This window comes from Eumetopias jubatus, unplaced genomic scaffold (genome assembly GCF_037043125.1).
Source record: "Eumetopias jubatus isolate StellerSeaLion01/CBP00866 unplaced genomic scaffold, mEumJub1_p1.0 scaffold_12, whole genome shotgun sequence".
Taxonomy (NCBI): domain Eukaryota; kingdom Metazoa; phylum Chordata; class Mammalia; order Carnivora; family Otariidae; genus Eumetopias; species Eumetopias jubatus.
Window position 1 is genome coordinate 55,253,766 of NW_028274818.1, and position 58,818 is coordinate 55,312,583.

The window sequence follows — 58,818 nt, forward strand, 5'->3', positions numbered from 1 at the left end:
AGGGAAAATGAGCACAAAAAAGATGTTCAACACTGTTATTTGCCAGGGAAATGCAAATTAAAACCACAAAGAGATACTACTCCGCACCCATTAGAGTGACTAAGATACCTGTACCCCTGAAACAAATAATACATTATATGTTAATAATAATAAAAGAAGAATGATTAAGATGAAAAAGTCAGACAACAAATGTTGATAAGGATGTAGAGAAACTGGGAACCTCCTGCATTTTCAGTCGGAATGTAGAATCATACAGCCACTTGGGAAAACAGTTTGTCAGCCTCTTGAAAAGTTAAATAGGAACTTACCATAGAACCTAACAATTCCACTTCTAGGAATCTGCCCAAAAGAAATAAAACATATGTCCATAGGAAAACTTGTAGATGAATGTTCATAGTTCATAGACCTTATTCAGAACAGACACTCCCTGGTAAAAATCCAAATGTCCATCAACTGGTGAATGGATAAACATGTTTTATGCACATCTTGAAATACTGCTCAGCAATAAGAAAGAACAAACTACCAATACCCACCAAGACATTGATGAACCTCAAAAATGTGCTCAATGAAACAAACCAGACATAAAAGTATACATAGTGTATGATTCTTTTTATCTGAAATTTTTAGAAAAAATAAAACTATGGAGACCGACATCAGATTAGTGGTTGCCTCGGGCTGGCAAAATGGGCACAAAGAACTTTTCTGGGTGATTGTAATGATGGTTGCACAACTGTATAAATATTTTTTTAAATATTTTATTTATTTATTTGACAGAGGGAGAGACAGTGAGAGAGGGAACACAAGCAGGGGGAGTGGGAAAGGGAGAAGCAGGTCTCCCGCCCAGCAGGGAGCCCAATGCGGGCCTCGATCCCAGGACCCTGAGACCATGACCTGAGCCAAAGGCAGTTGCTTAACCAACTGAGCCACCCAGGCGCCCCACAACTGTATAAATTTATTAAAACTCATCAAACTGTAGGCTTACAGTGGATAAACTATAGGTCAGTTATACCTCAACAAAGCTGTTTAAAAAAATCCTTCTAGTACTTTTTGTTTACAATGCTTAGGTAAAAGCAGACATCTTTCCCATGACCTATAAGGTCCTAATTTATTTGGCTTAATTGTCTTTGATTCTTCCAAATCCTCTTCTACCAATCTTGCTCACTGATATCCAGCCAATAGGACTTACTCCCAGCCTTTTGCTGTATAGTATTTTGCCTCAGGGACTTCCTACCTGCTGTCCTCTGCCCAAAATATCCATAATCCCCCACTCTTTAGCTGGAGAAGTATTACTACTTTTTACATCTCAGTTTAAATATCACATCCTCGGAAAGAGCGTCCTTAACACATCCCTTTGCAGCTTAAATTAGGTCATTCTGTCATTCTCTCTACCTGGACTGTTCCTTCAAAGCATTTTTCATAATCTGTAATTATGTATTTATTTGATGATGATTTGTTGATTTCCATCTTTCCACTTGAATGTAAGCGCTAAGAGGGCAGGGGCCACACCTGTTTTATATACTCATTTTCAACAGTTATCCTCCAACATTTTATTAGTTCATATAAAATAAACAAGCAAGTCAATTCATATAATTACCCAGGATTACATATTGTGATTGGAATATCTCCAAGGGTCCACCACAAAGTCCACTGCTAAAATGAAAATAAAAACATTTCATTGAAGTCTTATTGTTACTATGATTCTTTCTCTTACCACCTGGGCAGTTGGCAACATGAGCTCATAATTTTTCAGGCTAAAGTTATTATAGGCAAGCTCTATGGGAGAGGAGTTTGGGTCCTCATAGTTGTCAACTGTTTCTATATACATTGGCAGAATTGTTTGTTGAAGTGCGGACACTCCCTTAATTGATCACATATCTGTAGGGAGCTGAACTTTTGCCAAAAGATCATTTGAGAGGAATCGCATTCAGGAAAGATTTCTACAGAGTATGTGTGGTCTTTGCAGAACATCAGTTACCTGCTTACTTGTACTGGGCTATTTTGGTCCCTCCTAGAATTGCTTTTAGCGACTTGTACGGTCAGTCAATACAAAAAACAACATTGTAAGAAATACTCCTGCTGACTTCATTGCAGAAGTGCAGTGTTCTTTATTGCCAATGCTCTCTTTATGAGACCCTACTGTCTTTCAGGAGCACTAGATGGAAATATCCAGCTACCCACTAGGCATCCCAGTTTGGATGCAGAACCAGGGATGAGAGTAAGCAAGATGACTGAGTTTGACATTTGTGCATAGAGTTCTTTTCCATTAGTTCTTTTCCAAAATTTTATCAGGGTGTCATTTTCCCTAATAAAATATTACTGGGTACTCCAATACAAAAAACATAAAAAAGCAGGAATGTGTGTGGGGTTGTGGCTAACTCATGCTTTAGTTTTTTACTCCAATTCAAGGTTCTTTGACCCTTGAAGTAGGCAACAGGGGAGTTAAAATCCACTGATCTAGTCCAATCCATCCATTTGGGATTGTGTCCACCACTGAAACACAGAGGCACACAATTCTTTAATAAAACGTAGACTCTGTAAATGGCTCCTCAGGAAGACGTAGGAGAAAATCTCCTCAGATACTTAGCAGATATTAGTACTTCCTACAATGACAAGAAGCTGCCCGAAATTAACATAGTAGGTAAGCTGGACCAGGCTGCATTGCATGAGGATTCGCTAAATGTCCATCAATCCTGCCTCCAGGTGACCCTAGAAAGCTTCTTTAAGAATGGGGTCAGCAGGGGGAGCTCTTTGTTAATGTTTCCGAGCTGCTGGTGGGGTTTCTCAAACTCTTCTGACACAACAGTTTGGGCATTAATATTACTAAAGGCCTGGTCACTCAGCAAAGTACTTCTTTTTTTTTTTAGTTTTTTTTATTTTTTATTGTTATGTTAATCACCATACACTACATCATTGGTTTTTTTTAAATTTTTTATTGTTATGTTAATCACCATATATTACATCATTTGTTTTGGTGTAGTGTTCCATGATTCATTGTTTGTTCATAACACCCAGTGCTCCATGCAGAATGTGCCCTCTTTAATACCCATCGCCAGGCTAACCCATCCCCCTACCCTCCTCCCCTCTAGAACCCTCAGTTTGTTTTTCAGAGTCCATCATCTCTCATGGTTCGTCTCCCCTTCTGACTTACTTCCCTTCATTCTTCCTCTCCTGCTATCTTCTTCTTTTTTTTTCTTAAAATATGTTGCGTTATTTGTTTCAGAGGTACAGATCTGTGATTCAACAGTCTTGCACAATTCACAGTGCTCACCGTAGCACATACCCTCCCCAATGTCTATCATCCAGCCACCCCATCCCTCCCACCCCTGACCACTCCAGCAACCCTCAGTTTGTTCCTGAGATTAAGAATTCCTCATATCAGTGAGGTCATATGATACATGTTTTTCTCTGATTGACTTATTTCACTAAGCATAACACCCTCCAGTTCCATCCACGTCGTTGCAAATGGCGAGATCTCATTCCTTTTGATGGCTGCATAATATTCCATTGTGTATATATACCACTTCTTTTTTTTTAAATTTTTTTATTGTTATGTTAATCACCATATATTACATCATTAGTTTTTGATGCAGTGTTCCATGATTCACTGTTTGTTCAGAACACCCAGTGCTCCATGCAGAACGTGCCCTCCTCAATACCCATCACCAGGCTAACCCATCCCCCTACCCCCCTCCCCTCTAGAACCCTCAGTTTGTTTTTCAGAGTCCATCATCTGTCATGGTTCGTCTCCCCCTCTGACATACTCCCCTTTTCTTCCTCTCCTGTTATCTTCTTTTTCTTTTTTCTTAAAATATGTTGCATTATTTGTTTCAGAAGTACAGATCTGTGATTCAACAGTCTTGCACAATTCACAGCGCTCACCGTAGCACATACCCTCCCCAATGTCTATCATCCAGCCACCCCATCCCTCCCACCCCCGACCACTCCAGCAACCCTCAGTTTGTTCCTGAGATTAAGAATTCCTCATATCAGTGAGGTCATATGATACATGTCTTTCTTTGATTGACTTATTTCACTAAGCATAACACCCTCCAGTTCCATCCACGTCGTTGCGAATGGCAAGATCTCATTCCTTTTGATGGCTGCATAATATTCCATTGTGTATATATACCACTTCTTCTTTATCCATTCATCTGTCGATGGACATCTTGGTTCTTTCCACAGTTTGGCTATTGTGAACATTGCTGCTATAAACATTGGGGTGCGCGTACCCCTTCGGGTCCCTACATTTGTATCTTTGGGGTAAATACCCAGTAGTGCAATTGCTGGATCGTATGGTAGCTCTAATTTTAACTGTTTGAGGAACCTCCATACTGTTTTCCAGAGGGGTTGCACCAGCTTGCATTCCCACCAACAGTGTAGGAGGGTTCCCCTTTCTCCACATCCCCGCCAACATCTGTCGTTCCCTGACTTGTTAATTTTAGCCATTCTGACTGGTGTGAGGTGGTATCTCATTGAGGTTTTGATTTGGATTTCCCTGATGCCGAGCGATGTTGAGCACTTTTTCATGTGCCTGTTGGCCATTTGGATGTCTTCTTTGGAAAAATGTCTGTTCATGTCTTCTGCCCATTTCTTGATTGGATTATTTGTTCTTTGGGTGTTGAGTTTGATAAGTTGTTTATAGATTTTGGATACTAGCCCTTTATCTGATATGTCATTTGCAAATATTTTCTCCCATTCTGTCGGTTGTCTTTTGGTTTTGTGGACTGTTTCTTTTGCTGTGCAAAAGCTTTTTATCTTGATGAAATCCCAATAGTTCATTTTTGCCCTTGCTTCCCGTGCCTTTGGTGATGTTTCTAGGAAGAAGTTGCTGCGGCTGAGGTCGAAGAGGTTGCTACCTGTGTTCTCCTTTAGGATTTTGATGGACTCCTTTCTCACATTTAGGTCTTTCAATCATCTGGAGTCTATTTTTGTGTGTGGTGTAAGGAAATGGTCCAGTTTCATTCTTCTGCATGTGGCTGTCCAATTTTCCCAACACCATTTGTTGAAGAGACTGTCTTTTTCCCATTGGACATTCTTTCCTGCTTTGTCAAAGATAAGTTGACCATAGAGTTGAGGGTCCATTTCTGGGCTCTCGATTCTGTTCCATTGATCTATGTGTCTGTTTTTGTGCCAGTCCCATACTGTCTTGATGATGACAGCTTTGTAATAGAGCTGGAAGTCCGGAATTGTGATGCCGCCAGCTTTGCTTTTCTTTTTCAAGATTCCTCTGGCTATTCGGGGTCTCTTCTGGTTCCATACAAATTTTAGGATTCTTTGTTCGATTTCTTTGAAAAAAGTGGATGGTATTTTGATGGGGATTGCATTGAATGTGTAGATTGCTCTAGGTAGCATTGACATCTTCACAATATTGGTTCTCCCAATCCATGAGCATGGAACGTTTTTCCATTTCTTTGTGTCTTCTTCAATTTCTTTCCTGAGTATTTTATAGTTTTCTGAGTACAGATCCTTTGCCTCTTTGGTTAAATTTATTCCTAGGTATCTTATGGTTTTGGGTGCAATTTTGAATGGGATCGACTCCTTGATTTGTCTCTCTTCTGTCTTGTTGTTGGTGTATAGGAATGCCACTGATTTCTGTGCATTGATTTTATATTCTGCTACTTGACTGAATTCCTGTATGAGTTCTAGCAGTTTTGGGGTGGAGTCTTTTGGGTTTTCCACATACAGTATCATATCATCTGCAAAGAGTGAGAGTTTGACTTCCTCTTTGCCGATTTGGATGCCTTTGATTTCTTTTTGTTGTCTGATTGCTGTGGCTAGGACTTCTAATACTATGTTGAATAGCAGTGGTGAGAGTGGACATCCCTGCCGCGTTCCTGACCTTAGGGGAAAAGCTCTCAGCTTTTCCCCATTGAGAATGATATTCGCTGTAGGTTTTTCGTAGATGGCTTTTATGATATTGAGGTATGTACCCTCTATCCCTATACTCTGAAGAGTTTTGATCAAGAAAGGATGCTGGACTTTGTCAAATGCTTTTTCTGCATCTATTGAGAGGATCCTATGATTCTTGTTCTTTCTTTTGTTAATGTATTGTATCACGTTGATTGATTTGCGGATGTTGAAGCAGCCTTGCAGCCCAGGGATAAATCCCACTTGGTCGTGGTGAATAATCCTTTTAATGTACTGTTGGATCCTATTGGCTAGTATTTTGGTGAGAATTTTTGCATCCATATTCATCAAGGATATTGGTCTGCAATCCTCCTTTTTGATGGGGTCTTTGTCTGGTTTTGGGATCAAGGTAATCGTGGCCTCATAAAATGAGTTTGGAAGTTTTCCTTCCATTTCTATTTTTTGGAACAGTTTCAGGAGAATAGGTATTAATTCTTCTTTAAATGTCTGATAGAATTCCCCTGGGAAGCCATCTGGCCCTGGGCTTTTGTTTCTTGGGAGATTTTTGATCACTGCTTCAATTTCCTTAGTGGTTATAGGTCTGTTCAGGTTTTCTATTTCTTCCTGGTTCAGTTTTGGTAGTTGATACATCTCTAGGAATGCACCCATTTCTTCCAGGTTATCTAATTTGCTGGCCTAGAGTTGCTCATAATATGTTCTTATAATTGTTTGTATTTCTTTGGTGTTGGTTGTGATCTCTCCTCTTTTTCATGATTTTGTTGATTTGGGTCATTTCTCTTTTCTTTTTGATCAGTCTGGCCAGGGGTTTATCAATCTTGTTAACTCTTTCAAAGAACCAGCTCCTAGTTTCGTTGATCTGTTCTACTGTTCTTTTGGTTTCTATTTCATTGATTTCTGCTCTGATCTTTATGATTTCTCTTCTCCTGCTGGGTTTAGGCTTTATTTGCTGTTCTTTCTCCAGCTCCTTTAGGTGTGGGGTTAGGTTGTGTATTTGAGACCTTTCTTGTTTCTTGAGAAAGGCTTGTATTGCTATATACTTTCCTCTCAGGACTGCCTTTGCTGTATCCCAAAGATTTTGGACAGTTGTGTTTTCATTTTCATTGGTTTCCATGAATTTTTTTAATTCTTCTTTAATTTCCTGGTTGACCCATTCATTCTTTAGTAGGATGCTCTTTAGCCTCCATGTATTTGAGTTCTTTCCGACTTTCCTCTTGTGATTGAGTTCTAGTTTCAAAGCATTGTGGTCTGAAAATATGCAGGGAATGATCCCAATCTTTTGGTACCAGTTGAGACCTGATTTGTGACCTAGGATGTGATCAATTCTGGAGAATGTTCCATGGGCATTAGAGAAGAATGTGTATTCCGTTGCTTTGGGATGGAATGTTCTGAATATGTCTGTGAAGTCCATTTGGTCCAGTGTGTCATTTAAAGTCTTTATTTCCTTGTTGATCTTTTGCTTAGATGATCTGTCCATTTCAGTCAGGGGGGTGTTAAAGTCTCCCACTATTATTGTATTGTTGTCAATGTGTTTCTTTGCTTTTGTTATTAATTGCCTTATATAATTGGCTGCTCCCATGTTCGGGGCATAGATATTTACAATTGTTAGATCTTCTTGTTGGATAGACCCTTTAAGTAGGATATAGTGTCCTTCCTCATCTCTTATTACAGTCTTTGTTTTAAAATCTAATTTGTCTGATATAAGGATTGCCACCCCAGCTTTCTTTTGGTGTCCATCAGCATGGTAAATGGTTTTCCACCCCCTCACTTTCAATCTGGGGGTGTCTTTGGGTCTAAAATGAGTCTCTTGCAGACAGCATATTGATGGGTCTTGTTTTTTAATCCAATCTGATAGCCTGTGTCTTTTGATTGGGGCATTGAGCCCATTTACATTCAGGGTAACTATTGAAAGGTATGAATTTAGTGCCATTGTATTGCCTGTAAGGTGACTGTGACTGTATATTGTCTGTGTTCCTTTCTGATCTTTGCTGCTTTTAGGCTCTCTCTTTGCTTAGAGGACCCCTTTCAATATTTCTTGGAGGGCTGGTTTCGTGTTTGCAAATTCCTTTAGTTTTTGTTTGTTCTGGAAGCTTTTTATCTCTCCTTCTATTTTCAATGACAGCCTAGCTGGATATAGTATTCTTGGCTGCATATTTTTCTCGTTTAGTGCTCTGAAGATATCTTGCCAGTCTTTTCTGGCCTGCCAGGTCTCTGTGGATAGGTCTGTTGCCAATCTAATATTTTTACCATTGTAGGTTACATATCTCTTCTCCCGAGCTGCTTCCAGGATTTTCTCTTTGTCTCTGAGACTCGTAAGTTTTACTATTAGGTGTCGGGGTGTTGACCTATTATTATTGATTTTGAGAGGGGTTCTCTGTGCCTCCTGGATTTTGATGCCTGTTTCCTTCCTCACATTAGGGAAGTTCTCTGCTATTATTTGCTCCAATATACCTTCTGCCCCTCTCTCTCTTTCTTCTTCTTCTGGGATCCCAATTATTCTAATGTTGTTTCGTCTTATCGTATCACTTATCTCTCGAATTCTGCCCTCGTGATCCTGTAGTTGTTTCTCCCTCTTTTTCTCAGCCTCTTTATTTTCCATCATTTGGTCTTCTATATCGCTGATTCTCTCTTCTGCCTCATTTATCCTAGCAGTTAGTGCCCCCATTTTTTATTGCACCTCATCAATATCCTTTTTGATTTCGACTTGGTTAGATTTTAGTTCTTTTATTTCTCCAGAAAGGATTTCTCTAATAACTTCCACGCTTTTTTCAAGCCCAGCTAGTATCTTTAAAGTCATGATTCTGAACTCTAGGTCTGACATCGTACTAATGTCCGTATTGAGTAGGTCCCTGGCTGACGGTACTACCTCTTGTTCTTTTTGCTGAGGTGATTTTTTTCGTCTTGTCATTTTGTCCAGAGGAGAATAGATGAATGACAGAACAAAATGCTAACAGGTTTACAATGTCCCCAGCAAATATACTGTATACAAATCAGAAAAGACCTGAAACCAGGGGAAGAGAAAGGGAAAGAAAGAAAAAAGAAAGAGAAAAGAAAGAGAAAAAAAAAAAAGAAAAAAAAAGATAAAAACAAAAACAGAACAATACAAAAAAAGCAGAATGTGATCAAATATGATCAGGCTAGTGCATAGATCAGTGCCACACACTAGATTTTGGGCATATTTTGGTCTGTTAGAAAAAAGTGCCTCCTAAAATTTTACAGGAAGAAAGACATATATGTACAAAATAAGGGTTGATACAATGAAGGGATAGAAGATGACTGTAAAGATGAAAATTATAAAAGATTTTATAAAAGGACTTGATAAGATAAGAAGTTGTTTGAAAAAAGAAAGAAGATTAAAAAAATAAAGAAAAAAAGGAGAGAATGTGATCAGGCAGGAGACTAGAACAGAGCCATACACTAGTGATTTAGGGTATATTTTGATCTGTTAGAAGAAACTGTATCTCAAAATTTTAAAGAGAGAACAACTTATATATATATGCCAAAAATAAGGGTAACTACTATGAAGGGATAAAATATGACTCTAAAAATGAAAAATAAAAAATGTTTCTTTTTTTTTAAAAAGAGATTGATAAGATGTTGGTTGAAAACGGGAAAAAGAAAAAAAAACAGTTAAGAAAAATTAACTTTGATGAACTAATGAATCATGGTAAAAAAAAGCCATGAATTCTATGTGCAGTATTCCCCTAGCGCTGGAGTTCTCCCATTCTCCTTGATCTGTAAACTTGGTCTTGGCTTGCTGGCTGTTCGTGCTGATCTTCTGGGGGAGGGGCCTGTTGCTGTGGTTTCCAAATGTCTTTGCCGGAGCCTGAACTGCCCCGCCCTTGTCGGTCCAGGCTAAGCAAGCTGCTCGGGTTTGATCTCAGGAGCTTTTGTTCCCTGCAAGCTCTCCGTACAGCCTTGGAGGACCAGGGCAAAAATGGTGGCCTCCCAATCTCCACCCGGAGGAGCTGAGAACTTGGGGCCCCGCTCCTCAGTGCGCCCACAGAGAAAAGCAGTCACTCCCTTGTCCCCGGTCTCCGGCCACTCTCCGTGCTCACCCGGCCTGTGACCGAGCGTTGCTATCTCTGGCACCCGACCCCGTGTGGAGTCTCCAAACCCAGCAGATCCCTGTGGTGAGTTCCCGCGCCGCTCCTCCCCGGGAAGGAAGGGGAGTCTCCCCAGATCTGCCGCCTGTTGGGTCCCTGCTGGAGGAGCAGTGGCCCGACTGGGCCGCGGATCACAGTTTATGGCAACCCCAAGCTGAGAGCCCGCGCCTCAGTTCCGTCTCTGCAGCCGGCTTCCCCGCTCTGATACCTGGGAGCTCTGGCGCACTCAGACACCCCTGGTCTTTCTGTGACCCCGAGGGTCCTGAGACCACACTGTCCCGCGAGGATTCCACCCCCCCTTAGCTACTGGAGCGACGTCCCTCAGCGGAGCCGACTTCTAACAGTTCCGATTTTGTGCTCCGCGGCTCTATCACTTGCCAGAAGCGGCTGGCGGAGGCCCCGCCCCCACTGTCTATCTTCCCAAATATCGCCTCCGATTCACTTCTCCGCATGTCCTACCTTCCAGAAAGTCGTCGTTTCTCTGTTCAGATAGTTGTTGCTACTCTCCTCTTTGATCTCCTCTTGAGTTCGTAGGTGTTCAGAATGGTTTGATCCCTATTCACCTGAATTCCTGAGACCAGACGAAATCTAGGTCTCCTACTCCTCCGCCATCTTGCTCGCCCTCTCAGCAAAGTACTTCTGAGGGTTGGGAGAGAAGCAGAGCCCCCGCATGGCCCAATTTCTTTGAAGGGTCCCGATTTATCTCAAAAATTGATGCAAATACTGTATTTTGTTCCATAAATTGTTCACATTTATTTTAGTGTTAAAACAATGTTTGGTATTATTTGGCACTTAAATGATTACCATCCTGTAACTCTCACATCCCGCCCTACCTCAACTCTAATCTTCTAAGCTTCTGCAAAATGTGTGGTTCTTACTAAGATTACCGGTGCTTTCCCACTCACTAAATCCAACACGGAATTTCCTCTGTACTCCTGTGTTTGTCTGTACTGGTAGCCTTTGACAGGTGCACCTCGTTCATTTTCTGAAGTGTTTTCTCCTCTGGTTGCCTGAGATGTCACATTTACCTCAATACCACCTACCTCCCCTGCAGCACTGTGCTCTTTGCCCTAGTCTCTTCTCTCTTGTTTCTCCTTCGCCCTCTCCCCTTTTCTATCAAACTCTCCATAGGCTTCAAATACTTTTGTAAGCTATGGATTCCAATTTATATCTCCAAGCTTGACTTCTCCCCTGAGCTCTGCACTCTTTTATCTAACCATGGATGTGAAATTTTCACTGGTGTGTGTAACAGCTCCTCAGACTTCATGTACCTAAACAGACATCTGTTGTGCCTTTTTTTTTTTTAATTTTTTTTTTGAGTTTTTTTTATTCATTGTTTTGGGTGCTTAGTGGGCCCTTGCATTCTGGGTCTTCAGTTTTGGGGAAAAAATTTTATTATTTCTTTGAAATAAGTCCTGAAAAGGATTGTTATTAAGATGTTCTGAAAGTCTACTAAGACGTTAGGTTTCCTAGATGGGTCCTCAAATTTTCTTAGTTTTTTTTTTTAAAGATTTTATTTATTTATTTTTGAGAGAGAGACAGAGAGAGAATGCATGAGTGGTGGGTAGGGAGGGGCAGAGGGAGAGAAGCAGACTCCCCACCGAGCAGGGAGCCTGCCCAATGCAGGGCTCCATTCCAGGACTCTGGGATCATGACCTGAGCCGAAGGCAGACTCTTAACCAACTGAGCCACCCAGGTGCCTGATTTTTCTTAGTTTTTTAATTATCCATAATTTTATTTTTTTGTTCCGCTTTCTATGGGAATTCCTGGACCTTATTTTTCATTCTTATTTTTTAATTTCTATAAGCCCATTCTTTTTCTATTTTTCCTTTTTTTAAGAAAAAAGATTTTATTTTTAAGTAATCTCCACACCCAATGTGGGGCTTGAACTCACAATCCTGAGATCACAAGTTGCACATTCTACTGCTCAAGCCAGCTAGGCACCCCTCTATTTTTCCTTTTACAATGATATTCTGTTATTGTTTCATGGACCCATTACTATCTTCTATTTCTCAGAGGACATGGATTATCATTCTTCTGATGTTAACTCATGCATTATTTTATTTCCTCCAACTACTTTTCTTCTGTGTTTGTGTTGGTCTCTGCCTTCTGTATTAGATGACTTTCTGAAACAAGTGTGGACCCTAGATTTCTGTTCATGTTTCAGAGCACAGCCCCAAACTGTTGATATGTGATTCTGTAGGCTTTTGCCCAACTTTTCAACTGGTGAGATGGGTCATGGAGTAATCAGGCTGGGATGTCTAAGCTCTCCACTTTTTTTTTGCTGGGGAGCCTCTAAGAATTAGAATCCAGAAGTTTTTCTCTGGAGCCAATCAGATTTTCTAGAGAGGAAAGTGCCACTTTTCTCCCTGGTTGCTGGTATTCTGGACATTTAAGGCAGGGGGAAGGGATCTCTGGGGCTCATTCTTCGGAATGGAGACTTTTTTTCCTTTTTATTAAAGTTTTTATTTTAATTCCAGTTAGCTAACCCACAGTGTGATATCAGTTTCAGGGGTACAGTTTATTTTTTTAAGATTTTATTTATTTATTTGAAAGAAAGAGAAAGAGAGCATGAGTGGGGGGAGGGGCAGAGGGAGAGGGACAAGCAGACTCCATGCTGAGCAGGGACCCCAATGCGGGGCTCAATTCCAGGACCCTGGGATCATGACCTGAGCCAAAGGCAGACGCTTAACCTACTGAGCCACCCAGGCGCCCTCAGGGTTACAATATAGTGATTCAACAATTCCTTACATCACCCGGTACTCATCACGACAAGTTGCACTCCTTAATCCCCATCACCTTCCCACCCCACCCCTGACCCTGGCCCATTTGGTAACCATCAGTTTGTTCTCTATAATTAAGAGTCTGTTTCTTGGTTTGTCTCTCTCTTTCTTTCTCCTGTTGTTCATTTGTTTCTTAAATTTCACATATGAGTAAAATCTTACAGTAGTTATCTTTCTCTGATTTATTTTGCTTAGGATTATTCTCTCTAGCTCCATCCATGTCATTGTAAATGGCGAGCTTTCATTCTTTATTGTGGCTGAATGATATTCCATTGTGTATATATATCATATCGTTATTCATTCATCAATTGATGGAAACTTGGGCTGCTTCCATACTTTGGCTATTGTAGATAATGCTGCTATAAACATAGGGGTGTATGTATGTAGTGTTTTTGTATCCGTTGTGTAAATAGTTAGTAGTGCAGTTGCTGGATAATAGGGTAGTTCTATTTTTAACTTTTTGAGGAAACTCCATACTGTTTTCCGGTGTGGCTGCACCAGTTTGCATTCCCACCAACAGTATAAGAGGGTACTCTTTTCTCCACATCCTTGTTAACACCTTGTTGATTTTAGCCATTCTGACAGGTGTACCTTATTGTAGTTTTGATTTGTACTTCCCTGATGATGAGTGATGTTGAACATCTTTTCATGTGTCTGTTGGCCATCTGGATGTCTTTTTTGGAAGTGTCAATTCATGTCTTCTGCTCATTTTTTAATTGAATTATTTGGTTTTGGATGTTGAGTTTTATAAGTTCTTTATATATTTTGGATCCTAACCTTTTATCAGATATGTTATTGCCAATATCTTCTCCCATTCCGTAGGTTGTCTTTATTTTTTTTTTAAAGATTTATTTATTTTAGAGAGACAGAGAGAAAGAGTGCACACAAGACAGCGAGTACGGGGAAGGGCAAAAGGAAAGAATCTTCAGGCAGACTCCCCACTGAGCACAGAGTCCGACCTGGGGCTCGATCCCACAACCCAGGAGATCATGACCTGAGTTGAAACCAAGAGTCGGATGCTTAAATGACTGAGCCACCCAGACACCCTGGTTGTCTTTTAGTTTTGTTGATTGTTTCCTTTGCTGTACAGAAGCTTTTTATTTTGATGAAGTCCCGATAGTTTATTTTCACTTTGTTTCCCTTGCCTCAGGAGACATATCTAGAAGGAAGTTGCTGTGGCTGATGTTAAAGAGGTTACTGCCTGTGTTCTCCTCTAGGATTTTTATGGTTTCAAGTCTCACATTTGGGTCTTTAATCCATTTTGCATTTATTTTTGTGTATGGAGTAAGAAAGTGGCCCAGTTTCATTCTTCTGCTTGTGGCTGTCTAGTTTTCCCAACACCATTTTCTGAAGAGACTGTCTTTTACCGATTGGACATTCTTTCCTGCTTTATCAAAGATTAATTGACCATATAATTGTGGGTTTATTTCTGGGTTCTCTAGTCTGTTCCATTGATCTATGTGTCTGTTTTTGTGCCAGTACCATATTGGTTTGATCACTACAGCTTTGTACTATAGCTTCAAGTCTGGAATTGTGATGCCTCCAGCTTTGCTTTTCTTTTTCAAGATTGCTTTGACTATTCAGGGTCCTTTGTGGTTCCATACAAATATTAGGATTCTTTGTCCTAGTTCTGTGAAAAATGCTGTTGGTATTTTGTTGGGGATTTCAATAAATCTGTAGATTGCTTTGGATAGTATAGACATTTTAACAATATTTGTTCTTCCAATCCATGTGCATGGAATGTCATTCCATTTCTTTATGTCATCTTCAGTTTCTTTCATTAGAGATTTTTAGTTTTCAGAGTATGGGTCTTTCCCCTCTTTGGTTAGGTATTCCTAGGTATCTTATATTTTTGATGTAACTGTAAACAGGATTGTTATCTTAATTTCTCTTTCTGTTGCTTTATTATTGGTGTATAGAAATGCAACAGATTTCTGCACATTGATTTTATATCCTGTGATTTTTACTGAATTCATTAATCAGTTCTCATAGTTTTTTGGTGAATCTTCAGGGTTTTCTATACAGAGTATCATGTCATCTGCAAATAGTAAAAGTTTTACTTCTTCCTTACCATTTTGGATGCTTTTGTTTCTTTTTCTTGTCTGATTGCTATGGCTAAGCCTTCCACTTCTATGTTGAATAAAAGGGTGAGAGTGGACATCCTTATCTTTTCCTGACCTTAGGGGAAAAATTCTCAATTTTTCCTCATTAAGGATGATATTAGCTATGGCTTTTCATATATGGCCTTTATTATGCTGAGGTATATTTTCTGTAAACCTACTTTGCTGAGGGTTTTTACCATGATTGGATGTTATATTTTGTCAAATGCTTTTCCTGTATCTATTGAGAGGATTATGTGGTTCTTATCCTTTCTTTCTTTCTTTTCTTTTTTTTTAGGGAAAGAAAGAGAGAATGTTGTGTGTGTATGGGGGGAGGAGCAGAGGGAGAGGGAGAGAAAGAATCTTAAAGCATGTTCCACGCCCAGCGTGGAGCCCAACGTGGGGCTCAATCTCATGACTCTGAGATCATGACTTGAACCAAAACCAAGAGTTGCATGCTTAACTGACTGAGCCACACAGGCGCCCCATTTTGTTGAGGATTTTTACATCTATGTTCATCAGAGATATTGGCTTGTAGTTCTCTTTTTTTGTAGTGTCTTTATCTGGTTTTAGTATGAGGGTAATGTTGGCCTCATAGAATAAATTGGGAAGTTTTCCTTTCTCTTCTATTTTTTGGAATAGTTTGAGAAGAATAGGTATAAACTCTTCTTTAAGTGTTTGGTAGAATTCACCTGTGAGGGTGAATTTCTTGGGAGTTTCTTGATTACTGCAGAATGGAGACTTTAACACACCGGATTTTATCTACTTTGCCTTTTGCTGCGCTGGGTGCCTCTAGATCCTGAGCTTTTCAAAGGTTCTGTGGCTTCTTATGATATTTGTTGTAAAAATAAAGAAAACCTCCTTTAAAGTGGAGTCAGATGCCCTGAAGGGGAGCTTGCATGTATGTACCACTTGTCGCAGCCTGCATAACCAGCAGGAAGAAAAAGATAAGAATTATTTTGACAGGGGAGGGCACTTTTCACATAGAAGTTTATCTCTTGCATTTAAGAAAAGGAAGCAAAATCCTTCCCTCCCTGTCTCAGAAACAGAGCACTAACCACCAGTGCAGCCAAGGAGGAACGGCCTCAACCTCAAACTCTTGTTCTCCAATAAACTTTTGTCCAAGACAACCCTCTCCAGTTTCCTCCTAAGACCTGATAAAAGCTGACCTTCTCTTTGTCTCTCCAGACTTGCCATGGTTCATCAATTGCAATTCCTCTGTTAGTCTTGAGTAAACTCATTTTTTTAACTTGAATAAAATTGCTCTTTGCTCTGTTTAAAGTTAACAGTGTAATAGTTTAGGTTGTAAACTTCCTCTGCTTGGTTAGTTATTACTCTTCCATCTGCTTTTCATTCTACCTAAAATATGATGACATTGCCCATCAGCCATTGTCTCCCATTATTTTTTGTTTTTCTTTACTGTTGTTTTGGTGGGGTTTTAAAGAAATGAAATAAATAATAACATGTGTTCTATCTGCCATGTTTAACTGGAAGTTTTAGTAAGACTGATTTTTATCCAATACCCTAAAAAATACTTCAAAACAAAGTACTGGGGGGGTAGTCTTCTTAGTTTAGCCAAGCCGCCCTTTCTCCATTTTTTGAACACCTTATTTGGAATCACAAAAGCAAAAATCAGGTTCATCATTTGTATTTTCTTATTTTTAAATTTTTCTTAGAGAGAGAGAGAGAGAGAGAGAGAGAGAGAGATTGCGAGTCAGGGGGGAGGGGTAGAAGGAGAAGGAGAGAGAGAATCCCAAGCATGCTCCATGCCCAGCGCAGAGCCTGATGCAGGGCTCAATCTCATGACCCTGAGATCATGACCTGAGCTGACATCAAGAGTCAGATACTTAACCTACTGAGCCACCCATTACATTTTATTTTTAATTGAAACGTAATTTCTGAGTTTGCTTTTATAGTTTTTATACCCACGGTGGGTTCTTAATGATTTTTAGCTGCTGTCAGAAACCAAATTTCCTCTCAGAGGAAGATGATTTAGTCCAACGAGTGTGTCTTAATTATAGATCTAGGCTGTCACTTAGCATTTCCCTCCAGGATCATTAGAGAGACTTGGTTGCCCCAGAAAGTTTATTATTGTGGTTGACTGGTTTTCTGCCTTTCAAATTAGTGGTGTTCTCCAAAGTTATGGAGAATGGTTTAATTCTCCCACATGATTCCTGAGCACTCTTCTGTTGGAGCTGGAGTTCCTGCCTCTCCCTGTCTTCCTTCTTGATTGCTTCTCTTCTCTGCTTTTGTCTTTTTTTTTTTTTTGCTTTTCTCTATTATTGTTTTGGCTGTTGCCAGTGGATCGTTACATCTGATTTGTTGACTGTGTTCACCTGCCACGTACCTGAAAATTAAATGAGGATAGTAGAGGGAGACCAGATTGCCTGGTGTGAGTAAAATGAGGTCAGATGAGCTCTATGCCTATGGGGGTGTGCATGTGTTTCTGTTTCTGTTCTGCAGAATGAATGGCAGGCACGCTGCTGACTGTGTCCACGGGGACTCAAGAGTCTGCTTTAAGAGCTATAGTGAGCTCAACTTGAAGAGGGTCAAGATGTTAGAACTTGTGTGCATAAGGGTAGTCCAAGAAAATAAATGCCTTACTTATTTCCTCTTAAAGTTATTACATGTACTGCTTTTAAGCTAGAAAGTGCAATTTCTGAAGTTTAGTCTTTTTTCCCCCTTTTTTTTTTTTAAGATTTTATTTATTTATTTGAGAGAGATAGAATGAGAGTTAGAGAGCACAAGAGGGAAGAGGGTCAGAGGGAGAAGCAGACTCCCTGCCGAGCAGGGAGCCCGATGCAGGACTCGATCCCGGGACTCCAGGATCATGACCTGAGCCGAAGGCAGTCGCTTAACCAACTGAGCCACCCAGGCGCCCCGTTTTTTCCCCCTTTTTAAATGATTTCCCCTTCATTTGAAAGATTTCCTTTTGGAGAGATAAATTTTCCAAAATTGCATGGCAGAAGTATCTAATTGTAATGCTGAGCTTTGAAACACATTTTATTATTCAGCAAGAGACTTTTATAGCAGGTTTATTTTTAATTTCCTTGATCGACCTTGCAAGATGTGGTTTGCCTCATAATGCTTCTTTTTTTAAAAATTTTATTAAGTTATGTTAGTCACCATACAATACATCATTAGTTTTTGATGTGATGATCCATGATCCATTGTTCTCATAATGCTTCTTAATTTTGCATTCTTTCATTTAAATTATACTTTTAAAAATATAAATTATATGATAAGTGATAGAAGATAAAGTGACTTTAGTCATACTTTAAAAATGTTGTGGAGGGGCGCCTGGGTGGCTCAGTTGGTTAAACGACTGCATTCGGCTCAGGTCATGATCCTGGAGTCCCGGGATCGAGTCCCTCATCGGGCTCCCTGCTCAGCAGGGAGTCTGCTTCTCCCTCTGAACCTCCCCGCCTCATGCTCTCTCTCTATCTTATTCTCTCTCTCTCAAATAAATAAATAAAATCTTTAAAAAAATAAATAAAAATGTTGTGAAATTATGAATTATCCCTGGAACCTTGTTTCATTCTCAGCTGAGGAAGTGAAAAACCTGCAGCTCTGAGGAAAACTGCTTCAGTGTCAGTTTGAATCATGATCCCTTAGAAAGGCTCAAGTCCAGGACCAGACTGCATTTTTCACTTGCCTCTCCCAGGGAACTGCACACACAGCAGTTTGGACACTTTATTGGTCCTTCCCCATTGGTGAGATCTGATCAGAAATACTTGATCAGCAAGGGTCAGACTAGGGCTGGGCTGAGTTTCTTTTTTCTTTTTTAAGTAGGCTTCTGCAGGGTGCCCAGTGGCTGGACTTGAACTCACGACCCTGAGATCAAGACCTGAGTTGAGATCAAGAGTCAGATGCTTAACCAACTAAGACACCCAGGTGCCCCTGGGCTGAGTTTCTTTAAATACATCTCAGTTTCTCCATTACTAGGATTCAAGGGTTCCTCAAATTAGATTCCAAGCTGCACCGTAAGCTTCAGAGGTCACACTTTGTACATAAGGGTGCTAAATGGTCAAAATTGCAAAAATCTGCCAGAAAGAATTTTGCAATGCCAGATGAAATATTTACAGTCTCATGAAGCTGTTTACTTAGGTGACTTGCATGTGTACTATAAAGGAAAAACACTCTTCTGAGTTTCCTTTGTTCTTTTTCTTTTTTTAAGATTTTATTTATTTATTTATTTGAGAGAGAGAGGGAGAAGCAGACTTCCCACTGAGCAGAGAGCCCTATGCGGGGCTCGATCCCAGGACCCTGAGATCATGACCTGAGCTGAAGGCAGACGCTTAACCGACTGAGCCACCCAGGCACCCTATGAATCTCCTTTGTTCTTAATGCTTCACTACAAACACTTCCTCACTTCTGACACCAGGTGTGTGGGTTCTCCACATATCAAGCAATTCTGGAACACAAGACTCCTCCCAACCCACCCCCCAACATAGGAGGCCAATCTCTAGTCTTGGTTGTCAACTGTGTTTCTGACCCACCAGCTATAGATCAAGGGTCTCACACCTCCTCCTCAGGTTCTCTTAATTTACTAGAATGGCTCACAGAACTCAAGAAAAATTTACTTGCTAGGTTACTGATTTATTAAAAAAGGATATAACTCAGGAACAACCAGATGTAAGAGACGCATAGGGCAAGGTGTGGGTTGTATTGGCCAATGAAAGGCCACCCCAGAATGTGGCACTTTACATATTTATTATTTTAAATAAAAGTTACTTAAGAAATAGCTAATACAAAAAGAACACTCTGACCTCCCCACTCCCCTTTGTAACCAGAAAGCAAGAAATAAATCTCCCATATGAAATGTACCCTCCCTCTACCAGGAGGTAAGGAGACATCCTTATCACCAGAGATAGGAAATTTAGAGCCAAAAAGGCTGGGTAAACAAACCTGGTTACTTTCTATTAATTTACCATCCTCACCCAAATTCTGTTTAGAATTCCTTACTAAATGGAGCTCCCAAAGTTAAATTTTTCTCTGTCCTGTCAATTCCTCACAGATTTCTCTTTGTCTAAGATGTATAAAAACTGCCTGTCTTGTTCATTTCTTTGGGTCTCAATTTCATTATTGGGCCTCTGTGCACATGTAATAAAACTTTGATTTTGTCTCTTGCTAATATGTCTCATGTCAATTTAATTTTTTTAAAGATTTTATTTATTTATTTGAAAGAGAGAGAGAGAGAGCACTCACATGAACAAGGGGGAGGGGCAGAGGGAGAAGCAGACTCCCCACTGAGCAGGGATCCTGACTCAGGTCTCTATCCCAGGACCCTGGAATCATGACTTGAGCCAAAGGCAGACACTTAACTGACAAAGTCACCCAGGTGCCCCCATGTCAATTTAATTTTTAAGCCACCTGGAAGACCTTGAGGGTAGAAGGAGAAATTTTTCCTATCCTAAAGGGAAAAGGGCACGAAGCTCTCATGCCAACTGTGGGAATGGCTCTCTCCCAGCATCTCCATGTATTCACCAACCCAGAAGGCCCTTGAACGTTGTCCTTTTTTTTTCTTTCTGTTTTTGAGGTTCCACTACATAGGCAAATTGGTTAGATCATTGGTCATTAGTGATTATTAACTCAACCTCCAGCTGAAAGTTCCAACCCACTAATTAATTGGTTGGTTCCCTGGCAAACAGTCCCCATTCTTTTTTTTTAAAAGATTTTATTTATTTATTTGATAGAGAGAATGAGAGAGCGAGAGAGTATGAGAAGCGGGAGGGTCAGAGGGAGAAGCAGACTCTCCCCTGAGCAGGGAGCCCGATGTGGGACTCGATCCCATGACTCCAGGATCATGACCTGAACCGAAGGCAGTCACTTAACTGACTGAGCCACCCAGGTACCTAAACAGTCCCCATTCTTAAGGGCTTTCCAAAGTCACTGCCCTAACATAAACTCAGGTGTGGTTGAACGGGGCTTGTTATGAATCCAAAAGACATCATTTTCACTCTATCACTTAGGAAATTCCAAGGGTTTTAGAAACTGTGCCAGGAATGAGCACAAGACCAAAAAGATGTTTCTTATATAAATTGTAATATAATATCACACATACCTAATTGACCCCTTGTACAAGTTATTTTTGTTTAAGCTTTGGTTTTTTTCTCCTAAATTTGTATATGTTAAAGCCTATATAAGAAGATCTGAATAGGTAGAGCTCTTAGGTTCTTAATTAATAGTAATAACTCCTTACATTCATTGAAATAAATTCATAGGCCACTCCTGCCTGGGGTGCCATGTTAGCAAACAGCAACTTAGAAAAATTTCATGTTTTTGTAAATGTTCCACTTGACTGGGAACACAATGTATCCAGTCAGCCAATTCCCAAATGCTAAGCCAGCTCTGCGCTCTATACTTATTTCCTGTTCCTTCTCATCCTAAAGAAGGTTGACTATGTGGCCCAGCCAATCAGATGTTTTCTGTTTTTCTCCTCTTATTCTTTATCCTATAAAAGCTTCCTGCCTTCTGCCTTGCTTTGCACTTTTCCTGATGGAGAATGTCTGCTTCATGTATTAAAGTTTATATCACCCAAATTATTTTCTTCATTTTTCATATATTTGCTCTGTGCTGGGCCAGAGCCTGCTTGAGTTTCTTTCTCTCCATCTCTCTCTGCCCGTCCCCCTTGCTCTCTCTCTCTCTCTAAAAAAAAAAAAAAAAAATCCATTTTCAGAAAAAAATATTTCTGTAGATAGTGGAGATGGTAATATCTGACTACAGGAAAATATTTCTGATTACAAATGAAAATTATTTCTCTGGAAAAGTCAAGCCAAGCAAATGTTGATCTTAATCTGTAAGTTGGATAGATGGCATTATGTATGAGTAGTGGTAAGAAACATACGCAGAAGGGAAGGAAATTGGATATGGACCCAAATTCCAAGGTGGACTCAATGACAGAGGCTGACTTTGGAGGCACAGTAGGTGGGTGGCAAGCTCACAGTCAACGGAAGCAGTGGTTGGCACTGGAATATCCATTTCACTGATGGAACTCAACCCTGAAGAAATCAAGTGACACTTAGTCTTTGGGTGTCAAGTAGTCAGATGAAGTATGTCCACTGTATTCAGGACATTTAGGACATTCAGGAAGTATGCCACTGTACTGTGGTTCTCCAGACATCAGAAAATGGTTTGCTTCATGATGATGAAGCAAAGTGATGATTTGAGCAACTTCGTGCAAAAGCATTCAGTTAGAAGGGCAGAAACTGTGTAAAATTTGGAAGAGGGACAAAACTCAGTTTCATCCATCCAGCCATCCTTCCATCCATTCATTTAACCATCCACCTACCTATTCATCTTTAATTGCTTATTTGTTTGATTAATTCAATACATATTTATTGAGCCCCTTCTTTGTACTAAACATTGACTTAGGTGCTTGGGATATAATGGAGAGCAAAACAGATATGGTCTCTGTCTTCCTGGCACTTACAGTCTAATGATGTGATAGCGGTAATTAATAATCATAAATGCATGATTACAAATTGTGAGAAGGGTCTGAAGAAAAGACACAGTACTGTGAAAAAAATAATAGGACACTTGACTTAGTCTGGGAATCAGGGCAGCTCCCCTGTTGAAGAGGTGTTTGAGCTGAGATCTGAAAGAGGAGAAGGTGTTAACCAGATGATGAATGGGAGGAGAGTGAGTCAGCTTGTGCAAGGACCAATTGTAGGTATTTCTTCCAAATTCTGCATTCAGGTTGGTGGGTGGGGTGAAATCAGCTATGGTGGGAATATTTGCCCCATGGAAATTTGCAAGCACCACAAACAGGGCTTTCTTTTGGAAATCCAGTTGTGAGACATTTGCTTGCATCCCCTTGGGAGAAGGGGAATGCAACTGATGTGTGTACTAATCACTCACTAGGACCCAGGTGCTATGTTAGATACTAGATATATTACTTCACTTATTGCTCACACTAACTCTGTGTAGTTAGTTATTTACCCTCGTTTCATGGACATAGAGGGGACTTTAAGAGAGTGAATTTCCTCAAATTGTTGAGCTAGAGAGTGGACAAGGTCATATTCGAACCCAAGTCTATTAGGCTTTAAATAACAAAAAAGACTTATTTAGAAGAGCCCTTATAAATGGTTAACCCACTTCTGGAGTGTGTAATTTTCAGAAGTTAAAAAACAATTTTTTTTTTTTTTGCAAACATAGAATGGATATCTGTCAGAGATTTAATCATCTCATTAATTAGTGAGGGAACCGGTACAACGATCAGGCCAGTTCAAAGAGCATTTATGGAACCGAGTATTCATAGGCAGTTGAAAAAAGAAATCTTCAAATAAATGATCTAGGTTAGAAACAAAACTGATTAATGTTTTACAGGGCAATAAACCATAACCTTTTGGATTATCTCTTCAACTAGAGAGAAATCATTTGCATCTTTATTGGACATAAATCTACAAGTTAACATAACTTCACAGAATATGAGCCCCTAATTAATAGTAAATAGAAAAGTCAGAAAATGGTATATTCTCCCAGAAAATGAAATAATCCTTGAGGGGATTGTTAAACAATACTTTCGTGTGAAATTGAAAGGGCATGCAGGTATTCTCTTGGCTTTATTTCTATGTTTTGTATAATTTTTCTTAAGTGTGAGCAGGTAACTCTTACTCTAACCTGTATTTCTAACTTTAGGGTGACACAGGACACACTATCCCAAAACATGGCACCCTGGCACATTGAATATCTTAAGCCGGAAGAATCTGAGAAAATGGCAGATGTAGGAAGGTCACTCTGATCTTCCCCCAACCCTTTTCCCCTTCCCTGAAACAGGTGATGAATCTCCCATGTGAAAGGGACCCTCTCTGCACCAGGAGGAAGGAAGACATTGTTATCACCAGAAACAGGGAATTTGAGGTTTGGTAGTCTGTACAAACAAACCTTGTTAAACTAGCCCTTATCTTCCTAGCTACTTCTTCACCATTTACTACCCTTAGTCCAAACCTCTCTGTCTTGTCAATTCTTTACATATGTATTGTTTCTTTGTCCAAAATGTACAAAATGTCCCTCTCTGGTGACTTCTTCAGGCCTTCATTCTCTTATAAAAGCTCCTGTGTACGTGTAAAAATGCAACAAAATTTGTACACTTTTCTCCTATTAATCTGCTTTGTCAGTTTAATTTTTAGGCTCAGCCAGGGACCTTGAGGGGGTCGAGGACAATTTTTCCTTTTCTTTAGGGATATGTCATTAAATGTGGGGACTCTAGAACAAAGATCTGCCCTGGTTCAGTCCCTTAGTTGCTGTGTGGCTTTGGGTGAATTAAGTAACCTCTCTTCCTCAATTCCCTCATCTGTACAATGAGGGTAATAATAATCATACTTACCTCCTAGGTTGCTGAGAGGATTAAGAGGCGATGGCAGCTTGGATTAAGGTGGACCCATCTAGGCTTCTCCTGTCAGCCTTTACCCACAGCAGTTTTCTGTTTCCAAGGTAGAGTCAACATGTGGGCTAAAGTATGTTGACAACCCTTTGAGGTGGGAAGCTGATAAAGCAGCAAGCCAAGAAATAAAAGGGGAGGAATGTGAGAGTAGAGGGGTTTTTATTGGGCATGTTGATGATGTACTAGCAAAGTATGTAACTCCCAAAGAAAAGCCGGAAGTGGGACATAGAGGTACAGTGAAATGGCAGTTTGCTAAGGTACAGTGTTGGGGTCCCGGAGTCCCTACCCTTAAATAGCAGCTAATTTCTTCACCAGGGTTCTGGACAATTTATAAAATAAAACAAAGAGTGAAGATTGAGTCCAAAATACTCATTTCATTATGGATAGAGGTTAAGCTAGGATACATGGGTCTGCTAACCAGACTTCAGAATTAGGAGACTTCCCCGCCCAGTGCCTGGAGCGGTGCAGAACATAGGCCTTCTTTGGGCAGCAGAGCTGGTGGGGGGAGTGGTTATTCTCTCCAAATTTGTCAAATAAATCATTGTACTTGCCCAGATCCATAAGCAGAATGAGTAAGGGGATGGAGAGAGGCCCAGGGCTATACTATTTGAAGTCCTTTCCCAGGAAGGAAGCATTAGGAATGGGGAAGAAGAGTATCTGGGAACATAAAGGATCCAGAAGAAGAATGATACATTTCATGGGGGCTGGGAGTGGGGGGACAGAGATGCCATGTGGACCACTGCAACTCTCTGTCTCCTTATAAGCAATATCGCAAGCAGAGTCAACTCCTGGACCCTATTTGGTCAAGTTAAAGTCTAGTCTTATCCTCCTGGATAAGTTTTGGAGTGACCTCTCTTTTCTCTTGCTGTCTTAGGAGAACTGATAATGTGTTTCTTGTACACAGAGGTACAGACATTGGAATTGCTTAGGGCCCAAAGACCTCAGTTCCACTGCTGTAGTCATTAGACTGTTCCCAGAGCCTACTGAAAATAAATCTATGAGACTTTAAGAAGCCTTGTCAGTCTGGGGAAACCCAATTTAATTCAGTGAACTGCTTTATTGGACTGCCTTTCAATCAGGCTTTCTTTCTTTCTTTAATATTTTATTTATTTATTTGAGAGAGAGAGAGGGAGAGTGAGTGGAAGGGGGGGCAGAGGGGGAGGGAGAACGACAAGCAGACTCCATGCTGAGTGTGGAGCCCAACGTGGGGCTCGATCTCATGACCCTGAGATCATAACCTGAGCTAAAGCCAAGAGTTGGACACTTAGCCGACTGAGCCACCCAGATGCCTCTCAGTTAGGCTACTTTCTGTTCCTGCCTTCAAAGAGTGCACAATTGGAAGGATGTAAAGAAATAATCACAAGGAGTCTTTCTTGTCTGGGGATTTGTTACCTGAATCTCTCATGTTACAAGACTGTAGGAAAGTGAAATTGTCATAGTACAAAAATATTCACAAATAAATGTTTTCTTATTGCTCTTCATTTCCTTCCACTCTCTTTCCCCATCCATTCCACTTTGTCACATTTTCTCCTTACAGATATGCTAAATACAAAACTTCCACCCAATATACTGGAGAAGTGGATTCCATTAGCCCCGTTTGGCCAGCTGAGATCAGGGGCAACTGGAGTGTGTGCACAGAGCCCTAAGACTGGAAGCAGCCTTTCTGACAGCAGGCTCTGCATCGTCCCCTCTAGCAGCATGCATGATGTGGGGGTGCTACATTTGATGCTTTCCCCAGCTGCTCTGAGGTTTGAGCTGGACCTGTAGCTCAAACCTGCAGAGTTTGCCATTGCTCACTATGGACAAGGGACTGTAGGCTTGCTGGTGGAGTTGGAATGGTGTATTACCAAGGTGGTGATGGTGGATGGGTTGTTGAGGGGGCAGGGAGTGGGTGGGGGTTTTCTGGTAGGTGTAACTCCCAACAGAGGCCTGAAATTCCTACCTTCACAGACAATAGCTAATTCTGTGCATTTGTGGCCAATGTGCTGTTTTAGTGCACATCCAAGGTGCCTGCAGAGTGAATGCTCTTATCGAGCACACTCCTACTAATTTGAGTTATGTCTTTATGTTTTCAAGATTTTATTTTTTTAAGTTATCTTTACACCCAACATGGGGCTTGAATTTACAACCCTGAGATCAAGAGTCAAATGCTCAACCCACTGAGCCAGCCAGGTGCCCAAAATTGAACTATGTCTTATTTTGAATTACTTGTTTTGCAAAAAGTTTGATTGGACTTGAATCTATTCTTATCATACAAAAACTTTCAATGTTACATTTATCAACAAAAGAAAAGAAAGAATTGTTATGTTCTTTACATAGTTCAACTGTTATGATTTTTTGAATGACTATAAAATGGTCTTACATTATTTTCACACCAGGTTGTGGCAACTTGAAGAGATTGCCCTTAAAAATATTAATTAGGGGGGCGCCTGGGTGGCTCAGTCGTTAAGCATCTGCCTTCGGCTCAGGTCATGATCCCAGGGTGCTGGGATTGAGCCCCGCATCGGGCTCCCTGCTCCGTAGGAAGCCTGCTTCTCCCTCTCACACTCCCTCTGCTTGTGTTCCCTCTCTCGCTGTGTCCATCTCTGTCAAATAAAATAAATAAAATCTTTAAAAAAATATTAGTTAGGAATTAAGCCCCTACCCCTTCTAGTTTATCCCAGTGTGGCATACAAATAGCATGTTTTTCTATGTGGAAAGTGTTACCATTTAAAATGATTTACTTGCAGTGACTTTTTCATGACACATTTGTTTTTCGAGAACTGGGGTCATGGAATGTGATAAGCACAGTACTTAGAAGTCTATTCAAGGTGTAGGGAGGAGGTGTCCAGCTTGGAGCTTCACCCATAAGCAAATCAAGGTGGTAAAAAGTGAATGGAGGAGTTCTCTCTCAAGGCAACTGGTGAGGCAGGCTGGGCATTAGGGTTGCATATGTTTGGCTTCAAATCTCTGTTCTGTCTCCTACTTGCTCTGTGACTCAGGGAAAATTACTTAACTTCTCTGAGTTTGATTTCTCATCTAAAAATTAATACATGGGAAAAATCACAACATTACATCATGTAATGAGTAATAAAGACATCTTGGCTCTGCTTTCTCCTTCAAGAACTTGGGTACAGTTGACTTAAACATGGCATTGCTGCAGTGGGTCAGTTTTAGTTGGATTTGAAGATTTGGAGTTAGGTGCCCCTTCTACTGGGTGATATTGTCAGTAAAAATCTAGATACATCAACAAGTTATGTCAAGAGGTCCACTCCTAATGGTTGAGAACAATTCCTCCTTGGCTGATGTTGACCTGTTGTATTCTGGAGAGTCCATCTGAGTAGCACATGGATAGTGTCATGGTGGTGACAGCCATGGTGGTGGCAATAGGTCTCAGGGATTTGGGGGGTGGTCACAAGGACAGAAGAGTGATCCTAGCTGGAAAGTGCTACCGGAGAATTCATGGAGACCCAAGGCCATGCTTTCTGACGAGGCAAGAGGGAAAAGAACTAGGCAACAGGTTTCAAATCCTTTAATTTAGAAAACTGAAAATGTCCTCAGACTCTTCAGCTATTAATAGTCAAATCACTGTGTGTCTAACACTCTATACTGTCTCACTGTGCACTTTCTCTTCATTTTCCGGATTAGGGTACTGAGGATCAGAGAGTCACTTGGCCAAGCCCTCACAGCTAGTGCAGAACTGGGATTATAATCCAGGTCAAATTCTAGAGTTAGTGTTTTCAACCAGTACACATGGCTCCTGGTTACTCTGTAGTTATATTTACTCCAATTGCCATATGGATTTCTTGCTGTTGGTGGACTATCCTTGTTCATTTGCATGGCTGAGGTAATCTGAGGAAATTTATCATGTTGGCAGGAGAAAGAATGTGGGTAGAAGAGCACAGACAAGAAATGTCAGCTGGCAAGGCCACTGTTAAATCAGCAATCATTTATTTAGCAGTACTTTGCATCAGGCAGTTTTAGCTGAACAAGATACAGTTCCTCTCGGTAACTCACCATTTGTTAGGAGACGGATTCAAAAAGAATATTCCAGTTGATCCTTAAACAATGCACCCCTGCACAGCCAAAAATCTGAATAACTTCTGACTTCCCCCAAACTCAACAGTACAGTTATATAATAACCTACTGCTCACTGGAAGCCTTACTGATAAACATAGTCAATTAACACATATTTTGTGTGTTATTTGCACGATAGACTGTATTCTTATAATCAAGTCAGCTAGAGAAAAGAAAATGTTATTATGGAAATCATAAGGAAGAGAAAATACATTTACGGGACTCTACTGTAATCATTGAGAGAAATATCCACGCATAAGTAGACCCATTCCATTCAAACCCGTGATGTTGGAGGATCAACTATACGCTACAGTGAGAAAGGGCAATGACAAAGCAGTGCATGAGGTGCAGTCATTACAAAGTGGGGCTTTGAGGATTCAGGGAAGGCTTCACAGAGGGAGATGCTTGAGTGTCTCTCGAAAGCAGTTGGAGTTGGAGCTCCCAGTGGAGGCAAGAGCTTGAGCCAAAGTGAGGAGGCATGGCACAGTTCAGAGGTTGGTAGTATTGGCTGGGAGGTTTGAAGTGGGGCTGGGAGATTCTGGAGATCGGGCAAATGGGCTCAGATCACAAAGGGTTTCCTTTGCCAGGCTAGGGAATTTGGCCCATTATCTCTGATCAAAGAGACATTTTCAGGGATTTTAAACTGGAAAGCAACATGTCTGCACTGGATCCTTTTCATATGCTCTCCATTGTCTGCTCAGTCTGTACTTTCGAAGGCTGACCTCCATGGATGACATCAGTCCATGTGTTAGTTTCCTAGGATTGCCATAACGAAGTGTCCCAAGTGGGTTATTCGTTCACAGTTTTGGAGGTTAAAAGTCTGGAATCCAGGTGTCAGCAGGGTTGCTTTCCTCTGGAGTTTCTGAGGGAGAATCTGTTCATGCCTCTTCCCTGGCTGCCAGTGTTTGCTTGCTGGGTGATTCTTGTAGGTCCATCACTCTAACCTCTGCCTGTCTTCACATGGTATTTTCTACCATGTCTCTGTCTTCTTCTCCTTTTATAAGGACACCTGTCATATGGGATCTAGCTTACCCTGCTCCAGCATGAGCTCATCTTAAATTGATTACATTTGCAAAGATCTTTCCAAATAAGGTACAGGTACCAGGGGTTAGAACTTGAATATATCTTTTTGAAGGGACATGATTCAATCTACAATAGTCGGCAACCTTGCCCTTTGAGTTTTGGTTGGGTTAGGCCATTGGGGAGCATGGGCAGGGGATGAGAGGGAGGGAAGAAAATAAAGTTAGAGAATTTATTCCCAAGCTCTGTACTTTTGGGGTTACCACAGACCCACAGACTGCCTTCCTCTGTCATCTGAAGGTCATAACTCTTGAGAGGTGGCCCTCTTCACAAAGAAGTCTCTCTCTCTCTCATTCGTAATTGTTTTCTCTTCTTGCCTCACTAGACCTAGGAATGGTAAAAATACCTCATTGTTACCAGTCTGGGAGTATTTTATTATCCCTATGATTTCCCTACACTCTGCCCAAACCTGTTGTAATCACCTCCATATTAAAATGTCCACAAATTACCTAATTTGAGTGTCATTTTATTCCTATCAAGATCTTGATGGAAACAGTGACAATATTTTTATTTTAGAACAGTTGCTTAGGTAGCAGAGTAGAATATGGATTGGAAAGGAGGCAAGAAAGGAGGCACTGGGACCAGAGGGAAGACAGTATAATAATTCAGATAAGAGACGACTGGACCTGAACTTGGATGATAGCAGTTAAGACGGGAAGGAGAGGAGGAATGCACAAAATATTTGGAGTTAGAATTAACGTGGCCAGGGACAGCTTTTATAATGAATCAGATTCATCCTCACCAAATACTTATTAGATAAGGGGATATTCTATCCTGTAGATTATCTTGCACCGATTTAAAAAAAAACCCCAAAGATTTACAGATCAGTAGAAGAGAGGCAAAGACGATAGGTGCCCCCCAAACTTTTAAATAACGTGACATGGAGGTAGGCTTGGTGGAATTGGGAACGATTCGAGTTTTTAAGGGTTTCAGTGTCCTGTCCCACTGGGTCAGGATGGCATTTCTGGCTCCATCCCATTTTCCAGGGCCCACGAGGCGGTACTGGTAAGGAGTACAGGGTCCAAAGAAAACTTCCCATGCTAGCCTGGGATCCTTGAGGAACAGAAGAGGGATACTGGGCTTTGCGCCTATGCATGCAGCAAGGTCATCTAGGTACAGAATGAACTCAAGTTTGTCTTCACTGGTGTCTTTCATCACACCCCTGAGAGGAAAAAAGATGGATCATTTTTCATTTTCAAGTTATAAGTCATCCCTTCTCCCACCATTTTGTTTCTTTTTATTGGAGTCAAACCACGTTTGGGGATGTCTTTCTATGTTGCAAAGAAAAAAAATGAGAGGAGTTTATCTACAAAGGGTATTTGTGAGGGTAATTAATTTGGTTAAAGGGAATGGTAAAAGGAGGCAATTGGAAGAGGAGCTCTAGATAATGGTTTAAGTTCTTGAATTTGATATGAGGGTAAAAATCTGGTCAGTCCAAATACAACAGTTGAATGAATGAACATGATCAGAAAGCATCACATATATGGCCACCTAAATTATTTTTTTATTTTTATTTTTTAAAGATTTTATTTATTTATTTGACAGAGAGAGACACAGTGAGAGAGGGAACACGAGCAGGGGGAGCAGGAGAGGGAGAAGCAGGCCTCCCGTGGAGCAGGGAGCCTGATGCGGGGCTCGATCCCAGGACCCTGAGATCACGACCTGAGCCGAAGGCAGACGCTTAATGACTGAGCCACCCAGGCGCCCCGCCACCTAAATTATTTTTATTGATGTTAATTGTGAGCCATCTGTGGTGTACCAGCTTTGAACATGACACAGATATGAGTGTAATGTATATGAAAGCTTTATTCCTACCTATTTCTGCTGTTAGTAAACTTTCGTAATGTCCCAATGTCATTCATTCACTCATTCATTCATTTATTCTTTCAATAAATAAATATTAAGTGTCCATCACGTGACAGGCATCATCCTAGGTGCTAGGGGTCCCTCAGTGAATAAAACAAAGGCCTTGTCATCAAAGCACTTACATTCTAGTGAGGAAATTAATAGGCTATAGAAACCCCCAGACAGGGCACCTGGGTGACTCAGTCTGTTAAACGTTTGCCTTTGGCTCAGGTCATTGATCTCAGGGTCTTGGGACTGAGCTCTGAGTCAGCCTCCCTGCTCAGCGGGGAGTCTGCTTGTCCCTCTCCCTCTGCTCCTCCCCCTGCTCGTGCTCTCTCTCTCTCTCACTCACTCTCTCTTTAATAAATAAATAAAATCTTAAAAAAATATTACCCCCCACCCCCAGCCAAATGGATACGTAATGAATCAGGTGGTAATAGGTATTATTAAGAAATATAAAAGCAGGTAGGGGGAAGATGCAATGAAGGGACTGGCTGGGCTGCCATATTTATACAGTGTTGTGAGAGACGTCTTCTCAGTTATGACGTGATATTTGACAGAGTGAGCCTGTAGCTATCTGGTGGGGAGAACATTCCAGGCAGAGGGAATATAAGTGCAAAGGGCTCTCCTTGACATGTCTGCGGACCAGGGAGGAGGCTGGAGTGACTGGAGCAGTATGGCGAGGTGGGAGGACAGGGAGCAGTGAGGGTGCAAAGCTAGCTGGTTGCTCCGGAGGGCTGCAGAGTTGCAGGGAAGTTTCTGGGAGTGAAATGGGGAGCAATCAGAGGGTTTTGAATAGAAGAACAGTGTGGTGTTGCTCACTCCTGCTGTGGTGTCAAGATCTGACTGTAGAACGGAGTGGAAGCAGGGAGACCAGAGCAGGGGTGACAGCAAATGTCCTGGTGAGAGACGACAGTGACCTGGTTGGGGGTGGCTGTGGGGATAGCTGGAAGGGTCTGGATTCTGGATTTGTTCGAAGGTAGGTGCTGACAGTATTTGCTAACACAGGATCTGAGAGAAAAAGAGGAGGAAAGGATCACTCTAGGGTTTTAGACGGACCAATTGGAATGAGTAGCGAGTGACGAAGAAGGGGAGAGAAGTCTCAGAGCAGCCCATGGGCAAGATGGGTGGGGCGGTGATGGGGGTCGAGAGTTCGTGTTTAGACATATTCAAATTGAGATACCCAAGTGGTATGGGAGCCATGACTATATGATGGCATTTAAAGCCCCAGGCCTGGAAGAGGCCTCTTAAGAGTGAGTGTTAATGGAAGTGAGAAGAGGTCTGAGGGTTAAGGTCCAGGTTCACCAGTCTTTAGGCATGAGGAGGAGGAGGAGGTACCAGTAAATGCAGGGAAAGAGCATCCTGAGAGGCAGGAGGACAAAGACACAGTGGAGTTCTGGGGGTCAAGGGAACCCACGATTGCCATCTGCTGGGGGCTAGGCTCTCTGTTCTGCTGAGGTGATGTGGTTGGTGCCTCCACTGACACATCTAAGGCCACAAATCCAGTTGGTGGAAGAGTTAAGATTAAAAACATATTCTTCTGACTCTAGTGCAGTGATATCCAACCTGCTGTAGTGCTTCTCTAGGAATGGCTCTTATATTGAGGATGTGTGTGTGTGTGTGTGTGTGTGTGTGTGTGTGTGTGTAAGGTAATATATGGGTAGGTTTTGCTGGAACAAGCTGCATGTCATGCATGTCATACCTTTCTATGAGTTGTTCCTTTTTAGTAGCCTCAGCCATCAGTTTTTGGGATGGAGGTATCTTACAGAGTCCTGTGAGAAAAATTGGAAACACATTAACATCACACGTATTTTCCTTTGAGTTCTCCTCCTCCTCCTCATTTCGGGCCGCCCACTGCTCTATCCTTAGGACATGTAACAGTCAAAGTTTAGTCTGGAATTAGAGGTAATCTCCAGAGGCAAAGTCCTCCTTCAAACCCACTTACCTAGAGTCCTCTACTGCCAGAATCATGAGGACGGACACCCACGGCCCAGCCCTCAGCCTGCATGGGCCCACTGGTCATCAGCACCTGCTCCAGCTCATTTATCTGCTCACACATCACATATAGTCATATATAATATTATTTGTATTATATGGTTTGTATATATATGCCTGTTTGTATTTATGTGTGTGTGTGTGTGAAAGCCATTCGTTGGTTAAATGGAAATACTAACATTGACCTCATTTTTATAACCCTGCTTTGACATGTCTTCACTTTCGTCATACCAGGACCCTCAAGCGTGGAAGCACCTGATGGTCTCTCGGCCTCACAGAGCTCTGACTGCTTGAGTGGTGGTGAGGATGTGCTCAGTTTCAGCCTCTCACCTGCACAGTCTCAGGGTGTGGGCTCTGCTCTTCTGGCTAGGAGCCAAGTGCTGACTCCAGAGGGTGGGGTTACTGTGTACTTGAGCTAGGTCTGACTTCACTCTGTAGTGTACTTGTCACCACCATCACTTTACCCTGTAAAAAGTGGGCAAGGCTTTACTTGGTGTTTCCCAGATCGTCCCCGGAGGCTCTCTGGAGAAGCATGTAATTACTCCTGGGGTGTGATCTAACCGAGTTTCATTTTGTCAGCTCTATCATTCTGATAGGCATTTTTGAGCTCATTGTAAAACACTTAAAAAAACCCCACCAGGTACTTAAGAATCTTTTGTGGTTTTAATATAATCAGATAATGCTGTGAAAGCACTTTAATTGGCCTTAAAGAAATAAAAATTTGTGATCGCTTAATGGAAATGTGTGGAATTTGATGTCTATTACATTTGAACAGTGTGATGGAAGTCGACACTCCTTAGTACTGCATTATATCCTATTTATAAATTATTGGTGATTGTTTTTATTCACTAAGGACACACATCTGCTAAAGGATGGCTGGTTGGCGAAATTGTGATTGCTGTTTATATTTAAAAAGTCATACAAGTGCAATTGTTTAAAATGCTCACTAATCTAAAACTTGCCCTGCTTTAACGAGGTATGATAATAACAGCTGTCAATTTATAGCCTTCACTGTGTGCCAAGAAGGGTGGTAAGTGCTTGGCGGATGTCCATCCTACAAAATCCTTGTGAAAGAGGTTTCATTATCCCCACTGTAGAGATGAAATGGCTGAGATTCAGAGAGGTCCTCACAAAGATAATGAGTTTTAGGGTTAGGATCGGACCCCGGTAGCCCTGACCCCATCATTTGTGCTCTTACAGTGAAAACGGACAATTTGGTGTCCAGTGTCTAAAAAAATTTTTACAGGCATTTCTCAAAGGTTACCATCTCCCCAGAACTCAACTTTATCACACAGTGTGCATTATTCCAATAACTTTCTTTGGAAGCGGCACAAAATTCTACTTCTAGAAATAAATGATAAGATTTAGAAGCAAATAAACTAGACTAGACTTAGAGTAGAACAGAATAGAGGATCCTGAAGTTTCAATAATTTCAGTTAATCTGAGAAATGTGATTATATCTTGTTGTCCAATTCTCATCCACAGAATCAAAACCTTTTTCCCACTCTTTTATCACGTTAGCGATATAAGCACACCCATGATAATATTACCCATATATGAAGTTAAGTATCCATTAAACTCTTTTGATATTTTGTGTTACTTTAGCTCATATCTGTTCCATTTGGGCTAAATCGCAAAGCACTAATTCGAAGACTCAGTTGATCACATAGGGCTTTAAAAGAGAGTCAAGTACCTTTGAATACTCTTGTGGCCCAGCGTGCTTGGAGCTCTGTGCCCGCTAAGATGGATCCTTTAAGGCTGATGAGGCCAATGATAGCTAGTGTTGTTCTCTCTAGGTTTGAAGGAAAAACCTGCTTGTACAGGAATATCTTCTTTGTACAAAGGCTTTTAAGAGGTTCTTCGAGAAAGGGAAAAGAAAATGTGTATCCTGTAGCGAAGATCACAATATCGATGTTTTCTTCCACTGTTCCATCTTCAAAGAGAGCAGAGGTTTCTGTAAATTCCTTCAAGCTGGTTTTCATGGTGACTGTCCCACAAAGGATACAGGTTGGCAGTTCATCATTCACAATGAATTTTGATTTTTTCCTTTGACACAGAAGAGAAAATTATTCATTGTAGTTATATCTGTGAGATAGTTGAGCAAATCATTTATTTGGTCAATTCAAGGACACTATCTGCCAAGCCAAGGGAGTGAATTGACCAATGTCTAGTTTAAAGTTTCCTATCCAACTTACTGTTGCAATAACACGTTTTGTGTTCCTACTTCCAGTAGAAGGCATGTGGACAATGTTTAAACCTATTCTTTCCTGCTTGGGGTTTAAAATTCTCTTGAAATTCATTTCTGGAGCAATGCTTTTCTTGAAGCATCAGGATCAAGTATACAACAAACCATTTAATAATCAGTTTTGGGTCTCACCTCACCCAGGCCTCAAAGGATTGACATTAGGCAAAGAGGAAGTTACCAAGAAACTTTTGAATAAAAATAAAAATCTGAATCGATTTATGCTGATAAATATTTTCATTATGAACATCATTCTATCTAATCACAACAGACATAATGTCTTTGTAAAATTGACATATCTGGGTACCCGGGTGGCTCAGTTGGTTAAGCGACCGACTCTTGATTTTGGTTCAGGTCATGATTCCCGGGTCATACGGTCAACCCCACATGGGGCTCTGTGCTGGGTGTCGAGGCTACTGGGAATTCTCTCCCTTGGTCCCTTTCTCCCTCCCCCGCTCACACATGTGCACACAGTCTCTCTTTCTCACTCTCGCTAAAAAAAAAAAAAAAAAAAAAGACAAATTATCCATTGCCATTAATTTTCTTTATAAGTTGAGAGCTGTCTTACCAAAGAAAAATATTTGGGTCAAGCATAAAATAAAAGTCACATTTAATGACCTTATATTCATTTCAAAGGTTTTCTTTCTCTTGCCATGTGCAACTTTATACAGATATATAGTAAAATATGTAATTCTAGGAATTCCTGTTGGAAATGCATCATCTAATCATTCAGCCAGAGAAGACATTTATTAAAAGTTAGCTGGCCATCTGTACTTATGATGCTGCAAATATTCCATTTGTAGATGGCAGCCATTCCAAGATTCCTCAAAGCCAATTTTAATTTCCTGATTTTCAAGCTCGAAATGTAAAGTTTTTATCCTTCGTTTTCTTCTAGCTTAATGAATTACTTACTACTTTTGTTACCAGAGAATATTCCCATTTCAAGGACTGTTGTGGTACCTGATGGACATTGTCTTAATTAAGGAGCTAAACTCAGAACAGAATAAACAAAGCAGCATAATAATTATTGAAGATTTTGAGTTCTGAATAAAGCAGAATGAAAAATAATTTTCCCATTAAATAAAAAAATTTAAGTACCCCTTTGTAATACTTAATCCATAATTCTCATGGTTAAGTCTTTTATTCAATTGCCTCTCTTGAATCCAGTTTAGTACACACGAGGGCAGAACTTGTGCAGTAAAATTAAGCCATCTTCTTGTAATCACCATAGTAAGTGGGTAGCCCCCAGCTGAAGAGCGGTGGAGAACCCAGGCACCAGTTCTGGTACTGAGAAGTACCTAAAAAGGAAGGAAGGATAAATATATGTACATCAGTTTGTAGTATTTTTCCTTGGTGTGTTTCAAATGTTGTTATAACATCTGTCCTTTTTTAAAAAGTTTTTTTAAATTTTAATTCCAGTTAGTTAACATACAGTGTTATAGTAGTTTCAGGTGTACAATATAGTGATTCAACAATTCCATACATCACCCGGTGCTCATCACCACAGGTGCGCTCCTTCATCCCAATCAGCTATTTCACCCATCCCCCCACCCACCTCCCCTCTGGGAACCATCAGTTTGTTCTTCATAGTTAAGAGTCTGTTTCTTGATTTGTCTCTCTTTCTCTCTCTTATTTTTTCCCCTTTGCTTGTTTGTTTTGTTTCTTAAATTCTACATATGAGTGAAATCATTTAGTATTTGTCTTTTCCTGACTGACTCATTTTGCTTATCAGCATAATACTCTCTTAGCTCCATCTATGTTGTTGTGAATGGCAAGATTTCATTCACAACATCTGTTCTTAACTGGTAAATTTGTACATAGATCTATAAATGACTGTCTCTATTGTTGCCATTGTTTTTGTAAATCACTTTTATCTGATCTATATATCTGTTAAGTATTTTTATCATATTCACTATGAAAAATTATAGGACTAGTAGCTATGCACTATTCATCAGGCAGGTTTTTTTTTAACATCTAAGTAATATAGAATTTAAAGCGATGTTTTGAGAAAGCTATTTTAACTGAGTTAAATAAAAATCTATTCTTTCCAGATCGAATCATTGTCCTATAATTTATGTTAAAGTGGAACAGATTTCTAATTTGTGAATCTATGCTTGGACACTCTAAAATCATTACAGACACTTCGTGGGCAGAGTAAAGGTTTCTTTTATTTTAAAAACAAGCATGGTCAGAAAACAACTTCCCTTTTCTATGTTTCTATGGGGGTTTCGCCAGAATTGCAAAGGGAGAGCGTGAAAGAAAGATAATTGGTCTGGGTGGAATCGTTTGTCCATTTGGTCTTCTTTCTGACACAGTGTCTCTGAAGGATGCCTAGTGGTCTGATATCCAGACAATTTCCTAGACCCCTCTTGGAGATGGTTCAATCCTGTCACTTGTGGATTTGTCGCACTCTTGCTGCGTCCACATGATTTAGCCGTTGGCCACTGTGTTTTATAATGATGGTGGGGTGAGGGTATGGATTCACGCAGGTGTACCTGAGCTGCCGTTCGACTCAGTTCCACTGCCACGTCCCCTGCAGTGTTCCCAAGACCGATCACTAACACGCGCTTGCCTTGAAAGCCTTCTGGGCTCTTGTACTCCTGACTGTGCAGGATCTGGCCTTTAAATTTATGAATACCTGAGGGGAAGGAGGGATCAGAAAATCAGAAGTATCTAAAGCTGTAATTCCCTAGGAGGCAGGCATGGGGTCTGTAGGAAGAGGGAAGTTCCGGACATATGTCAGCCTTTTGCTCCTGCTGCTAATTGCAGGAAGTAGAAGCAGCACACCATCTCCCTCTCCACTGGATTCTGTGAGCCCAGATATAGATTTAGTACAACCTGCAGGAGATTGACAAGTACGGGAGAATTTGTATTCCACATGAGTGCTCCCTTTGAAAGCAAATACTTGGGGAAATCAAGCTCACTGCAGACAATAACAAACCTCTCATGCATGACCCTGAACATCATAAGCAAGAAATAGACTGCATTTTACCCAACAGATATAGTCTATGAGAATATGGTTTGTGTACATAACACATTTACAGATTGAATTTTAGTTCAATTATAATTTTCCACAAAATAAATTTTGTGGCAAGTTCTCTTGTACATAAAGTAATAATTTTTGTGGTTTAGGCTTGCTACTTATTCTTAATGTAATTTTACTTTATTCTTTATTATATGCTTAATGCTTTATTATACCGTGCGCTTATTTATACTCTTTTCTTACATTATTTATATTTGTGTTACTGACCACCTTTCAAGTTCTTAACACTCTGTTAATAGAAGTATCACTATTATGGTATTTATGTATATGAGAAGGTTCTCAAATATTTCTTCTCTTGATTTATTTTTGGTAACTATCTCCTTGGCATCTATAAAGGACATAAACCATGGATTCATATAAATGAAGACTGGTAGTAACAGAAGAAGTAGAGGTGTTTCCAGTGGCAGCTGCAGCCACGGGGAATTATGAGGTGGCAGAAGGAACAAGAGCGATGGGGGCAGTGACTGTCAGACCCACAGATGGGTGAGACGAAGTTCTGACAATGAATCTGAAAGGGAAGCTCTGCAGTTCAGAGGGTTTGACAGCCTTTCACCCCAATACTTCAAGCATTTCTGAAATTTTAAAATAAAAAGAAGGGGTGCCTGGTTGGTGCAGTTGGTTAAGCGCCCAACTCTTGGTTTCAGCACAGGTGGTGGTCTCAGGGTTGTGATCTCAGGTTCATGAGATCAAGCCCGCAGCAGGTTCCGCACTCGGCGGGGAGTCTAAGACTCTCTCTCCCTGTCCCTCTGTCCCTTCCCCCAAATAGACATAGGGGGCGCCTGGGTGGCTCAGTCAGTTAAGCGTCTGCCTTCAGCTCAGGTCATGATCCCAGGGTCCTGGGATCGAGTCCCGCATTGGGCTCCCTGCTCGGCGGGGAGCCCACGTCTCCCTTTGCCTGCAGCTCCCCCTGCTTGTGCTCGTGCTCTCTCTCTGACAAATAAATAAATAAATAAATAAAATCTTAAAAAAATAAAATAAATAGAAATAAATCTAAAAAATAAAAAGATGAAACTGTCTCCCAGAATATATCATTCTCCTATCATACAGTGATTGATTGATTTACCTAATAACATTTGTTGCATAAGTAATATGTGTAACACAATATTTTAATTGGATTCTTTGCCTCCTACGGCCCCCCAAGCTGGAAACTGAATACAATGCTGGCCGTATTCCAAGGGATGTATTAAATCCACTGTGCAGAATTTGCAAAGAATGTGTCTGCAGACCTGTTTTGGGGATCCCTAGCCCCTCACTCACTTTTGGGGATTGGAGTTGAAGTGGCCAGGAGCTGGAAATTGGAGAATTTCAGGAAAGAACTTAAAGTGCTGTGACATTTTCTGTCCCCTGGACATGGGGGCGGGTTTGAGGGGCTGCAAGGAGACCGCTGTGAGACCTTGACCCTTGGAGTCTCTGAAGCCTGGGGCCTGGTGTTTGACCCAAGCTTGACAGGCTGTGGCTACAGCTGCTTGCAAGGGGAGCTGGCTACCCTGGTAGCAAGTTTTTCCTCCTCCAGCTCAACATCAGTCTTAAAACTACTTGTGAAAGATCCATGGTGATTAGTGAAAAGCAGCAAAGGCATCTTTGTTTTTTTTTTTGAGAATCTTTTGAAGATTTTATTTTTTTAAATTTTTATTTATTTGTCAGAGAGAGAGCACAAGCCGGGGGCGGGGAGAGGCAGAGGGAGAAGTAGGCTCCCCGCTGAGCAGGACTCAATCCCAGGACCTCAAGATCATGACCTGAGTTGAAGGCAGATGCTTAACCGACTGAGTCACCCAGATGCCCCAGCAAAAAAGGCATCTTAAAAAGAGTAAACCTTGGCCAGATGTCCGAGGGGTTTTGACAGCATTTGAAATCATTACCCAAACAGTTGTAGCTCTCTTGCCTTCTGGCCTAAGTAAAGATTGACAGAAATTCTGGTATTTATTCCCAAACTGTTCAGATTTTGGCCAGGGCTTTGTCTTCCAATGCCTTGTCATTTCCTTGAGGAAATTGTATGACGACTTGATGTTATTTTTTTTGGATTGCTGTCATGTTTGAAATATTTACTTTACCACTGAAGGAGTATAGGACACGCTACCCAAAATGTGCCGCTTTGATATACTGATTATTTCAAGTGAAGGATCTTGAAAAACAGCAAAGGCAGGGAGAGGCTTTCTCTGAACCCCCCTCATCTGCCTAAAGGCAGATCCTTGGAAAGGACTCCTATGGTCATAAATCTCTTTCCTGGCAGTTTCACCAACCAGGGAAGATCGGTTCTTATATCACAGAAGAGGACCGTAGAAGTCTATACCCAGACAAACGTTGTCACAAACAATCGTATCTCCCATCCATTCTTCTAAGAGCCTATTCATCTTTCTAGAAACATTTGCTCTCCCCTGGATGGCCTACACCCCATCCCCTTTCTCTATGAAGATGGTATATAAACACTCAAATCTCACAGCTTTTTTTTGGTATTCATTATTTTCTTATGGTGCCCCCACATTAGTATTAAAAATTAATAAATCTGTATACCTTTCTCCCTTCTAATCTGCCTATCAAACTGAGGAGGGTAGAGGGAAAGTCTTTTCTCCCTTACAAAACAGAGCTGTGCATTTCAGCATACATATATGCAGAGTGGGGGTCTTTTTTTTTTTTGACAATTCACCTGTAGTTTTTTTTTTTTAAGATTTTATTTATTTATTTGACAGAGAGATAGCGAGAGCAGGAACACAAGCAGGGGGAGTGGGAGAGGGAGAAGCAGGCTTCCCGTGGAGCGGGGAGCCCGATGCGGGGCTCCATCCCAGGACCCTGGGATCACGACCTGAGCCGAAGGCAGAAGCTTAACCGACTGAGTCACCCAGGCGTCCCATCCATATTTTTTTTTTTTAACAGAAAAAAGGCAACGTCAGCTAGGACACATGTATGTACATCCTCCTTTTTCTAAACCAGAGCAGTAAGAAACTTTAACATTGTTAATAACTTCTAAACTCAGGCAGATGGAACTTCAATTTAATGCTTCATCTGAATGGAGTTGGGGTTGTTTTAGAAAGAAAGAGATTATAATCTTTTCCCTCAGAATAAATCGAGGGCAGGGAATCCTTAATAGATCCAAAGGACATTTTGTATTGCAGTTCTAATAACATTTATAGAGTGATTGCATGGATTTTTCTCACAATAACCCTTTGAAGTCTATACTATTTTTACTCATCTTACATATGTGGAAACAGATTTGTAGGGATTATGTGATTTTTGTGACATCGCACTTGCCAATGAATAGAGAGCTGGGAACTTACTTTATTTAATTAATTAATTAATTTATAAGTAGGTTCCACATGCAACGTGGGGTTTGAACTTGTGACCCTGAGATCAAGAGTTGCACACTCCACTGACTGAGCCAGCCAGGTGCCCTGAGAGCTGCGAATTTATCTATCATCTATCTATCTATCTATCTATCTATCTATCTATCTATCTATCATCTATCTATCATCTATCTATCTAAGATTTTATTTATTTATTGGACAGAGAGAGAGACAGCAAGAGGGGGAACACAAGCAGGGGGAGTGGGGCAGGCTTCCCGCTGAGCAGGGAGCCCGATGCGGGGCTCCATCCCAGAACCCTGGGATCATGACCTGAGCCAAAGGCAGACGCTTAATGACTGAACCACCCAGGAGCCCTGAGCTGGGAATTTAAATGCAAGTACTCTGATGCAAGATCCTGGACTTTTAACATCCGTGTTATGCTCCAGTACCCTCCCGTCTCTTCCAGTATCATTCTGTCATGGCTTTGTGCACGGTAAATTGCATTGTTGTTACTCAAAGAATGAATCCACGTTACAGTTTAGCAGGAAGTTACCTTTTACAAAAAAATCTTAATGAATTGTGCTCAGCCAGGTGCTTCCATAGTTATTCTCTCAAGTCAGATTTGCAGTAATCCTCCTGGAGGGGTAGTTATTCATCCCTGTCTTACAGGTAAATCCATTAGTGCTTAGAAAGGTTAAGTGATTGGCTTAAGGCCGTATAATTAATAAGTACCAGAGACAGGATTTAAATTCCAGTTTTATGACTCCAATTTGTGTTACCTTTCAAGCTATTTTTTTCCCTCAAATGACTTAAGTGATTGAGTTTGCCCTGGAAATAGAAAATAATTATATTTAATTTGGCACCAGTAATTTTTTTCCATTTCTTTTTCTGCAAAAGAGTGGGCAGAATTCTTTCATACCAACACCCAGAAGTTCCACTGAGCTGTTCTAGGTCCTGTTCTAGGTCCTGTTCTAGGTCCTGTGCTAGGCACTCCATGGCTAGCAGCTGATTTCATCCTCAAGCAACCCTAGGAAGAAGGTGCTGTGAGTACTTCATTTTACAGGTGGAGAAATAGGGACATAGGACACAGGATTTGCCCAGGTGCCAATAAACGTCAGAGGCACAACTTGAACTTAACCCCAAGGTAACCACAGGGCGAGGCTGCCTCTACTCGGACTATGGAAATGATTCTTAAACCTTTAGTTTCCATGAGAATCACATTGCTGGGGAAACATTAGGATTCCAGGGTCCCACTTTTGGAGGTTCTTATTCTGCAAACAACACATTAACTTGCTTTTAAAATAAGCACCTCAGGTCTTGGCAGTTGTTGCGAAACACTGTGCTGAGATCAAAGCCTACATCTATCATTACACTAGTTCTTTTCTTTCAGGCTGTTTTCCTAAAAGACTGTTAGGTAACTGACTTCATTCAATAAGCACGTATTAAACATACTATTGTCACGGAAAATTACTTCAAGTTTCAGCTTTCATTTTTACCATATTTTCCTTTTTCTATCTCACATCCGTGTATGGGGATGGGGACAGGGAGAGAACTGGGGACTACTGAGCACTTCTGGAGTGCCATCCCCTCATTTTGGGGAAGTCTAATGCAATATAATAAATGCATCATTTGATGCCAAGGAAATGCAACATTCAGGGGAGAGAAATTTTCAGACAACTGGGCAATTTAACACAGAAACATCAAGATCTTAATTTTTTTTTTACAGAAATCTTTCTGAAGGATATTATATATTTTATGTCCTAAAACTAGAACATACTGATAATTCAAGGTCATCCTTATAACCTTCAATTATTACATTGTCCTCTTATACAGTGACACCCTCAGGGTCTGCTGAGGGGCATGGGACTTAGTTTGCCTTGTCACTAATTGTCTCTGGAACGCTTTGCTGCTGTGGTTTGTTCATCTTATACTTATCGCCCTAATGTTATGTGTTAGGAAATGCACTTGAATTCCATTTACCATGCTCACAAAGTTTCAAGAGATTTATTAATAATTGATCAAACATAATTAGGCATTCACATCACTCATCTATAACTAACGATCACAATTGATATATGGTTGGAGAGTCACTCTTACACAGCTTCTGTGTGTGGGAGACGGATGCGGAACTGATGTCTGCATTACCCGCCCAGGGGTTCCCACCTGGGATAGAGGAGGAGCGCGCACTCGGGTGGGATGGCTGCCGAGGCAGGAGTTATAACAGAGGGATGGATAGTTCTTAGTCTGGGGGAATCACATGGCTCTTAGGAAGCAGCTTCTTCTGAACAGTTCTCAAAATGTTCATACTAGTTCCCAGTAGGTCATGAGTCACAGTGCTAGTAGCTAGTGTTGATGGAGTGCTCCTATGTGCTCTGTCCTCCGCTGAGTATTTTACATGGATAATCTCATTGAATTCTCATGACCGCTCTATGAAATGAAGTCATTGGGTGAAGTTTACCCAAGATTCTGCAATTAGAACCGGGATGTGGTCCAGGCTGCTGACTTAAGGATTTTGTTCATAACTAGTATGCTAAAGGTCACTTATCATCAAGGGTCATTGCCCTGCAGCAGATCGGAACTCCTTAGAAACCTTCCATTGAGTCCACTCACCAAGATTCCTCATTCTGGGAACACAGAGGAAACTGGGGTATCTGTCCTGGTGTCCTGCTGTCCTGCTGTCACAAATCCTTCTAGAGTCTGGTCATAAACTTAGACCTCCTGAGGAGGATCACTGAAATCTGCATGTGTGGGTTTCTTCCTTTTCCATAATCTGGGCTTTGGGGCAAAAGAGAAGGGCACACCAATACTTCTAATGCAATCATTTATTCCCCAGAGGTCATTGGCATAGAGAAACATTTGCTCTCAAAATGATCCCAAACTACCTTGCAATTCTATTTTATGTTTGCCCAGTCTCTTTCCTTGGAACTAACTCTTACAGATTATACACTTTTAAACTGCCACAAGGATCCTCACCTCTCAGTACTTGGTTGATCTTTTGCAATAGCATCTTTTGGTCAGAGTCTAAGTGAACTGAGGGTAAGCTAACCCAAACCTGACAAGACACTACCTTCCAAAAACATCAATTATTTGACACTTGTAACACATTTCCCCATAGAAATTTCTTTATAAGAGGTGCTTCTATATCTCTTTAGTCCAGTGCCATTGTGTATTTAGCCCACAGGCTTGCTGCAAGTCTGAAGCCCAATCACCATTTATACAATTGCTTCTTCGCAAAATTATGCACTGAAGTCTCACTTGATCCCTAAAACATTTGTTTAAAGTGGGATATTTTGTTAATTTGAGATTACATTTATAAGATTTACAAACATTTTGTTTTTTTTAATTGGCCCAGGTTTGCAAGCTTTATTCTTCACACTCTTCCTTAAACGTTCTTTCAATTCTTTAATGAAGTTTCAAAACTTCTCTTACTCAATTGCCTTTAAAGCCACTTATAAGTGACAGAAGAGTAGCTGTACTACATTTTAATAATCCTCATTTGATCTCAAAAGATGGAGATCTGCCAATCATGAGTATAGCTGCCTCTTGAACAACAATGGGTTTGAACTATGTGGGGCCTCTTCTACATGGATTTTTCTCAATAAATACCATACAGTACTATAAATGGTATTTTCTCTTCCTTAGGGTCTTAGTAATGCTTTCTTTTCTATCGCTTACTTTGTTGTAAGAATATGGTATATAATATATAATATACAAAATATATGTTAATCGACTGTTTATATTATTAATAAGGCTTCCAGTCAACTGTAGGCCATTAGTAGTTAAGTTTTTTGGGGAGAGTCAAAAGTTATACGGGAATTTTTGACTATGCAGGGGGTCAGCGTCCCTAACCCCTGGGATGTTCAAAGGCCAACTGTAGATTTCAAAAAATGTGCTCTTGGAGTCAAAAGCGTTTCCAAAAGGAATTTCTAAAACTCCTTTGTGGTGATAGCCTTGGTATAAGAGATGTATGGATTATTATTGTGGTGACTGTTTTGAAGGATGAAAATATTTCTTTGGATGTATAATTGCTGCTCAGTTTCTTAAAAACAAATCTGTCAAGTTTCTTTATACTCTCACTTCCTTTAAGTTATTGAATTACAGATCACTCCTGATTCAAATGACCTGAAATTCAATGACAAAATTTAAAAGCTTGCATTTTTTTTATGACACATAAGCCTTATGTGATCATTGAACTTGAATCAGACAGGCATGATAAACTTCAGTAATGGCAGCATTTATATTAATAAGTAAATAAGAAGACACCTACATAGTGCTTTATACCTCTCAAAGATCTGTACATATTATTTCTTAAGGTGAACACAGAGTTGTCTCTAATCATGAGGAATTATTTCCAATTACAGATAAATGACTTTCTTCGAGGAGAACCCAGAAGAGTAGATATGGTTTCAGGTAGAAATGACTCACCAGGAAAGGACTCCAATGGTAAACAGGGATTCAGGTAATGTCCGGTGCAAACCATGACAGCATCAAAGACAGCTCGTTCCTGCTTCCCCTCTGTCTCTGTGACAACATCCCATTGACCGGTTTCAGAGAAGTCTGGATGCTTCGTTATACTGCACACCGTGGTCTGAAAGTGGCAGACAAACACTCACTTTCTGTCAATCACCTTGGGACCTCATGAAATGGCTGGTATGGTAACCATGTTTGTTATTTCACGTGGGCCAAGCCTATCTCAGGGTAAGAGGTCTGTCAATATTGGTTTTTCTTCCCGATAAAGAAATTAAGTAACCTGTACAAAGTCTCAAAAGCTGTCCTATAGTGTAGGACCCAAAACATCTGCATGCCTTCACTGGAAGGAAGAAACACTTAGTTCTTATACCCAGTGAGGGGATGAGTTACAATACTGAATGCATTGGGAAAATGTAGGAAGAGTTTTGGCTCATTGTAATTTCTGTGGTTCAGATTCCTAGTCATTTCTTCCTGGCAGTTTTCATGAACAAAATTCATTTTTCCTTTCGTCTCAAAAAAAAAATTTCTAAATTGCATCCCGAATAAGAATTTGGATTCAGCAGAGGAATCAGGAAAGTCAGTATCTTAATGATTTATTTGAGTAAAACATGAGAAATGGGAGAAGTGAGGAGTCTTTATTATTTACCTTATTCAGATAGAGATAAAATCAGGAATAAATTTACTTAGGATCCCTTTTCCATTAGATTGCTGAATGGGCAGCCCCCATTCATTAACCTTCCATAACCCAAGTTGTCTTACCCTAAACCGAATGTATTTCAGAAGGTCAAAGTGCTCAGCAAATTCTTTGAGATAATCCCAAAATTTTCCTTGGTGCATGAAATTGGGATAATCTTCTTGGAAGGGGAAGTCGCTATAACATGACATTTCTTTGCAGACATTTGTCACTAATGATCTGTAGACCCTGGTCATCCCATCTTTAGAAGTTTCCTGTGGTGAAACATAGTTAGCTTGATGGGGTGGGGGAGGCAGGAAGAAAAGAGATTCCATTTGTAATTCCAAAGAGTTCCAGGAAAACAGCATTGGATCTCCATGCTATAGTTGTCAGAAATCACTGGTGGGACTGGAATTATTAAACACAATATCTTTCTCAAACTACAAAGAAATTAACAAAATTTAGCAGCCCTCTCCAAGACCAACATTGCCATTCAGTGATTCCATGAACATGAGGCCTACGGTCTGACTTGTTTATTTTTTTCTTTTTTTTTGCCATCCTCAATCCCTCCACTCATGAGGACTTCTTCCTCTTGCCTTTGCTCACAGAACTCCTCACTGATTTTTGTATTTATTGTTTAGGTATATTTTCTTTTTCTTGTTTTTAGATTTATTTATTTATTTCAGAGAGAGAGAGCAAATGTGAAAGTGGGGGGGAGGAGCAGAGGGAGAGAGAGAGAATCTCAAGCAGACTCTGCACTGAGTGTGGAACCCAGTATGGGGCCTGATCCCATGACCCTAAGACCATGACCTGAGCCAAAACGAAGAGTTGGATGCTTAACTGACTGAGCCACCCAGGTCCCCCACCATGTATATTTTCAGTCACTTTCTCTTTATTGGCTCCTTCCCATCAGCACTTATACTGAAGACTTTAATTTAATTTAATTTAATTTTTTAAAGATTTTATTTATTTGACACAGAGAGAGAGAGAGAGAGCACAAGCAGAGGGAGTGGCAGAGGGAGAGGGAGAAGCAGGCTCCCTGAAGAGCAGGGAGCCCGATGAGGGGCTCGATCCCCGGACCCTGGGATCATGAGCTGAGCCAAAATCGAGAGTCAAACGCTTAACTAAGCCCACCCAGACACTCTTATTTTCTTTTTCTTTTTTTTAACTCAAAATTATTTTCTAAAATTTATCTCTATTACTTTAGAGTGGGGGAAGAAAACCAAACCAACCGTGGGGTCCAATAGCAGAAGGTACACAAACCAGACCTAGTGTTTTCTTTCCACATTGACATTTGGTGGCTCAATCAGGGTCACAGTACACCAGAAGAAGCTTTTCCCCCTAGCACACTATAATCCTAGGGTTGTGACCATACCTGCTTACATACATTTGCTATTTTTGTTTTCTTTGCTGTGTATCAAAGACTGGCCCATGCCACTTTCTCCATGAAGGCTTCCCTCATACCAGTTTGAAGTACCCTCCTCCACCATGAGCTCCCACTGAACGTTGCTTTTCAATTACTCCCGAAGCATCCAGTACTTAGACCGCCTATCTTCTGACACTTTATACTCCACCAATGGGACGGATCCCTAGGTCCCTGCTGAAGATCCTGCTACTCCTAGTTACCAGGACCAATCCTGGCCCGAGGCAGGTGGTATTTGGCCACTTCCAGCCCCTACTTTTGTTGCTCAAGTCACCTAACAGCTGGCCTAGCCCTAGGTATAACCCCCCCCAGGATGCACATTCCACTCCTTAGAAGGATTGATCAGTGCCTTGGCTCTTTTTATTGTGATAATGTGAAAGCTACTCAACCACCTACCCCAACCTTTCAGGGTCTGGATTCTTGCTTCACTTCTGCCAATTCTCTTCCCAAAGACCTGAATAATCCTGTGGGCTGGAGCTCTGCTCCCTGATGCCAACTTCCATCCTTCCAAACGCGTCATCTGCTCCATATTCACCAATGCCATTCAGCCTAACCTAGGCGACACTGTTACTTTGTCTCAGAATGTCCATGGTCTAGAAATCACTGTAACTTCCAATACTATGCTTGTGTTATCAGACTTAACTCTTCCTTCCTCCCTCTTCCAACTGCCCCTGCTCTGCCAAATCTCCAGGTTCATCACTATGCTGCACACACAAGCCTGTGGTGTTGCGGTGAGCTGCTTTTTTATGTGATCATCAAGGTAGGCTGAAGCCACCATGCATGAGCAGGGACAAAGCAGACCGCCAGATTATGACTGATGGAGGTGGGAGGGTACAAACTACGCACAGTAAACTTCCATAGTCCCCCGATGTCGTTACTTCTCTCAAAGCAGGTGGGCTCCAGGTCCTCATCCAAGCAGCACTTGATGGAGGACAGGCCACTCACACCAGCTCCAATCACTGCAACTCGCCTGGCCATGGTACTCTGTTGGGGGAAGGCTGGGCTGAGCTTCTTTATATGACAAGACTGGAAGGAACCTCCTGTCATAGAACTCAACTCTTCTAGTGGTATACACATCCTCTTTGAGCTGAGGCAGATTCACATTTTGGTTAAAAATGAAATCAGACTCTGGAAATCAGACTGTTTGGCTTAAATCTTAGTGTCACTTACTAATAGTATGACCTCGGACTAGCTGTTTATCTTCTCTGGGCCTCAGTTTTCTATTGAGTACAATGGGAATGGAAATAATAATAGTAATAATATCTTAAATATTTGTTATGAAATGAAATGATTGATATGTTGGAAGGATTGTAGAAGTGTGTCTCCTACATAGTAAGTGCTCATTTAAATTTAGTTCTTATTATTAATTAGTATAGTCAGGACCTTGATCCCCTTGAGACTTATTTATTTATTTATTTATGTTTAATTTTTAAACATGTCTTATTTTATTATTATTATTATTATTTAAGTAGGCTCCATGCCCAATGTGGGGCTGGAACTCATGACCCTAAGATTAAGAATCACATGTTCTACTGACTGAGCCAGCCAGGTGCCCCTTGGGACTTTAGATCCTCTCAGTATTAAAAGAGCCCTTTGCTACCACCTAGTCCCTCTGGACCCTAGGAACTGCAGCTAGCAAAAATGTTAGTTTTATTCAAAGCATCTAGAGTCCTGAAGAATAGCTGGCCATGGGTCATCTCCTGCCATACAACAAAGATATTCCATGAATTAAGGGCAGGCCTTAATCTTGCACAGAGGCAAGACAGACTGACCATAATTTAGAAGAAAGTCCTCAAGGAAAGTTATATGGGACATTCTAGATGAGGTCTTATGGAAATGCAGATGCCCATGTTTGTCAGTAGAGAATGGAGGAAGTACATGTCCCAGGGATTTATAACCAGTTTTTCTTGGTATTATAATTTGCAAACATCGATACAGCTTTTGTATTGACAGATGGGCTCACCACTCAGTTAATCCCAGCAAATTGGCTATGTTGAAGAATTGTCTGAGTTTTAAATGAAGTGATATTACTTATACAAAAGTGCCTACCACAAAATATTTATCAGTGTTCATTCCCTAGCTCCCTAATTGTCTCCCTCTTTCCCTCTCTTTCTCCTAGAAAAGACAGCTCACAAAGACAAAATTAATCAGCAAGTTTGGAAATAAGTATGCATACATACCTGTGGTTTCCTTTAGGTTGAGGAGTAGGATTTCTAGACAGCTTTTAATCAGAAATGAATGGCCTCCGCCAACAAGAACAGTGGAATTTCCAGGCCACTAAGTAGAAGCCTGAAGTTGGTAGATCTCAGCTGGCTCTGTCTTTGCAATAATAATACAAAAGAAGTCGTCGCTTAATTGAACTGGTAAAGTGCAAAATGGGCTACAGTGAATAGACTGGTAGCAAATTGATTCATTCAACAATGCACCCTGGGTATCTCTAAGTGCAGTTACTGAGTCAAGTGTGAGGGACCCAAAGATGAAGACCTGATGACTAAATAATAGTACTAAATAGACCCAGTGACTGTCCACAAGGAGATGCTACCATATGGAGAGATGTGGACACACATGATGTCACATGGTATGTTTCTGTAATAGCAGCGTGCTCTGGGTACACATGTTTGCAGCACTGTTGGGCTGTTTAACTCTGCCTGGAGGCCTAGTTAGAGACGCTGAGTGGGCTGTGGTTTTCTGGGGTGAAAACACCTTGTCCTTTACAGACCAACTTAAGAGACTGTACAGGCCACAATAACAAACTGGGAATTTATGTCTCTTAAAATTACACAACACTTGCAGATTAAAAATCTCCAAGTGAGGGCAGTGATTTAAAAAACAGGCTTTGAAAATAAGTCAATCAGAGAAAGACATGTATCATATGACCTCACTGATAGGAGCAATTCTTAATCTCAGGAAACAAACTGAAGGTTGCTGGAGTGGGGGTGGGGTGGGAGGGATGGGGTGGCTGGGTGATAGACATTGGGGAGGGTATGTGCTACGGTGAGTGCTGCGAACTGTGTAAGACTGTTGAATCACAGATCTGTACCTCTGAAACAAATAGTACATTATATGTTAAAAAAAAAGATAGTAAGAAGGGAAGAATGAAGGGGGGGAATCGGAGGGGGAGACGAAGCATGAGAAACTATGGACTCTGAGAAACAAACTGAGGGTTCTAGAGGGGAGGGGGGTGGGGGGATGGGTTAGCCTGGTGATAGGTATTAAAGAGGGCACGTTCTGCGTGGAGCACTGGGTGTTATACGCAAACAGTGAATCATGGAACACTTCGTCATAAACGGATGATGTAATGTATGGTGATTAACATAACATAATAATAAAAAAAAAGAAAAAAAACAGGCTTTGAATCACTGAGGGAAGTTGGTGAGTGAATTAGAAATGGCAGATGTGGGTTCTAGTTCTCCCTCTGCCTCTAACCAGCTGTATACATTTAAACAATATCTTTATTTCCCTGTGAGATTGTTCCCACATTTGTAAAACAGAGGTTTCTAGTAATTTTCCTGTTTTCCCTTCCAGCCCAAGAGAATTGTTTTTATGTCTGAATGACAAGTATTTGGTACCAAAATAGGTGTGAATTGAAAGGTAGGAGAGATACTGCAGGCTCGAAGGGTGGGGGGGGGGAGGGTGGGGGCTGAGGGCTGGGTGGGGTGAGGACATAAACTGTGTGTAAGCTCTTTGTAAACTAGAAAGGGTGCTATGAATGGAAGGTCCTCTGTAGCTCAAAGGTTGCTTATAATGAGTTCCTTGGTAGAGATGAGCCCTAAACTATTGAGCTGGACTTTTGAATGACATGAAAACCCCATCCCAAACCTGCCAGACCAGAAAATGTAGGAATCATTTTTGAGACATGGAGAGGTTTGGGTGATTTGCAAATCATGTGGTGGATTATGGATTATGATTTATTTGAATCTCATCTGTTTATATTTCTTATCATCACCCACCAATGCCCTTACATTGTTATAGAATTTCCTTTTACAAAACTGTGATTTTATGTTTCCCAATGCCTGGCACTACCAGCTCATCCATCAGATGAAATCAGAGGTGAGAAGAGAATTATAGAAAGTCCCATGATTCTATGATTCCAACCAACACCTTTCTTTCAGATGGTTTCTCCCTACAACCTAACTTTGTTTCCTTACAATGCTCCTTTGCTTTCTGACTTTCTCCTTAATTTAACCCTAATCAAGAGGCTACTGAAGAAGAGAATCACACACATTTTTAGGGAATGCACTTACCAAGAAGAATATTCATCCTCTGCAAAAGCAGTTTCTGGAAACATCTCCCCATTAAAAAAAAAAAAAAAGACAACAGCAAAGAAGAATAATCCAGGACACTTACCTTGTTGGCACAGAGCAGATACTCTCTGTGTATTATTTCTCAAAGCAAATAGACAAAGACAGTGTTTGCCTTAAATTATTTTTTTCAAAACTCCAAGTCTTTGTTCTAAAAGGAAAACAAAGGAAAGCTGACTTTGATCAAGTGGTCTCAGAGTGAAACAAAACCATTTGCCTTCCCAGTCATCCTGGTGACAGCAGAAAGCGTCCCACTCACTGAGGATAAAAAGTTGTGTAGGACAAGAGCTGGATACTTCGTGATCTCAGGGGAGGGCTAAACGACGAGTTAGAATACTGGCTTTGGATTCGAAGAACATAAACAACTTCTTCCCCTTTTCCCCGCCCTCCTAAACGTCACAGTTCCGGCAAAGCCATAAACTTCAAGGAAAGCTTGTTGAGCGGCTGCTCTTCTCATGGTAACCTTTAGAGGGCGCCAAAGTCACCTCCAACGTCACAGCGTTCCTGAAACAGGCCTGCGGCCTGCCAAACACTTTTGCGTCATTAGTCCCTTGAGCCATCATAGGGGCAGTCCAAAGAATAAAGTAATTTAGGTGACTGTCACTTCATCAAGTCCTTTCATGTCTAGAGCTCTCTAACCCCAGAAATCTGATTTTAAAATCCAGAACTTATAAGGGATTTAAGCAGTGTCATCTTTTTAGAAAGGGTCAGCAGAGGGAGCTGGTAAAACGAGTTGGAGAAAGCATAAAATTAGTTTTAAATATTAGCCTAGGAAACCATACAGAAGAATAATTACAGAAGCAACAATAGAATACTAAATAGGCACCATCTTTTTTTCTTCTCCATCAAGTTTTGGAAGCTGGCCATCTTAAGTTCGTTGGTTGAATGGTTTCTGGACCAGGAGCACAAATGCACAGGGGTCAGGAGGGTAACTCAAAGGAGGAGAGGGCCAGGTTAAGATCGACTGGAAAGCACATCTCCAGTCTGTTAGCTTCAGGTAAATGGTACTATTTGAGAACACGAGCCAAAAATTGCAATTTTAGACTCTTCAATAGAAAATGAAAATCCAGATTTTTATATGAAATCTTCAGTTGGTAACAAATTAACTTTTTCTTTTGAAAAATATTAAACCCTCAGAAAAGTTGAAAGAACAGTTTTGTTAACAAACAACAATGTATCCCTCACCCATATCTTCAGCCATCAATCTCTTGGTACATTTTCTTCTTCTCTTAATACACACACACACACACACACACACACGTGCACATACACACACCCATCTGAGTATAGTCTTTATTATGTTTTTTTGAAGATCTTATTTTTTTATTTGAGAGAGAGAGAGATTGAAAGAATGAATGGGAGGAGGGGCAGAGGGAGAAGCAGACTCCCTGCACAGCAGGGAGCCTGATGCAGTACTCGATCCCAGGACGCTGGGATCATGACCTGAGCTGAAGGCAGATGCTTAACACACTGAGCCACCCAGGTGCCCTGACTGTAGTCTTTAAACACCAGGGATGCCATCAGGATATTCCAGCATATATCTCACAAGAATAGAGGCGCTCGTCCACACATTCCCATTACTATTATGACATCTAAGAAAATCTATATAAATTTAATAATATCAGCCAACATACCCAGTCTACTTTCAAATTTCTTCAGTTGTCTCCAAAGCGTTCTTATCTAGTGGCATACCAGAACTGGCTTGTACAGTGAGAAGGTGTGCATCTCTTCCAACTCCAAGTTCAGTGATATCACAGTAGCTGGACATTCATTGGTCAGGGTGGGAATTTATACCATGGAAATTGGCAATTACGCTAAGTCTGGGGTCCTCTCTATCCCATGGCTACTTTATTGGCACACCATTCTTTTTTTAAGGTATAACTGATACACAGAAAAACCCTGCATATATTTAATGAATGTAATTTGATGAGTTTGGAGTTTGGACACATTCCATACACTTGTGAAACCATCACCACAATTAAGATAATAAACATACCCATCACCTTCAATAAGTTTCCTCATGCCTTTTCGTTTGTTTTTGGTAAGAATACTTGATGTGAGATCTACCCTTTTAACAAATTTTTATGTGCACAATATGTATTTTAACTATATGCACTGTGTTGGACAGCAGATTGCTAGAACTTATTCATCTTGCATAACTGAAAATTTATTTATTTATTTATTTTTAAAGATTATTTATTTACTTGAGAGAGAGAGAGAGAGAGAGAGCACAAGCTGGGGGAGCAGCAGTCAGAGGGAGAAGCAGGCTCCCTGCTGAGCAGAAAGCCCGATGCGGGACTCGATCCCAGGATCCTGAGATCATGACCTGAGCCGAAGGCAGACACTTAACCAACTGAACCTCCCAGGAGCCCCGAACTGAAATTTTATATACGTTGAACAACTCCCTATTTTCTTCTGCCCCCAGTCAGCAACCACCATTCTACGCTCTTCTTTTTTTTCTTTTTAAAGATTTTATTTATTTATTTGACAGAGAGAGACACAGTGAGAGAGGGAACACAAGCAGGGGAGTGGGAGAGGGAGAAGCAGGCTTCCCATGGAGCAGGGAGCCCGATGCGGGGCTCGATCCCAGGACCCTGGATTATGACCTCAGCCGAAGGCAGGTTCTTAACGACTGAGGCACCCAGGTGCCCTTATTGTGTTTTTGATAATAGCCATCCTAACAGGTGATATTTCATTGTGGTCTTCATTTGCATTTCCCTGATGATTAGTGATGTTGAGCACCTTTTTATATATCTATTGGCCATTTGTAAGTCTTTTTAGGAGAAATGTCCATTCAAGAACTTAGCCCATTTTTTAATCTATTTTTTTTTTTTTTGCTATTAAGTTGTAGAAGTCTCTTACATATTTTGGATATTAACCTCTTATTGTGTGTATGGTTTGCAAATATTTTTCCCATTCTGTAGGTTGTCTTTTCATTCTGTTAATTATTTTCTTTGCTGTGAAGAAGGTTTTTAGTTTGATGAAGTCCCACTTGTCTGTTTTTGTTTTTACGTCTGTATCTTTGGTGTTATATCCAAGAGATCATTGCCAAGACCACTGGCAAGAGGCTTTTTCCCTATTTTATCTTTTAGGAGTTTTATATTTTTGGTTTTATGTTTAAATCTTTAACCCATTTTAAGTTGATTTTCTGTGTGTGGTGTGAGATAAGGTTCTGATTTCACTCCTTTGCAAGTGGATATACAATTTTCCCAGCATCATTTCTTGAAGAGACTATCTTTTCCCCATCATGTGTTCTTGGAAGCCTTGTTGAAAATTAATTTCTGGGCTCACAATTCTGTTCTATTGGTCTATGTCTGTCTTGATGCCAGTACTATCTTGTTTTAATCATTGTAGTTTTGTTTATTAGTTCTAGCAGGGTTTTTGTTTTTGTGTTTTTGGAGTCTTTAAGGTTTTTTATATGTAAGATCATGTCATTTGCAAACAGGTAATTTTACTTCTTACTTTCCAGTTTGGATGCTTTTTATTTCTTCTTGTTGCCTAATTGCTCTGGCTAGGACTTCCAGTACAATGTTGAATGTAAGTGGCAAGAGTGGACATCCTTGCCTCGTTCCTGGTCTTAAAGGAAAAGTTTTCGGCTTTTCGCCATTGAGTGATGTCAGTTATGGGCTTGTCATATATAACCTTCATTATGTTAAGATAAATACCTTCTGTACCTAGTTTGTCGAGAGTTTAAATCATGAAAGTGTGTTGAATTTAGTCAAATGCTTTTTCTGCATCTATTGAGATGATTACATGACTTTTATCCTTCATTTTGTTTTAATGTGATGTGTCACATTAACTGATTTGCATATTTTGAACCACACTCCACTCTTTATAGTTATATTTTTCCTGATTAAACAGCCAATCCAAATTTACAAATTGCATTTAACTGTGAGGTCTCTTTAGTTTGCCCTATTCTGTCACAGTCTTCCAGCATCCAAGGGTCCAATTTAAGATCGGTCAGTATTATCTAGTTTGCTACTGCTGGAACTGTTCTCCTGAAATAGCCTTTTAATTAGTGTCCTTACTTTCATTTGCTCACCTATAATCTATTCTCCAGAATGATCTTTTAAACTCATGAATTAGATTGTGCTGCTCTGATATATAAAAGCATTTGCTGAAGGGAATGTGTGGTCGGGGAGGGTTTTCAAAAACAGGAATATTATGCCATATTTATATATTGTGGAGAATGGTCCAGGAGAAAGGGAAAGATCAACAACTTGGGAGGGTAACTGGACAAATTATAGGAGAGATGTTCTTGGGTAAGTGTGAAAGGATGGAATCCAGAACACTAGTAGGAATTGCCCTTCAGAGCATAGGTAGTCACCCTTAGTAACAGGAAAGAGTATATGGACACAGCCCCAGGTGGATTGGGAAATATGGTGGTGGGAAGCTGGTGACGCTCTCTGCTGATTGTCACTATTTTCTCATCTGAGAGTGAGCTGAGAAAGGAAGTGGTGGAGGATGTGGTGAGAGGCGATGATATAAAATAGTCATCTAGGAGATCAGACTGGGGAGGTAAGGAATTAGAGCAATCTAGCAGGATTTGGGGGCAGTAGTGTTGTCATGAATTGGAGAGTGATCAGTTAGGGGGCTGAATGTTTTTCCTTTGCTTAAGGTCAAGTGCTCAGGTGGAAGTTTGAAGTAGGTAGAGAGTTGGCTTTTTTTTTAATTTTATTTTATTATGTTATATTAGTCACCATACATTACATCATTAGTTTTTGATGTAGTGTTCCACGATTCATTGTTTGTGTATAACACCCAGTGCTCCATGCAGAATGTGCCCTCTTTAATACCCATCACCAGGCTAACCCATCCCCCTACCCATCGCCCCTCTAAACCCTCAGTTTGTTTCTCGGAGCCCATAGTCTCTCATGGTTCGTCTCCCCTTCTGATGTCCGCCCCCCTTCATTTTTCCCTTCCTTCTCCTAATGTCCTCCATGCTATTCCTTATGGTCCACAAATAAGTGAAACCACATGATAACTGACTTTCTCTGCTTGACTTATTTCACTTAGCATAATCTCCTCCAGTCCTATCCATGTTGATGTAAAAGTTGGGTATTCATCCTTTCTGATGGCTGAGTAATATTCCACTGTATATATGGACCACATCTTCTTTATCCATTCGTCTGTTGAAGGGCATCTCGGCTCTTTCCACAGTTTGACTATTGCGGACATTGCTGCTGTGAACATTGGGGTGCATACGGCCCTTCTTTTCACTACATCTGTGTCTTTGGGGTAAATACCCCGTAGTGCAATTGCTGGCTTCATAGGGTAGCTCTATTTTTAATTTTTTGAGGAAACTACACACTGTTTTCCAAAGTGGCTGTACCAACTTGCATTCCCACAAACAGTGTAAGAGGGTTCCCCTTTCTCCACAACCTCTCCAACATTTGTTGTTTCTTGCCCTGTCCATTTTTGCCATTCTAACTGGTGTAAGGTGGTATCTCAATGTGGTTTTGATTTGAATTTCCCTGATGGCTAATGAAGATGAACATTTTTTCATGTGTCTGTTAGCCATTTGTATGTCTTCTTCAGAGAAGTGTCTGTTCATATCTACTGCCCATTTTTTGACTTGATTATTTGTTTTTTGGGTGTTGAGTTTGAGAAGTTCTCTATAGATCTTGGATACCAGCCCTTTATCTGTAGTGTCATTTGCAAATATCTTCTCCCATTCTGTGGGTTGCCTCTTTGTTTTGTTGACTGTTTCCTTTGCTGTACAGAAGCTTTTTATCTTGATGAAGTCCCAAAAGTTCATTTTTGCTTTTGTTTCACTAGCTTTTGGAGATGTATCTTGAAAGAAGTTGCTGTGGCCGATGTCAAAGAGGTTACTGCCTATGTTCTCCTTTAGGATTTTGATGAATTCCTCTCTCACATTGAAGTCTTTCATCCATTTTGAGTTCTTTTTTAAAAAAATTTTTTATTGTTATGTTAATCACCATACATTACATCATTAGTTTTTGATGTAGTGTTCCATGATTCATTGTTTGTGCCCATTTTGAGTTTATCTTTGTGTATGGTGTTTAGAAAATGGTCGAGTTTCATTCTTCTGCATGTGGCTGTCCAATTTTCCCAGCACCATTTATTGAAGAGACTGTCTTTTTTCCATTGCATGTTTTTTCCTGCTTTGTCAAAGATTATTTGACCATAGAGTTGAGGGTCCATATCTGGGCT

General features: G+C 40.7%; 1 protein-coding gene across 2 annotated transcripts; it reads right to left on the reverse strand.

Moving 5' to 3' along the window:
* Window positions 1–29,985: 29,985 nt before the first annotated feature.
* On the reverse strand, window positions 29,986–49,321 carry LOC114223969 (flavin containing dimethylaniline monoxygenase 4). Of its 2 annotated transcripts, none has more exons than XM_028123008.2 (8): window positions 49,190–49,321; window positions 47,007–47,195; window positions 46,203–46,365; window positions 37,952–38,094; window positions 36,555–36,754; window positions 34,908–35,260; window positions 32,922–32,991; window positions 29,986–30,536 (listed from the first exon to the last, which is right to left on the reverse strand). In XM_028123008.2, exons 1-8 carry the CDS (start codon window positions 49,319–49,321, stop codon window positions 30,113–30,115), a joined length of 1,674 nt encoding a protein of 557 aa, XP_027978809.2. In that variant the 3' UTR covers window positions 29,986–30,112. The 2 variants fall into 2 exon arrangements, with proteins under 2 accessions (XP_027978809.2, XP_087872901.1); XM_088016775.1 differs by having other exon boundaries at window positions 47,007–47,215; window positions 49,186–49,321.
* Between the last annotated feature and the right edge of the window lie 9,497 nt (window positions 49,322–58,818).

Coding starts and splice junctions, on each gene's coding strand:
- LOC114223969 (XM_088016775.1), bottom strand. CDS start 49,321: ATGGCCAGGCGAGTTGCAGTGATTGGAGCTGGTGTGAGTGGCCTGTCC. Junction 47,216..49,185: donor ACTATGGAAGTTTACTGTGC/GTAGTTTGTACC, acceptor CACCCCATCAAG/CTAACTATGTTTCACCACAG. Junction 36,755..37,951: donor TGAGTCGAACGGCAGCTCAG/GTACACCTGCGT, acceptor CTTCCTTTTTAG/GTACTTCTCAGTACCAGAAC.